At 38.0% G+C, this 72,089-nt stretch overlaps 1 protein-coding gene across 1 annotated transcript; it reads right to left on the bottom strand.

The window, feature by feature from the left end:
- Positions 1-18,713: 18,713 nt before the first annotated feature.
- Positions 18,714-63,328, bottom strand: LOC150087166 (nose resistant to fluoxetine protein 6-like). The gene is made up of 15 exons (XM_090372999.1): positions 62,906-63,328; positions 57,062-57,315; positions 52,768-52,882; positions 48,006-48,093; positions 45,378-45,460; positions 44,440-44,607; positions 41,069-41,162; positions 39,888-39,980; positions 39,235-39,400; positions 32,909-32,988; positions 31,930-32,052; positions 30,335-30,455; positions 27,027-27,213; positions 21,551-21,693; positions 18,714-19,587 (listed from the first exon to the last, which is right to left on the bottom strand). Exons 1-15 carry the CDS (start codon positions 63,216-63,218, stop codon positions 19,324-19,326), a joined length of 2,292 nt encoding a protein of 763 aa, XP_090229125.1. The 5' UTR covers positions 63,219-63,328; the 3' UTR covers positions 18,714-19,323.
- Positions 63,329-72,089: the final 8,761 nt, after the last annotated feature.

Here is a 72,089-nt window from a genome sequence, read left to right as displayed (position 1 = left end):
AAGGTTCAGGGCATGGGTTGCAGTGGCAACCCATGCCCTGAACCTTCTTGGGCCCTTCTGGTGTTACTATTCACAGAGAGAACAAGGTCATCGGCAAAGACAACCTTGTCCACCTGGACAGTGTCTGTTCCTAGGAACTCGCCAAGCACTAGGTTCCAAAAACAGGGGCAAAGCACCGAACCCTGCGGGATTCCACGGGTAACATTCCTTTGTTTGCATTGATATCTGGTTGCCACTGCAATTTTCCTATTATTCAGATAATCCTTAATACAGTTGTATAAATTCTGTGGTACTCCAGCATGGCGTACTCTCCTGAGAATGCTGGGCCACCATAAGGTATCTAAGGCACCAGAAAAATCGATTGAAATAGCAAGCGTGTAATTTTCTTGTGCAATTTGAAATAGAAGTTTATACGGAGTGATAACGCATGGGATGTTAAGCACTGTACAGACGCGGGATAACAGAACAGTTTTCCCTATACTGCATGATGCTGCTCGCCAGTCATAAACCTCACCAGACATCATCGTGGAAGAGGATCCCTGTGTAAATGATTAATTGATGTGTGATTCCCGTAAATTTCTCTGATTAGCAAAAGTATTCCCTTGTACTCGTAGGTATATGAACTGAAAGCTGTAACACCAAAGTTGGAGTACAATTTTATAGACTCTCCGACTGTACCCAAGCTTATATGCTGTGATAGGCCACGATTGCCTAACTGTTCTTTAGTAAGCAACAGAAGATCATTTATTCAAAATATTATCTTGAGAATAGTATTCTTGCTTAAAAAAAATCCAAACTGCAGTACTGCCTTTAACGTTTACCGGTGCACATTTTCAAATTTCTTTCAAAAGTCATATTTTCAAAAATATATTATTACTAAATTAGAGATGAGTAGTTACTTTTAATCAATAATTAGCACAACCATTACACTCCAAGTTGACCACTTACGAGCAGCGGTTCGCAAGATAGAATATAAGAACATTAACATATTTATTGGTCACTTGGGCTCGAACCACGGTCACTCAAACATGTCTTTAAATGAGACGTTTTCTTCGCGGGTACCATCCATTCATCCATCCAGAATTAAACTAGTCATACACTTTGTACACCACCATAAATAATTTTAATAAACGAGCATTACGTTCAAAACCCTTTATCGGGTTTTTGTTCGTATGTAGGTGAACAAGAAGTGGCCCCGTTCGAAAAAAAGGAAATCGTCAGAATTATGCTGTTAGTTAAGAAACACAAAATTTAAGGAAGTGCACCCAGTTGACATAGATGGACAGTGCAGTGTTGGGTCAGCTTGGTGTGACATAAACACTGGAAAAGCAAAAATTAGGAGTAGGAGTTTGTTATAGGCCTAATGACTCTGACGCGTACAACGAACAATTGTACAGAGAAATAGAGTGGGCCGGTAAATCAGAGTATCTTATAATGAGGGATTTTAATTTCCCAAATATCTTGTAATGGGGGATTTTAACTTTCCTGATATTGAATGGAACTTGTGGGTTGGTCACTCGCATGCTAGTGAGACTTTTGTGGATTTATTGAGGATTTTTTCCTAAAGCAACATGTTCAAGGGACAACCAGAGGGAATAATACTCGATCTGATTATCAGTAGTGATTCTTCGTGCATTAAGAATTTTCAGATAAAGGAATCACTAGGTGACAGTGATCACAATGCACTGATATGGATTTAAGTAAATTTAAAGATGTAACTAGCATTAAGTGTAAAGGGAAGGGTTTGTTTTCGTGAAGGTGACTACAGTGGTCTCAGTAAGTTTTTAATTCTATACAGTGGGATCAACTAATGATGTTACCAACAGAAAATTCTAAATGGTAATCATTCAAGGAAGTAATTTTGAAAGCTACTAGGCTTTTTGATTCAACTAAGAAATACTGTTCTAGGTTTAGGCTCAAATGGATGGCAGATGACTCGTGGCAGAAGAAGAAAAATGCATGGATGCATATATGTAAATTATCAGGCGACACAGAAGTCTATGGTAAATACAAGCTAGTCTGTAATCAAGTCACAAAGGAGGTTAGGCAAGCGAAGGCAGATTACGAGAAATCTTTGGCAAAGGATGCAAAGATTTCTTTGCTTATATAAACTCTAAAAGGAAGGGGATGAATCAGATTGGTCCGCTTGATATCAACGGTTTGCCTGTAGGTGATCATTCTCAGATAGCTTACAAACTAAATGAGTATTTTGCATCTACATTCACACATGAGGAGTTATTCAAGGAGCAAAAGGCCAGATGTTTATCAAACTCTAACAGGGAGTTAAATGATTTTGTAATAACTGACAGAAAAGTGGAGGAAAAAATGTTGAAGTTAAACATAAGAAAGGCACCTGGGATGGATGGGATCTATTCAGTTATATTAAAAGAGGCGGCAAAGGAAGTCAGCAAACCTTTAGCCACAATTATGAAAGCATCCTGGGATTCAGGGTATGTCCCTAGGGACTGGATATGTACAAATGTATCTCCAATTCACAAAGGGGGGGGGATCAAAGGATGACAGGAGTAATTACAGACCTGTTAGTTTGATTTCTGTTCCAGGGAAAATAATGGAGTCACTGGTTAAAGAAGCATTACAGGATCATCTAGACAAGACAGCAGTAATAATTCAGACACAGCATTGGTTTGCTAAGGGGAGGTGTTGTCTGACCAATTTGATTGGGTACTATTACGTGGTCACAAAAGAACTGGATGCAAAAAATAATTTTGATATCACATACTTGGATTTCAGGAAAGCTTTTGATACTGTTGCACATGGAAGACTGCTGTACAAATTGGAGCGATACGGCATTAGGGGCAAGTTCTAGCTACCATGGATAAAAGGATGGTTGAGTGAGAGAAGACAGAGTGGTAATCAATGGATACAGCTCTTCGTGGACTAATGTTATTAGCGGTGTCGGGTACATTGTTCTGTATATTTATCAATGATATTGATAAAGGTATATCAAGCTTAATGTCAAAGGTTGCAGATGATACAAAGGTTGGTAGGGTTGTTAATAATAGTATGCTGCTGCTGCAACAGAATCTGTAAAAGTTGGGCAGATCGGCTGAGAAGTGGCAACTGAAGTTTAACATTGAAAAATGCAAAATACTGGATATGGGTATCAGTAACCCCCAGAGAAATGTACCAAGTGGGTGGTGTTACACTCAGGGTAGTGGAGAATGAAAGAGACCCAGGGGGTAATTGTGCAATCATATATGAACAGTGCAGACAGGCCGCCAGAGTAAGTCATGGGGTCTTGTCAATGATATACAGGATTTTTGCGAGCAGGGATAAGGATGTGATTATCCCTTTGTATAAGGCAATGGTTAGGCTACCCGTTGAGTACTGCGTACAGGTCTCGAAGCCTCATTTTAGGAAGGGAACAAAGGGATGCTCTTATGAAGACAGGCTTAAGTTCTGCAAATTGAAGCTTCTGGAAAGTAGGCACCTGCGAGGTGATCTGACAGAGGTGTATAAGGCCCTGAATGGATTGAGCAGGCTCAATGCTGATGGAATTCTTCCTCTTGCTCAGATTACAAACCTGAAGGGGCATAGATTCAAACTGTGGAAAGACAGTTGTAGACTACATGTGCGGAAGTTTGCCTTTAGCCATTGAAAAACTTCCATCTGTTGTGGTGGAAGTTGATAGCTTAAATAAATTCAAAACAGAAGTAGACAAACATTTGGAACGAATGGATCAGTGAAATGGGAAGAATTTCTTTTTTTATGACTGATGCTGTATAAGCTTGCTTTCTTGCATCATACGCCTCTGCTAATGCTAATACTTACCAGATCCCTTTCCGATAACTTTCGTAGTTCGTCCGCGACCTTAAAGATATTGTAGTCGTAGTTACTTGTTTTCGGAGGAAGGTGAAAGTTCAAATCCAAGCCGCAATACTTTCCACGAAACAATTCCGTCGTGTTTGGTTCTCCAATCAGTTTGTTATTACTGAACACAGTGAGCCGCAAGCATTGGTCGTAAGAGCCAAGTGCCGAAAGGGTGGGGCTAAAGAATCCGCTGGGAAATTTTCCTGTGGCATCCAGCACTGAAATAAATAATTAAAAAATAAATCAGAATCTGCACAAATTTACTGCTGTTTCACACGCTAAATTTTATTTAAGGAGAAACTGATGATTTTTTATTTTCCCCGCAAAGAAACCGTACCGAATTACGTGAACGTTCGACACAATTTCTTTTAATCGCCATCTAAAAACTATAGAGTTAAAGTAACTTTCCCGATCCCTTACATTTGCCAAAATGTTCATATAAGTTTGTATCTGCTTTAAACAAAATCAAATAAATTATTCCGATGGCGGGGAAGTTTCTGTTACCTTCAAAGATCGACTCTTCCAACTTGGCACTCAGGCTTGTTCTTACGTTTAGCTTAGAGACAAAAGTAGCTAATATCTTTTAAAATCACCCAGTATCACCCGAACAAGAGAATCCGCTGCGCATTTAAAACTTGGAGACACCGCAAGGACCTAAGATAAAAATATTTTATAAATTATTTCTTTAACGCCCTTTCTGTGAGTTTTAAACGAAAATTAATTGTTCGGTTTATTTCTATACACTGCAACAGCCCTGTACAAATTAAATTTATCTTAAATAGATGGCTTTAGGTAAAAACAAAAATGAAATCAATACAGGCAGGCTTCCAATTACGTAGTTTCGATAGAATGTCGTTTTAATTTAAAATTAACTTTTATTCCTTCGTCAAGAAGTAGAGCAAGGTAGAAACATTTCAACAACAGGACCTTGCTTTTTTTTTTGACAACGAGCATTATCATCGTGTTAATAACGAAGACATAGATGATAACGTAAAATTTGTCTTCATGCTAAAAAATACGACCTCTTTGTTGCAGCTGATGGGTCAAAGAGTGATAGCGACGTTCAGATCATATTATATCCGAAGCATGCGACAACTGATCACAAAGACAGCACGAAGACCAGCCATCATTTCTGGTGTTCCGGAGGGTATAGAATATTGAGGCATCATGGGAGGAAATCATTCGGAAGACAATGAACGGCGTTGGGTGGAGGGGGGAAGAAAAACATGGCTGGAGTGCGTTTCAGGAACTTTCCCATGTCCCGTAACTGATTGTGGAATTGGCAAATGAGATTAGTTTCGACTACAAGGGCATAAGTAGTGTGGTGGAGACACTGTAATCGCACAACCGAGCTGACCAACGAGGATATGATTGAGTTAGAGCAACAGCGTAAGGAGGAAGAGAAAATGCAGCCAACACTAAAAGCTTATGACAAAGAGGATGACTGAAGCCTTCAGACTGTTCGAGAAAGGGATGGCCATTCTCGATTAAGATGACCCAAATATGAAAAGAATGGGAGTTCAGTCGACTGAGTGATCTTTTGTACCACTATTATGAGAATTCTGCTGGTTATTTGAAGAAGAAACAAAATTCCATTCAAACTTGGCTTTCTTAAAATATTCAGAATTTGGTATGATTAATACAGATGTAAATACGTCTGCATTTTTTATTGATCATACTCGCAAGCTTCAAACTTTTCGTATCAACAACATTATTCCTCACATGAAAGTTTTGAGATATGGTTGGCACGCAAAGTACCTCCAGAGTTGTTCTGGAATTCCTGGATGAAATTTTTGACAACAGAACTGAATGGCAAAGCACCAGTGTAGCCTTCAATGTCACTTGATTTAAACCCACGTGATTTTAATTCTGAAAATTCTCCAGCCCACTTAATTCCTAGCACTTAACACAGAAATGCCTTTAGGTGTCGTAGATACGCCGAATTAATGGCACGACTGTTTAAAACACATGCCATTATTATTTGTCAGGTGTCGAGAAACCCCCCCCCCCTCTCCCAACTTTGCAATGTTCGAGCTTAGTGCAACCTGCTCATTCAGCTTTCTCGCTATGCCAAGTCATTAACATATTTTTCAAGTTAAAATTTGAAATTATGGCTATTTCAGAATTCAGATATTACGTGTCGTTGAAATTACATCATCCGGTCTTAAACAAAAAGTTTAAAATAAGATAAAATTTACAAAAACAGTAGCTACTCGGTATTGTTTGTGTGATCAAGGGAAGGGAGAATGAATACAAGACTGTGACGTCAATTTATTTCTGGTTTGTGGTAATGAAATAGCACGGGATGCATAGAGAGTACTTTTTATAAACATTTAAAATTATGTTCACTTAGAAAGAATTCAATCTATTCACCTAATTCAAGACTTGAAATAATCCTTACAACGTCCCCGGGATGAATGCAAATTTTAAAATACGCAAATGAAAAATCTCAGGCCTGAAAGCGCATTAATAATTATAATTACAATAATTATTTTAAAAAAAAATCTTACTTTCACCAGCCCATGCATTAAGCTTTCGTAGGTGGAGAACAAATCTTAAGAGGTCGTTCATACATCCACTTGATATTCCGGATTCGTACACTGTACGCATAAGGGAAGGCAGAATTCTATCCAGTTCTGAGTTAAAGAGTTTGGTTGCTTTCGCATTGTACTCGGACCAGATGCTCGCTATGTCAGTAATGTTGGAGTCTGTTTCCGATTGTGAAACAGGTCCATTCGTAGTAGCGACATGACCATTCGTGGCTACGCACAACACGAACACACCCAGAACTGAGCACAACATTGTGTTTCGGTAACTTTCTTTAAAGCCCCAACGTGAACGTCTCTTCTACTGTTATACCAGTTGGTTATCCCTTTTAAATAACATATCTCTTTTCAAGGATTGCTTATCATTATCGCTTGCCCTCGGAAACCAAGAAAATTGCGAAAACTGTGCAAATCTGACTGTCCCTCTATTACCATGGTTGTTTTTTATTTTATCATATAAGGATGAGAGAAACAACTATAAGTATGAGCCGTTCATAATTACACAACTGAGTTACATTTGCAGTTTAACAGGTCACAGGTAGTTGAAGGATATATCCATCAAGGCAACGTATTCAGAGATTAAAACACAAACAAAAAACGATTTTGAAAGTACCCAATATCGTATTCATTTAAAACGCATCAAGTGAGAATTGAGAAAGTGGTTGGCATTATTTTCTGCGCAATGTGGGTCAAGTTCGACTAGAAAATATTTGTTTTTGCGCATGCGAGGATATTACCTTCCCGACAGGTGTAAATGAAATATGAGATGAGAAATGCTTTTCTTGTAGATAATTGACACTAAACATTAAGAATTAAGGCCAGCTTTATCGTTGATAATTAAAATAATAACAAGCATCAAATTTGTTAGCCTCATTTTGAAGTAAGCTTAATACTTTCGCGGAAGTTCTCGGCTCACAGTTATAATGCCTTTAATAAGTATCATTTATCGATAGTTGGAAAATCTGGCACAAAAATGTAAAAACAAAGACCAATTTAAAGTTACAATTTTTCAGCAGTACTTCTAATACACTGGCCAAGGATTATTTGATGTTGAGTTGAAAAATCTCGCATCTTTAACAACAGCTGCAGATGATCAATATCTGGCCATAACAGATTCAAAGCAGGAAGAGATCACGGCACAGCAACTGTCTTCAGCGTTTGTACCTACCTCAGGCTGGAGTATTCCTCTTGCCAAAGAGATGTCTCTGTGCAAAACGAATTGCATAGGGATATCTCTTCTGCAAAATTATTACCTAATCCCATAGAAGAGAAGAGTAGTTTCAACTGGTGTCGTGAAGAATTTCACATCTTCGAAAGAGAAATTTAACTGCTACAGTACAGGGAGAAGATGGCAAAGGGCTTTCTTCAGAGTGAAGATATGTTTCGAATGGAGAGGAACCGCGAACTCCACAGAGACACATTGAGCTTAAAATATTCACTCTTCTCTGTTGGACTCATTTTGCATATGGTTGGTTGGTGTTTGGTTTTTTTATGATGCAAAAAAACTAGGGCTATAATGTACCAAGTCACAATTAAAGTTTAAAAAGGTCTAGATTTTGGTGACCTTCAAAAATGCCGCCTCGTGGAAAGGCCACATTTATAATACATCAAAAAACAAAATATAACAATAATACATATAACCAAAACAAGCTGATACATCAAAAAACAAAATATAACAATAATACATATAACCAAAACAAGCTGATACATCAAAAAACAAAACTCAGTATAATAGCAAAAACAAACTATCGATAATATGAGTGTATACACATGATCGCTGTCCTACAAGCCCTCGTGGGTAGCACAGTTGGTACCGTCCTCTCCATACCGGGTTGGAAAAGACTCCACTTCGAGTCCCGTCAATGACGGGAGGAGTTTTTGGTGACTTTTTCACAACGTTGCTAAGTTAATCAGTCTCAGGCAAGGGTAGTATGGTTTTTCCCCTCCCGGAAACTCGGATTTTTCTTCCAGCAAACAGAAAATCGACCACAGAACATACTTAATTTACAGCCATTATACACTAAGCAATATGGCCTTAGTTGCCGATGCTCCTAAAAACCAATTACAATAACAACTGTCCGACAAAATCCGACCGAGTGCACAACGCTCAATCAGATGGGCAAAACGAGTATTTCGCATATGCATAAACTACTTTGTTTATTTCAAAAATTTCGTGCGCTGCCCATAAATTAGTAGAGTACCATTTCGTTGTAACAAATGTACTTCCACACTAGATTTCATTGACTCGCATTCAACTGTTTTCAAAGTACGGAACTTTTATCTGTAACTCTTATTTATTTACTCTGAAGTATGTGAGCAAGACAAATTACAGAGGACTTGCACTTCTTTCCGTGTGTATTCTTAAAAACTTTCTTCGTTTCCCAATGGGGAAACCATTGCACAAATACAGTACATCCATGGCAGACCTATTCATTTGTATCGGGTCAAACCGTTTTCTGCTGTATGTCACACCGTTACTTGGTGAAAGGGGTGGTGATGTACTGAACCACATTGTAAAACACACTGAAAGATGGTGAGGGGAATAAGAGGTGTCACGAACCTTTAGTCCTCGCGTGCCTTTACATAATTTAGTTGTCCTGCATCTTGGTCAACGAGGTCCGACATCAAGTGTTCTTGAATCAACGTCTCTCAAAGCGCGTGTGCTTTGAGAGACGTTGATTCAAGCTCGCGTGACCGCTTCATACGGTTAATGATTTTATTCATTGACAAAATAACGTAAAACTCCTTTGAGTGGTGGTTGTGCCGCCGTATAAACAAGAACATTATTATGTGGGTTGCATTCCCCCAGAGGACATACTATAGTCAAAAGAGAACTAAGATTACTTCCGCCTCCTGGTCGGTCAGTGCACCAACGCCACCTAGAATACAGAAAGCTTTCCATCGCATCACTGCTATCTGACGTTGGCAGATTGAGGTCACGCGAAGAAATCATTCTTGTTTATTTAATTTAGAGATAAACTGTTTTTAATTTATTTATTTAGTGTGCTGTTATAATGATAAGAATGTCGACTGCAGCAATAAAAATTTTACTATAGGAATGTTTAAAAATGAAGAGATTTACAAATACTTTGACGATTTTTTTTTTAAAAATTAATTACCGTTTTTTCCAGGCAATAAGACGAATCTACGTTTTACAAGGAAATTTAAGAAAAATGTTTAACTGCACACATTTGAAACAAAAATTCACAAGTTATTAAACAAAAAATGTCAGTGTAAAAGAGAGTTAACTATTTATTGCTTCCATTACGTACGATCTGAACGAGGTCAACACTGAAAGCCCTGGACTTTACAGAAATCCGCCTGATGCTTTGATTGTACTTTCTCTAGCTTCAGTTAAACATTTAAGAGAAAAAAAATAGCGCTTGCCCCTAAAATGCCTTCCGGACAAAAGGCGCAGAGAAATTTTAGGCAATATTTTCGAGAGAAAGAGAGTGCATCTTATAGTTCGGAAAATACGGTGTTCCTTTCAATACCAGATATTTTGTAATTTAAGTTCGAGTTACAAAATATTTCTACGGTCAACAAAATGCTAGTAGGATTGAACAGGGTACCGTTATAGGAAAGCCAGAATTTTATTTTGTCCATTAATTATTAAATATGTGGGCACTGTTATTTAAATAATTACACATAAGGATAATTTATGAAACTATAAACAGTCCTTTACCAATTACTTGCTTATTAATTTCATTAAAACGCAAGGAAGATTAATCTCAATTAAAAAAAAAAAAGCATTATTCTTTCTTCCAAAACACTCATGAATTAGAAATTTCGGGTTTTATTTTCTTACAGTCATCTATGATGCAAGGAATCATTTTAACTCTAACAGTTTTCATCCATGGGACATTCCCTTGGAGTCTTTATATTTACGATTCTTCTTGATTTACAAAATATCTTAATGTACTGAAATGTTTTATAACAATAATTTATGCGATTGATGGATGCGCACCCAGGGGCAGGTCTTCAATCACATGATCAGTGAAAATTTAATAAATCAACTTAAAACTGTCTTTCGAAATTTTAGGGATAAGCTTTTCTCTGTTAATCCGCGCCCATTTTGGATTGTAGATACTTGAGAAATCTGTTTAGAAGTACTGCTTTTTTAAATGCTATTTATATTTCAGCAGGTTGTATTTTTTTTCGCAATAAATTAACTATGTATTTCAATGACCATTCATCTTGAACTACGTAATTTTTAAAGATTTAAAAGTATGATACATTATTTTTAATTTCATCAAAAGAACCCAGATAAAACAGTCGTTTTCTTGTTCTTTTAATTTGCCTAATTGTTATGCACAGATTTCAACAAATGCAACGGATTTAACTTCTGTTGATCAGCAAATGCAAACATAGTCTTCCATTTATTACATTATCACTAACAAAAACCATGCGTCCGGCAATAATTTAACACAAAACAATCAGAAAATATTTGAACTGCAACATATGGTTGCAGTGAAAACAATATTTTATTTCCCTCTTATCTTTGTGCTTCATGATTTTCTTATACGATTTACTTTGCATTAAAATATGATTGTGCCTAGTTTATATAAAAAGGCCTGACATAGCCAAGTGGTCAGGGGCGAGGAGTGGTGTAACACAAACTCCTTGAGTGGACAGTGGTTCCAGCTCGTAACTGCTAAATACGAGTATTCGTGATTTGTTGTAAATTCCTCTGAGCTGATAGTCGTGCCGAAGTATAAACAAGAAGTTTTTAAGTACGAGTTCATTTCATTTGGTATTTACTTCCAGCTCTTCTAGCTCCTCGCTGAAGAAGACAAGTCCAAAACAACTGTGTGGGGAGTGACAATATCTTTTCTATATTGGGTCAACGAGGCAATAGTTGTCTTCTTTATAGCCTATCATTTGGTCTTTCAAAACCTATAGTTTTATTAGAGGTTATAGAACCTTAGGAAATGCATATTATGGTAAATAAAGTTTGAGGCATTGGCATTGTTTTATTTTTGGAGGATTATGAAAAACATCTAAAAGAAAATGGGAGTATGTCATTCAGAATACTGAATGATGTGTCATTGGAATGAGGTGTATTTGTGTTGTTTATATGACAAAAGCGATTCTCCAAGACTTGTACAACTGTATGTTCTTTGAAGTGTTACATGAAATTCGCAGAGATTCTCAAATTTATATGCAAGGGGGGGACACTGAAAATAGAAGAATGCAAAAAAGTCATTGTGGATATGAACGTTATGGTTTGGATTTCACGCATAAGCTAAATTTATCTGTACTCGTCTGAAAATATACGGATGAAGCGAAGTACCATAATTCTTTATCAATATAAAAATTACAGTAAATTTTATTTTTACTTCTAATTTGCTGGAAATCAAAATATTAAACGATGGTCCATTATTATAATGCCCTGTTCGAAGAAAACGTATTTGGCTCATTGACTTGGTAATAATCGGGATATAAAAGCAAGTGCACATTCAAAGCTACAAAGAAAGGTCAATTTGTTTCTCCAAAGTTCATCGCTGATACCCTATTTTTTGTGTGTGAAGGGATCTATGAAGATCCATTCACACACACAAAGGGATCAAAGATTTTATCTGAACTGATCGTAGTTATAGGAACATGTTTGTTTTTAAGAGGAAGATTGGAGAAAATAGAATAACTCTATTATATACAGAAGGCACATTGCTGTATACAACTCCCTTCACGGTTACAAGCCAGGGGTTTATAAAAAAAAATGGGGGGTTTAAAAGAAATTACACAACATAATAAACAAAGATCGAAAAAAAAAAAAAAACACAGCACTGGAGTGTGTTTATGTGGTATGGGTGTTTAATGGCGCACAAGCTGCTGTGGCTACATTGCGCCAACGCTGGAGTGATGGATCCATGACAGTGATGGACAGGCCCTGAGGAGTAGGTTCTAATGTTCTGTGACGTGATCCTGGGAAGGAAGTCGACCGAGTACTTTCAGCCTATATTCCTTATCGACTGCGAACTTGTAGAGGTCGCAGGGTCAAAGACTTGGGACCGGGATCTGCCTTCAGCCCAGAAATCTGGTACTGAAATAATGCCAACCATCATTTTGCCGCCATCTGGGTGGTCCTTGATGCAGGGGTAAGCCGAAATTTCCATATGGCCCACTTCCATAACCAGAATTTCCCTGCGAAAATCTGTCTAAGATGGGTCGTAGCAGTTGAAGTCTAGACTTCGGCGCCATAGAGTATGACCGGATAAACACGTCTTAATATGCACTTAACAGCCTGGTCATGAACGTGCATAAGTTGTTATTTAATTATCCACCGGAGTCGACAGAACTTTATTTTGCAGGTGGTGTATGTGCGGTAGAAAGTAGAGAAACTATTTTAAAATAAGAATTTGATGTAATGGTTAGAGCAATAGCGCCATTGTTATACGTAAGTGAATCATCCAAATAGTGAAAATAGTATCGTTTTTATCGTCTTATATTGTGAATACTTTCATAACGAGTTGCTTAATATTGCACTACCTCGCATAAGCAACGCTTCACCAGTGGAAAAGACTGTTTTGCTTATTCTCACTGGAATTCTTTCAGTTTGGAGAATTCAATTTTTTCAACCTTATTGGTAAGTCAGATTTCATTTAATTATAACTGAATGAACACTTACTAAATATGGGAAATTTTTTTTATTAATTTAATAAAATGGCTCCACAACTGAAAATAATCAGTGACTCTTGCAAAAAACGGCTCAGGAAATTCTTGCAATGCAATGAAGAATGAAAACTTGATTATTTGGTCAAATGCAGAAGGTCAGACACAGGAATACCGTTTCGGATCGTCATACACTCATCTCACGTATACTCGTTAACTGCTCCTGAACGTATTAACCTGACGAGCGTCCGCCCGTTTCGGGAAGTTTTCCTTTTACTCCAACCTCAACAATACGGCTTACAGCCTTAAGAGTTGATTTGATAACTTCTGTACTAAAATCAGTCAGTCAGTCTGGTACTTCGCTATCCCTCTTTCTTTAGTTCTGAGGTATTTGATACAATCACAAACTAATCAAATTAAGCTAAGGAGGAAAGTAAACTAGTTGCTAAGCTATCTTAGCTGATAGCCCTTTTGTAGTTCAAATCGATCCTTTTGGATATAAACTTTTCCATTCTCCACAATTCACTCTTATAACCAGTTCCACTTATTCTCTTCATTACTGACTTCCTGCTAACAACACCAATATGGAAATATCATTGACTGAGACCTTATAACTGCTACAATCAAAGACCACTACTACATAAGGCAAAGTTGTAAAATGACCCACGTTTAATCGGCTAAAGTCTTAACTCCAGTGAAAAATATGATTTTTAAAGCGAAACAAACTTCTAAGCTGAGACTTGAAATAAGCTTCCATGGAAATAATCTGGAATTTGTCCAAGAGACAAATTGCTTGGAATTTCACTCGATAACAAGTTCATTTTGGACAAAATCTTATGGAATGCATAACTGAGCTTCTTGGATTCCCCTTCTCTGCCAAGAAAATTGAACACTGATACAATCACATATTACCTATGGAATTGTCTTCGGGGGTGGGGGGGGAACTACCAGAAAACAGAATATGCGCATAATCAACACTACAAAGTGTCTATAAAGTTTTGTACCTATTTCAAAATTTAATTATGTCACAACCAAAAGACAGTGAAACGTGGTGTATGCAAAAGTTCTTTAAAAAGCGTTATAAAACTCAAGTTTTATTTTTAAAGAGTATGATGTATAAAAATTGCGACGCTACATGAGAAGGCTAAACGTGTCACGTGGTTTTCGGAGTCAAAATATGTAATTACCATGCAAGGATCCTCCCTCCAAACCAAGCATTAGAAGTTGGGATCAGAATTTTCGAGCAACAGGAAGTATGATTGAGCTGCCTCGAATTGAATGCCCAAACAGCATTCCAGAGCAGTCCTCAAAAGTCGATTCGTTGTGCTTCACGTGAACTGCAGTTACCACAATTAACAACGCACAAAGTTTAGCATAAGCGATTACGTCTTTTTACGTACAAAGCGCAAATCGGCCAAGCTTTACAGCCAAGTGACCTTACTCAGCGCTATGAATGGTGCATTCTGATGAAGCCACTTTCCACTTATGTGGACACGTGAATTGCCACAACATTCGGATATGAGGTTCCGAAAACCCGCGCATGACATTCATGATAGCCCCTTGTTAAACGTTTGGTGTCGGCTCATGCATGATAGGGTGACAGGTCAATTTTTCTTTTGTGAGAAGAGCATCACAGGAAACATTAATCTCGACATGCTACAGCAGTTTGTGATCCATCAAGCTGGAAGAGTTGCAGCCAGTCATCATTTTTCAACAGGATGGCGCACCCCACACTAAAGTGCGATGTTCATTTTCTGGATGAAGCATTTCCTGGTAGATGGATGGGCTGTGATCAGTGCATTATAAACTTTATAAACGTTGGCCATTAAAAAAAAATAACTAATTATCCCATGGAAGTTTTAAAATAACTGTAGTATTATGAATGTGATAATTTAAGATTTGCAGTGCTTATATTATTAGTAATAAAAACATAATTATACAAATGGCTGCATTCAAGGTTTAATTTATTACGTCTGTGGTGAGGAAGAAAATACTCCTTCCTGAATACTAATGAAAGTTTAGCGACTAAGATTTTGAAAATACTCAAGATTTTGTACTGTTTGAAATATTTTCAAGCACTTCCCAGCAATGCCCAGAAAAGTAAATATCTTTTGTCATTTTCTCTGTTATTTATAAGTTGGGGTGGCGACATTCTGGAACCCTAAATCCAGAACTGTGAGAGTTGTGGATTTAGGGTTCTTCCATAACTCTGAATGATCACCGCAGTCAATGCGGCGGTCATTCAGAATAAATCGAATTGTGTACATATTACTAGAAAGTATGCAAAGCTGTTTTCTAAGGGAAAGATGAGAAATATTGATGTTCAGCAAAGTATGGGTGTGATGTGTGGACCCAAACAGAATAAAGTTCTCAGAATGAGGCGTGAACCTTTCAAGAGAACAAACAGGTCAGCTTTCAAAAGTGAATCAGTTTATTTATGTACACAATACATTCATACGAATGTCTACAAATACAATTCGACTACAGGCAGAACTGTAGTAACAGTTCAAACAACTGATACATAGGAGACTGGTAGTTCAATATACACAGATAATTATTTTATATATGCAGTATGTGATAGAAAAGAATATGAGAAATTTTTTTAGATAAAAAAAAATGGTATTTAAAACTTTATTAATTTTAAATATCCAACACTTCCCGGTAACTTTCTTCTGTGGAGTGAAGTTTCACCAAAAATATAGAACGTTCTTTGGTGTCGGTGGTGAGCAAAAAAAAAAAATAAAATAAAGTAATCCTTGTCCAAGATCGACTAACAAGGATACTTTTGCGAGAAGACATGAGTTTTTTTTTAAAGTATGAAAAAAAAAAAACAACAACTGTGCTACCCACGAGAGTTGGGTTTCATAATTAAAAAAAAAAGGTACAGAATCAGCTATCACTTCCATAAATAATAATAGACTTGAACCGTAAGGTGTGATATATTTGGAAGAAATGAAATTAAGAGAATTAACTGTTTAGCAGTACAGAACTTTCAGAAGCGTGCAATTTTTTCGCGAGATTCGGAGCTTCTTTTAATTCTCTTAATACCTCAACTATTTCAATGTTTCTTCCAAGTGCAGCAAACCTTAAGGTTCGAAAGGAGGAAAGTATCGTATAAAATATAGAAGCTATTCTCTTGCTTCATAGTTTCTTAGAGAACTGAATCTTTTCCAGACAATTTTAGACTGGTATAATGAAGATTCAATACGCAAGGCATAATATGATAGGGGTTTATATTATGCCGTGCACTTGAATCTTCAAATACTGTATCTTTCTGTACACCATTTGGCATCTCTCATATTGTGGAACCACTTCGCAACTGTGATGGCATGTTTGCATTATCAGGGTATCTGCCTACCCACCGAAGCCAACAAGCTTTGAAACGGTGCCGTCTGGGGAACTGATGGCCACCGAGTTTCCGAGAATAGGTAACAACAATCTTCTCTACTCGGGAGGCGTTGCCTATTCGAGGAATTTGAGTTTTTGAGTAGTATGGGTTGAAGGAGTGACTATCCCTTTCTTCCTTCTACGGCATTTCCTTCCTCTACTTCTCCTCCTATCACCTTCCTACATCTTTTCTGCTTTCCTAATTCTAATAAGGGTAGTATGAGGATAACAGATCTTTATCCCATATCATATTTCAAACGGTGACCGTCTGGGTGGTGGTATCCATTGAGAATAAATAGCAGTAGTCTTCTCTTTTGGAGAAGCGTTATTTATTCAAAGTAGTGCAATACATGGTATCTCGTTGTGAAGGTAACCACAATATGAGATACAATTAAAAATGATGCCTTCACACTACGTAAGTAGTTTAACTTATGGGAAAACTATGGTGTATCTACACCGATATGATACAGACTTGTATAATATAAACCTGACACTGTCCTCAAATGTACTGGACAACCACCCCTGAAAAGAATGATTAATTAAAAGATCACACAACGGGTAGATGACAGTACCAATTAAAAATAAGATATGAAAGCATACTTTAAAAGGAACAGAATGGAACGAGGAAAACGCGTAGACCCCTTTACAAGAGACTGGTCACTTAGCTGCTTATGTCTATCATTCTCCAGAAACAGCGAGAAACCAAAATTCAATTGCTGGAAACATGCAACACAATGGAAACTTGAGTGTAACGTGACAGCAAGTCAGCCAATAGACAAATATTCACGATCCCCAGAGCCTATGGAGAATGTCAATTTGTCATTAGAGCAACTAGATCTGAATTTAATTGACTATCTTGGGATGTTTTAGAACAATTGAAAATCGGAACAATAGGTCTCAGCAAAGATCTAGCCACATTCTTACTTGAGGATGTGGAATAAAATTCCATTCTCCGTATAACAAAAATTAAGTATTCACCAGAGAATTATTAATATCACTCAAAATCAGCCGTCATGCTTGATATTAAAAAAAATCCTAACAAGGTTTTTTTTTTTTCAATTAGTGTCTCAATGCATATTGTGGGATGGTGTACATATTTAGAGGAAATTACAAGCAGATGAACTCTGAAATATGCCCATTTTTAGAAATGGATCACCTTACAGAATACCCCTCCAAATTGTTTAGTCACGTATGAAAATAGCCTGCAATTTTATTAATACATAATTAATATACTGTGTGCATGGCAGAAGGATGACAAGGTTGCATAGAGAGATCGGCTGTTACTTCAGGAGTCGAAAATCATGCACATCTTTTGATTGCCGATTGATCAGGATCAAAAGTGCACTAGCACACGCTCTTTCCGTGGACCAAGCCCATATGATTGCTAAACACGATTGTATTAATGTTTTGTTTCTTTTCTCAGTGTTTTTTTATAGTGTAGAGAATTTCAATAGGCTGATCAATCAAAGTCAGCTATTCTGCGACGCATTCACACTCCAATTCCACTCCTTCACATGAACAAATTTTGTAGGCAGTCAGCAATATGCCCACAATTCGTGAAAAAGAGGTCTACTGAATCGCCTGTAGGAAGTCTGTCCACTATAACATCTTAATTTATATGTAAACATAATTCCGAAAAATACACTGTCAGCTTTTGGTGGCCCATCACTGACGTCTCCTTAAAATACTAGAAGGCATTTCTTCTCATTTTCACATTATGGAGTCAGTTGCACTAAAGCCTGTTGGACCCTAAAACCTAAGCCACTTTACGCCTCTCAAATCAAATAATCTACTATTCTTATGCACGAACTTCTCCAACGTCTACCACACCAACAAATTCATCACATGAAGATGTACAAGCATCAAACCTGGCTCCTCAGCACCTGCCAACAATGGCGGATTCGACATTTTCCATGGAGCCATCCAACACTGATGGGGAACACGGACTAAAGACGGAAATGTACGGTCGGATTAGGTGGGCTTAATTCAAGAAACGCGATCAAGGGTTCATTTGAGCAAAGGGAGATGATTGTTTTCACAAAATCATTTTATAAAAACTGTTGAACTGTAAATCGAGGTATTTACGGGCAGACACCGTTTCTGAAAAAAAAAATGCATAACCGAAATTCTCTTATCTTGATTTCCTTGAGATCACGGAGGCAAACTACAGACTAGATTTAAATGTTGCATTTTTCAAGTCTAAGGTGACGCAAACGTTTTATGAACAGCATGATTCGAATGACATGCAACCCGCAGCATATAATAATGGAAATAAAACCGAAAATAAATAGAGGTGGTTATAAAATTTAATTGTTTCAATTATTATAAACATAATTACAGCGGATCTTTGGAAGAATGTTTGTTCTTCCTTGCCAAAGGAAGAACAAACTTTTATCGTTCTTGAAGAGACTTGTCAGTTATCGTTGAAATTTCCGATTCGATGCCCATTTTAATCGTTCCAATACGTGAAAATTGCCAATGTACGCAGCACCACTCCTTTTAAGTAGTCCATAGGATAAAAGATCCGGAAATCGTGAATATTCACTTATGGATATAAGCGAATGAATTCTGCCTGGGAAAACAACCTTCATGATAAGTGCCAACATATAACAACTGTTGGACATCTGGACGATTAGTGCTAATCTAGCAGTTAGATTCCATGATATTATTAGTCATAAATTAACAGTTACAATTCGGATTGCATGAATTCTGAATCACCCCGCAGTATCAATTCGGGGTGAAATCTCATTACTGAATTTTCTGATACCAGAGTAAAATATTAACTGAACGAAGGATAAATGCTGAAAACAAGTCGGTGCACTTAATATTGTTATGATAACAGTTAAAATATTGAAGCAATTTTAAAACGAGATTGAACTAATTTCAACAGCTGAAGGGTGAACCGTAACTGACAATGATGATAGTTTACGTGTCTATTTTCTGTTCTTTAGATGGATAGACTTTCATTCAAACTGTATTTTTCTGGCTTTACCGGACTAATATCATTCACAGAGATAATGCTAATCCCAATTTTCTTTTTGTTTGAATGTCCTTTTGATGAATAGCCATTGGTTTCCTTCTGACTGCTTTTCGCACTGGATGTTGGTGTCAATATGACTTTCTCTAAGGACATAAATGGCGTCTCTACTAACATGCCGAAGACATAAGCAACAGCAGTACTAATAACGAAATGTCCAATAAACATCCAAACCTGCAAAAAGAAAAAGAAACAGCCTTAAATATTATTTTTGACAATTATAATATTCGAGGATTGTTTGAAAAGTCCCACCGTGTTTTTAAATTGCGTTAAACGAAAAGAGAGAAAGCCGTTTTGAACTGAAATAAAGTTTATTAAGGTTTACTTTAAAATTATAATTGAAAAGTTTTAATGCAAATTCAAAGTTCTTTCACTGTTTATAATTCTAACCGGCACCATTTAGGTAACAAATAATTGGCAGCTGGAAAAGAAATCAAGTTATGCCTCAGGTTTGATATTTATTAATCCAAGCCTTCATGGGTAGCACATGGATGGCCATTGCACAAAACAGAAGGGAACTGGAAAGTTCCTGGAGAGGGCTTCATCCTGCAGTAGATTGAAAATGGCTGATGATGATGAATACAAGCCTTCTCAACTAGACAAAGAGCTGCGAGATGTAGCCAAAAATTTGCAACTTCAAAAAAAAAAAAAAAAAACTACTTTAAATATATATGCTGCCTGTAAGTTGATTTCCGCATGTGGCGTACCTCAGAATAGTCTGTTTTATATCTCAACGGAAACCTGATCTAATTAGGGTCACAGGTTATTAAAAAAAAGGTGGACCGGTTCGGGGTTAAGAATTGGGTTTTGGAGCAGAACAGGTCAGTTATTTTGGACCAGTGCAGAACAACTAAGGTCATGAGATACCAGTATATAGTGTTTATAACTTTATTTCATGGATAGTTATTTAGTTTTATAGGATAAACTTGAGTTCCCTGGAAGACAACTATGCAACACTTTGCTTGCATTCGATGGCTAATGTATGAGCCAACACTTTCCCCAGCTGCAAATGCTTCAATTCTGTGAACTGAATGTAAGGAGTGAGATGCCTTGAAATTAAAATTGCACTGTTAGAACTAGCTGAATCTATGAAGAAATGAGTTGATGCCCAACAGCTAAATCGAACTGGCGGTGCTACAGGATCTCAAATGTCTAATGATATGCTGAAAGAGGCTTCTGAGTCTGCTACCAAGTCTTCTGCAGAATGGACTGATCCCATTAAATTATTCTTAGTGGGAGATTAAGAATAATTTAATACGACTTTTATACACATCTGCCACACTGCCAGTTCATTTCCCCAACTAGCACACAGCAGCAAACAGTATCCAGAGCTTCAGTTACAATGTGCGGTATGCGAATAACCTACGTTATCTGTATGAAAAAAAAAATAGTAATAAATAAATAAAATAACTGCCGGATTCCTATTTGTGTGATTTTAATGAAATTTGGGAAAGCTCAATAAATAGTTCCGTTTCATGAAAATTCATTGAATGAATCCATTATATGTGGACGTATGCACAAAGACATAATTGCCAATAGATTTATATTAATTCGATTTTAATGAAATGAGGAATGGCTCTAGATTGATAACAGAAAATGAACAAAGAACTTTTAAGCGCGAAACGATTGGGCAATGTTGCGGTTCTGCGCATCTGTCACACTGCCCATTCCTTCTTCCAACAAGGAATGAATGGGTAATAATGGAGCCACAAATATCCACAGCTTCAGTTAAAATATGCGGTATATGGGTAGCCTGTCATATGTATGAAAAAATATTGCCGGATTTCACTGTCCCATAAATTCTTAGTGGAATATTAGAACTAGCAATGAACTGGTTTTAACTACTGAACTCATTCCAAATTTGGAATCGCCAAGTTTGAGATTCGAATCATTTGAAAGTTGAAAGTTGATGCTGGACGATAAGCAGGAGGTCGAAAAGTATTCCTAATGACGCCGCAGTATCCCCTGTTATTAAATTCCTGAGATTTTTAAATGTTACTAAACAATATGGTATACATTTACTAATCGCAAATTTAACTTATACTTATTACAACAAAAATGATTCCAGAACAAACACGAAATATAATAACCAAGATTTTAAAATGGTTTAAATGTGCAGTAAAATGAACTGACTTACAATGATCTGGTGCTGCAAAGTTATTGTTTCTCTTATGGTTCCCATGAAGGTAATCATCACAAGCCAGTGACAGAGATAGATACCGAAAGTCAGCCGTGATAGGGGGATCCAAAATTTCGAAGACAATATGCAGTTGATCCAACCTGAGGGGAAAAAAAAGAATCAATACATCTCCTGCTATATAAAGTGGATTTCTGTGCAGCTGATCAAATTCATATACGTATTCTATAAACTCACACGAAACTCGAATTGGCTGCATCCAAGTAGTCAGCACTTTTGCTTACCGCGTGTTAAATTCTTAAATAAATCTCACGCTTACCATTAAGCTTCAAAAGTAAAATTACATAAAAATCGAGTCCGAACAAATTGAAATTAGGAGAAAGTAATGAGCTCATCACGTTACATCAAGTCAGCTTATGAAATTCAGGAATTAAACTTCATTATTTACTATGTTTGCATAGGAGCATAAAGCCCTCCAAAGAACACTGTTTTATAATTGTTACCAATATTGTAGGTCCGAGACTTCCCCACCAACGAATAAATATTGGCCATCGTAGAATGTCATGAGAAGCCCAATAGCGGCCCACTTACCTGCGTTAAATTTACGCTAAAAGGCAGCTAAAAAAAAAAAAAAAAAAATATGTATATAAGCTTTCCATCATGCTGAAAACGGATAATTTCACACAAAAGTGGAATTTAAATTGTATTTGCTGCTTTCCAAACTTTTTTTGATGCAAGTGAATTTTGTAATTATTCGGCACTTCTGTTCTTGATCTTTAGGTTGATGAAGGACTCAACGGTACGCAACTTCCTTTGTTTCGGGCCAAAAAAGTAAACAAATAAAAGAGAAAGGGATAATGCGCATTATTAAGCATAAGCTTATCCAAGGCCATTTGAGATACTATGTCAGTCAGCTTTCAAAGGGAAAGTGTCCAGAGCTCACTGACCTCCAAGTACGAAGACGTGAAGAAATAAATGTGGTGAAACAATTCACGAAAGAAGACCTACAAAACTGTTTTGATTAATGGCAGGCACGATGGAATAATATGTGGCTGCAGACTGGGACGGTTAGAGGTAGAGGCAATATCGCCCCCCCACTTTTGATTGAAATAATGTGAACTTCTTAAATTACGAAAATGAAAGCTTAACAATTCCACGGAACGCTGCTTTTATAGCTTCTTTGGAAAATCCTAGGACCGCTCCTAGCTGCAGAGGGAGATTACATCGAAGAATATTAACAAGGTAAACATTTATTAATAAATATATTTTTTTAATTTTCACTGTTAGTGACAATTTTTGAGCAAACTTGTATGTGATAACTACTTGTGGGGTGGTCTGAAAGTTAGTAAAATTAGGGCAGTAAGTTTGGCCTGGTGATCATGAAAGACAACTGTTGTTCATCCTTCATCACTAAATACCCCTACAAAAACGTGACCTCAAATTCGGTGTTTCCTTAAAAGATAAAGTTCTGTTACCTAAAATGGAATAATTAGTACGAGAAACATGTAATCAGATTGAAATGATCAAACAAAAAGGTACAGGGAAATTCTTAGCATTGAAAAATATCATTTTATTAACTCTTGTCTCAAAATAAGGCAGAATATATTCTTACAGATGGCGAATATCTAAATAAATGTAACGTGTCATTAGGAAATGTAATAACGGTAGAATAGACAAAAACAAAATCAGGAAACATTCGGTTCTTCTCTATAGTTAATTCGATTTTTTTCCCTTTTTATTAGCACAAATGAAAATAACTTCAAGTTGGTCGTGCTCACTATTTAAAATTCTGAGTAATAGAAGTTTTATGAAATAGAAAAGTCTTCGCGCTTACCTTTAGAGACCTTTTTGTAAGTGATAGCAACACAGAAAATGACGATCAAACTTGTCAGTCTGCGCTACCTATTGATCGTAGTTTCACGTCTTGTTATTGTCTGATTCGTGGACCCGCTTCCTACATCTGTATTAGCCATGCAAATTAGATATCAGGTGGCACACAGAATGTTCAGCGAATTGCGACACTTTACTGCTTTTGATAGCGTTATAATTTTTTTTTTAATGAAAACCCCAAACACGAGAGGTATTAGAACCTATAGTACTTAGTACCGTGCTTGGGTTGCATGTTGAGAGGAAGAAAGAAGATATTTGTTGACATTGGACTTGAACTTCTGTAGACTGTAATTTTCAGAAAATACGTATGAAGGAAGGTTGTTCCAGAAAACGGCAGTCGAATGAATAAATGAGGAAGATGAAAAGTTGGTTCTGTGGGTTTGAAGTTGGACAGTAAATGGATGTTGGCTGGTGGCGGCACGTGTTCGGACTGTTTTGAAAGAGAGAGCGGGAATTATAGAAGCCAATTCAGAAGAACAGTGCCCATGGAAGTATCTGTGGAAGAGGCATGCAGCAGAAACAGTACGTCTATGAGAAAGCGAGTGGAGAGACTCTGTTAGAGATGAATCATTAATTAACCTAACTGCCCTCTTCTGAATGGAATCAAGAAGCCTGAGAGAGGTTTTGGGGGCACCACCCCCAGATGTGGGAACAATATTCCATGGTAGGGAAGATTTGCGATTTGTACAGAGTGAGCAGCTGTTTGGAAGAAAAGTAACGCCGAGAGTGAAAGAGAAAACCAAGTTTTTTAGATGCAGAGGAAGCAATATTTGTAATGTGCTTGTGCCAAGAAAGATTAGAAGGAAGTCAGGGTAATCCCCAAAGGAGATATATCATTTTGCATAGAAATCGGAGCGTCAAAAAGATAAGCATGGGAGCAGAAGAATCCTTTTTGCGAGATATCAGACAAGACTGAGTTTTAGAAAGATTGAAATCAACTAAGTTGTCTTTGCCTCACTGGAGAATTACCTGGAGATCGGCATTAAAGGAAATGGTAGCGGATATTCGAGAAGTTGAAGCTGATTCAGAATCAGTTTCAACTTCTCGAATTGCCGTGCCGAATCAGCAGGGCAAGGTTTCTCAAAATGGAAAGTAGAATGCTCGTTGTTTGTTGTTGTTGTTTGTTATTTAGCAGCATTAGCAACTAAGGCCATATTGCTCCGGGATATGCAGTGGTCAGTCCCTGACCTTTCCGCATCCTCCGTATTTGGTGGTCACGGGCTCGAACCCCGGTCTAATCAAGAAGCGTGTGCTACGAACTGCTGCTTCTGCCCACCTGGCTATGGAGGGCCCTTGTTATTTGTTATTTGGTTTTTAGGAGCATTAGCAATTAAGGCCATATTGCTCCAGGGATAAGTGGTGGTCATTCACTGACCTTTCCGCATCCTCCGTATTTGGTGTCACGAGCTTGAATTCCGGTCTAATCAAGAAGCGAAAGTGGAATGCAATGTGCTATCATCTGCAAAACTATGGATAGGATTTCTAGTCAATGGAAGAAGGTCATTAATATACAAGAGGAAAAGAGTGGGGGAAAGAACTGAACCTTGGGGGACGCCGGCATTAGTGGAGAAGTTAGAAGACAGAGAGACATCTACCATCACCCTCAGTGAGCGATCAGAGAGAAAACTGGACAATCAATTACAAAAAACAGTTGGCAAACCATAAAATGGAAGCTTGTTTAGAAGTCCTTTATGCCAAACACGATCGAAAGCCTTTGAGATGTCAAGAGCAAGAAGCTGCTTGTGTTTCACCGAACTTTGCCGTTGAATTTGTCCATAAATGGATAACATAAACTGGTAACATAAGCCAGAATATCACCGGTGGATCGAAACTGTGAGAATCCATACTAGCGATCGTTGATCAGAAGGAAGGTTTCTAGGTAGTTTAAGAGTTTGCGGTTAATTGATTTCTCCATTAGTTTAGAAAGAGTAGAAGTAATTGCAATGGGACGATAATTGGATGGGAGGAATTTGTCACCCTTTTTAGGAACTGGCTGGATATGGTGTCTCTAAATTAAAGTTCGATTTGAAATACTTATATAACGTTTTACTCAGGTTATATATTGACAAAGAGTTACTGTACATAATTGGCCCAACATTCCGTTTTGTTGATAATTGTTAATAAATGCTCAATAATGTGGCATTCGCGGATGAAGAAACACAACTGAAAGCACTCTCGCCCCATACTTTATGCGGCATATATTGATTAAGCTTATTAGTGCATGATGGACTCTCTCTCACCAGAATTCACCTCGCGGTTCTTATGGCAATGGAGGAAATAAACCGTGTCCTTTGAAGAGTCCCCAAAATTGAAAATCAAGGGCTGCAAGATCGAATGACCGTGGTAGTCACCTGATAGGCACTCCGCGACCAAACCAACTCACTTGTTGCGGAATACGTCATCAAGAAAAGACGTCATGTTTTGGCGATAATGTGGCGGAATGTCATCTTGTTGGAAGAAAATATCTGTAGTCTCAGTGGCTTGCTGCAGTTGGTGCCAGGACAGTCCTAGTATGTCGCTGTCGGCTCAGTGAAGACGAATGGTTCCTAAACCATTGCGAGACTCACAGCACAAAAGACGTTCACTTCAGGCGAGTCAAGACCACGTTCAACTTTAAATCTAAATGTTTCTGCTCCTTACATCCGCACGTAATGTCTGTTTTGACGTTCCCACTTAACATTGCCTCATCACTAAGACTCCCAGAAACTCTTTTTCTTTTTTTCCCCCCGGCAAACAGAAAATCGACCAATTTACAGACAATTTATATGGAGCAACATGTCCTCAGTCTCTGATGCGCCTAAAACTCTAAAACAAACATACAAACATCACCAAGACGAATTAACCGAGAATGTCTTCATCCATAAAGAGTAACACTACTTAACAAAAGTCATATCGTATTTATCACCCTGTAACAAAACCTGAAGAAGTTGAATCCTATTAAGGGCTTTGCATTCAACTGCTTCTTCAGCATCTTCTAAGAATCTGAAGCGCACGAATAGCTTGACTTTCTAGGACTGCCAATGAAGGTTTCACGCATCGCTTTCCCAATGTGCGTTTGGTAATCAGGTGAATAACACGCCAAGGGTTTGTGAACTGCGCATAGCAACGAACTATAGCCGCCATGTTGGGCCGCTGTTTTGCTAATCTTGTTCGGAAACGATGACTCATAACAGCGGTTGAACGCATCTGAAAAACATTTTACCTCAATTTGACTTCGACCACTGTACTCCGCCAAAATAAATCTCGCCGCGCCTCTAATGGAAGAATTGTGAACTCCCGACAGTTAAAAGGGAAAACTTGAATTTTCAGACCATGTTGTACCTCAGTTTGTTTACAATGACTGAATAAAAAGCTGCAAGCGCTTTAAAATGAACTGTAATCTAGAGACACCTTGTTTATTTCATGCAGTTGTGGTTGATAAGTACTCCTCCTGCATGCACGTTCGTTTCTTCTTCCAGGGGAAGAAATGATATGATTAACACGAATGCTGGGACATCAATCTTCTTTCGATTAATTGTTGTAGATTTTTTTGGATACAATTTCACCAAAAGATTATATACAAACAATGATCAGAAAGTTTACTTACCACCATAGCCGTAGGCACACGTCAGTATGACCCAAAGTACCCCTAAGGCCCACGAAATCCTATGGAGGGAGCCATACGCAGCTGCTTCTATGGCACTATATTCTTTGCCCAGGTTCCAAGCATGAGTTCCATAAAGTGCTGATGTGCTGAGAAAAATTGCAGTTATCCATCCAAACACCCGAATCAGCTGGAAGAAAAATCCGTTATGTTTGTTTCTATAATGCCAGTGGAACTGCTTTGCTATGTTTAAACGACAAGTAAATGTATACAAAAGCTGATTTCATTGCAATTAAGCTAAATATGAAATTAAGAATAAACTGGAAACAACATTTCAAAATATTAGAGACTTTCTGTCTAGCGGTGAAGGAATGTATCGAATCTGAACGAGCAGCCAAGCAGTATTTTGGAAGAAAACTTTCTATCGGATGCGTAATTTACGCCACATGTACACTGCCCTCTGATTAATGCCAGGACAATGCTCTATTCACAGAGGATGTCTACTCTGTCACATCCTCTTCAAGCACTACGTGTCTGACACAAATCGCAGGTGTTTGGAAAACTGTGTTTAGATGACCAGTCGAGTCATAATACCTCTACTAGTTTGACGGTCGTGCGAACGTGTGGCGAATGTTCGGAGAAAGCTACTGTATCGTCTAGAAAATTAAATTTGGTCGAGAGAGTGTGATTTATGGTTTAGCCTGGGGCTGTTGGTTGTTTTGGACAAAACCATGCATGCTGAAGAACTGTCGGGACGTCCGGAAATTAATGCGTTATCTACGTTGTCGTAGCTGCTGCAGGTATGGGTCAAGGAAGACCCATACCTGTCTCAGCAGGACAACGCCGCTCTAAATCCTGCTGCTTTGAGGTATGAGGTCAGAACTCTGGGCGTCCAAGTGTTGGACGTCCAGAGTTCTTGACCTCAATCCTACAGACAGAAAACCGCTGAGATGAATTGGATCGTCAAGTGCGTGTGAGGAGAAACTGCCCAAAAAATAGAGCTGAACTGGTTGCCGCTTTGAAGGCCAAATGGCGGAAAACATCGGAGAACGTTTACAGAAACTGGTGGAGTGTGTTCCACAGAGACTAGAGGCTGCCATAAAGGCTAGAAGTGTCAGCGTACGTTGTTAGTTTTCCTGTAAATAAAGGTTATTTTTAGATATGCAGGTGTGTGAATATGGTAGGCCAGTTTATATCAAACCGTTATTAAGTAGGCTGAGTGAGTATCTTAACATTGGCCTATGATGCTCACGCATACCACTTGGCTGCTCGTTTAGATTCGATACTCACGAATCTAGATTCGATTATATTCGATACTCACGAATCTAAACGAACAGCTAGGCGTTCGTTCACCGCTCGACACAAAGTAGCTAATACACTGCTCGACAAACTTTCAATATATCTGGTAGGATTTGCTAACTCTGTCTTTGGACAGAGTAGGATTCTAGTGATCTCCGACCACTACCACGCCTTTAGTGATCAGCACCCGGCTGCTTCCCTTTCCTGAGGGCTTGTTCCCTTCCCCTCTCTTCCATCAGGCGAAAGAGTAACTTGCTTCCCTTTCCTGAGGGCTTCTTCCCTTCCCCTCTCTCTTTCGGCTGATGGAACAGCTTTACTCCACTGAACTCGAGCAGCTGCCTTTTCTACAACCCTCTTCTGTCGCCCAACTTTATTCCCATCTTACACTATACATATATATATATATATATATGTTTTTTTTTTCTGGTCCCGACATAGAAAGCTCAGGCAACTCTGTGTGGTTCTAGCCAGTTCCGCTTTCTCTACTACCTGGCCTACCTCCACGTGGTAGTAACGGGCAACGTGAAGGTCCGCCAGGAGCTGCTCTGCTAAACGGCCAGAAGAACAACACGATCCAGCACTATACTGCACAACGTTACACTTATTTACACGTGCACATTCTGGCCTTTACAGTGGACTGTATACTTCATCGAGTTACTACGCGGAGTTGGGGAGGAGACCCCCAGTGCCGCCAGCAACTAACGCTATATCATTTTGAGACGCTCTGTAAATGTCAGATAGTGTGGGATTAATGAGTGTTTGTGTCAGCTTAGTGTTTAGTTATGTTGTTCATCTGGCCTCTTAGCTTAGGGGCACGGGGAACACCACCGTCCCCTAGCTACCGTCCATAGCTGCGGAGAGGTGCACCAGGTCAGTTGGAGTGAAAGCTCTGGCGGGGCGAACCCTAGCGTGGTCTGAGCTTGGCAGGGAGGGAGAAAATGCCCAATAAAAAAAAGTAATATTTTATTGGAAGGGAGCTTGGCGGTGACAGTTCTTAGTGTGGAGTATGGTTGAAGGCAAAGATAGTGGATGACAGAGAGATTTCCACTAAGAGATGGAGTATAGGGGGATAGGAGGGCACCCCTGCAGGGGGGAAGTAGTAAAGGAAGATTAAAGTATATGTTTTGATAGCATCCAGCTGGCGAAGTATTTGGGTAGGGAAGGGAGAGAATATAGATGCACCTATATTCTCTTGAGGACTATATTATTGGACTTTCACTTGCGGCCAATTTGAAATCCAATTAATCCCACACTTATGCAGACCAGCTACGCCAGTGTCTGCATCTAACCCCACGCTACTTTAGAAGAGGAATCAGCGTGGCCTTGCTTCGCATTCCGTCCATGAAACGAGGAACTTTTATGGGCTTTCTTCACTCTCTGGCTGAGTTAATGGATCAGAACACAGACTCGATTTATGAACGAAATATACGCTGATGATTGAGGCTGTTTTCGGGTTACCGGAATATGACAATTTTCTATTTCCTTCTGTGATCTGCTCATTCCAGAATAGAGATCACACTCGACTCTTGCTGACATTGCTTTGCAGGGCGCGATTATTTCATTTTATTTATCTTTATTTTATGGGCACCTTTCAGCTTGCACGAGAGCGCGGGATTTCAGTCATTTTAGACAGTGTGTCTATGTGTATGTATGTTAAAAAATGTAATATTATGGCCACCCGAGGGAACTCTCATCTGTCGTAATGTACTATGTCCATAAATTGCGTGTGTTCTCTGGTCGATTTACCTATTTTGCTGGACGATAAACCTGAGTTTCTGAGGGGGGGGAGAATCTTGCCATCCACGTCTGGGTCGACTAACTCAGCCACGCAGTGAAAAAGAAATCGCATAAAAGTTCCTCGCGTGATTGATGGGATTCGAACCGAAACTTCTGGTGTTTGCTGCTTTCTGGCTGCTATGTGGCCAGTCGACCTATGGAAGGTGGCAGTCATGAATTAAATAATTAATTAAGCGTTTTAACGCTAAATTAAAAAAAAATGAAATTATACTTACCGGTGTGAGAGTGACTTTTGGCTTTGTAGCAAGGAGATATCCTAAAAATATTCCAAGAGAGTAGACCCCCAAGTGACCGTTAGGAGTACAGTATAGTTCCTTCATATAACTTGTAAGACCTCTGAAAGTATCAAAATTCGTGAAACTTTTCAAAATTGTTTTAAAATCAAAAGCTGTAATCAAGGACTCTAACTAAAGAGGGGACAGAATAAAAAAACATTAAACGATAATAGCATAAACGCTAATTCTGTGCCATTAAGATTATTACTATATGTAATACCACTCCTATATGAAAAACCCGAATGGCGTTCTGGTGCGCTCCTGTCCAATCGAAATCCTGATAAAAATGCATCATTACAACTTCTCATTATTCAGAATTTGTTGTCCTACTTGCAAAGGGATTCACAATATGAAATGGTAATGAAGCGTTTTCATGCAAACTGCTTTTATTTTATTGCAATGTACGCACAAAATTCTGCCTATATTAAATCGCAATAGTTTCAAAAAAGGTCATCACTAAATTCAAAATTACTCTAAAACTACCCAATAAGAAATATTACCTTAGGTAGCATAGCCTGATTACTGTCGTTTACTACCTTGCCAACCTTCGTATCATCTGCAGACTTAGACACTAAACTTGTTATGCCTTCATCAATGTTATTCATAGATATAGAAAGCAACAATGGGCCCAGCATTGAACCCTGGGGTACTCCAGTAATGAAAGTAGTCTAAGAACAGTGTCCATTGATAATAACTCTCCGTCTTCTCCCACTCAACCATCCCTTTATCTATTTGAAGACAATGTGGAACTTCGCCATTTTATGTAGAACAGTATCAAAAGCATTTCTGAAATCTAAAATAATAATGTAGACAGGGAGAACACATGTACGCGACTCGTCTGGTCGAATGGCGTCTTTGCGGGATGAAACATCCAATTTTCTAGGAGTGGAAATCTCTCCAAAATCGGCTAACCTCTACTGTGAAAAAATGGAGTCCATAAAAGTTTTCACTCTTTCCTAAGTTAGTATTTCTACTTACTGATGAAGAACATATAACCTTAATAGACCTCTGTTTACAACGTGCTCGTCTCGTATGAGTCCAGTCGCTTCTACAATATGACAACTTCCTTGAGAACGGAGTCCCAAAGCGAATCCGAAACACAGACATCGATTTCAATTTTATTTAGGTAATCGAATGTATCTTTGTGTAGGAAATCCTTTTTCCACTTCTGGGTAACAAACAATAATCAAATTAATATGCAAATATATTGTGCGTATGTGATAAGCGCCAAAGCAACTGAGGCTATGAGGCGTCAGTATATCGTATCAATAAATTGCTGGCGCGCTTTCGTCGATTTGTTGGATGCAAAACAAGAGCTTGGCGGAGATAATAAGGATGAAAAAAATCGCATAAAAATCCCTCACGTCATTGACGGGACTCGAACCGATGTCTTTACCACTGGTGAGGTGGGGAAGAACGGTGATTATATTAGTCGTATTGCCAACGAGGATTTGTAAATCTATATGGGGGTCTGCATTTTTATATTTTTAAATGTAAATTATTAATTTTCACAGAACACAGAAAATGATACTTACTCAGAGGGACCAAATGTAAGTAAAGCCATCGGAGGATGATTTCTAAGAAGCGTAATCACGCTGTTCATGACTATTGAACTGACTAAAATTAGAAAATTAATTGTAAGTCCTACAGCCGGCCACCTGTGAAATTCAAGAAAAAAAAAAAGAATAGATTACTACAAGTAATAATTTATTATAAAAAAATCAATAATTGTTTAATAACCAATACAAAGAAATCTCTGAACTGGCACTCTCTAACTCACAAAAATATTTCTTCCACTCAACTATCCCTTTATCTATTATTTTATTAAATAATAAAAGAAAAGAACCACTATTCCTGATACTCTCTACATCGGTCACCCACAGGTGTGACTTATGGCTAAAGTCCTCCAGAGCATATTTTTTTATGCGATGTAAGTGTACCATTTATTTACACTTGTAAAAGCTATCAATATGGAATGTACGACCCCATGGAACGTTTAATTGTGTTTTTGTTAAGTGTCCACTCGTTAAAGAGGCCACGCGCAAACTTTTGCGGCAAGGAACACTATAAAATCCCATACGAGTGTTGGAAGAACTTTTCTTGTTCATTTATTGGTCATATCAACTATTTTGTATTGTGTCAAGTTATATGGCAAATCGTTATGGCTCATTACGTATTATGTTTCTATATGTGCGAGTTCACCAACCGATGAGAGTTATGCAATCTGAAAAACCAGGAGCAACTCATAGGAAAAGTCTTTAAGAATTCTCCAGGCGAGCGAGAAGTGGCGAACTTTGAAAAATCAAACAGCTGTGACAGAGCTGCTTCACTGACCTTCAGCGACACTGACTGTGTGTTGTCAATGTGGGTGAGGCAGCAAGAAGCTTTCAAACACGTATTGCATGCGTATGTGTGACGTTAAGGTTGGATTCCCGCTAACCTCACCACTTTACTAATTCCAAATTACAAATGTTCAGAGGTTATAAATCATTTAAAACACGAGTTAATACTTACCTAGTAAGGGGCCATAAAGCAATAATGTAGAAGAGATAAAGTTGTAAATCTGCTGCAACATACCACGTGTGGAGGAGACACTGGAAATAGAAGCCATTTTGTTTTCAATTCGGGGCGTTATCAGTGTCAACAATTAATCAAAACAACTAGCAAATGATGGTGTTAATTTTTTTTAGCAGATTGAAGTGTAGCAACAGCGCAGATTTAAGATGAAAGGGATATACTATTATTATAACACAATAGGCAATGAGAACATTGCAGAAATATCTGTGATTTTTATCGTAACCTTCTGAATGCATCCGTTTTGGACTACATTCTTATACAATACCACGTTTGTAAAATACACTGATCGAATTATTAAAATCCAATGGAAATTATGATACTCATGTGATTGAACTTGTGTGATCCAAAGGACTTTGAATCCAACAGAAAAAGTTCCGATTTCCCCAAACAATGAAAATATGATTAGGAGTTCCTTCCTAATCATATTTTCATTGTACATGATTAAATTGTACATGATTAAATTTAGTAAGATTTAACACATTAATAAAATTTAGATTTTAGAAAATCGTATTATTCGTGTTCCACTTGATTTTAAAGAAATTTAAAATTTCTAAAAAATGTTGTTATTTATACATTATTTTAATACAGTGTAATTAATAACTTATCTATTTTATTAAGAATATAATAATAATGAACCAAAACTATATATTAATAGTTAAAAATTCAAAGAAAGCAAAGATTTTGTTGAGTATCGTTCCCCAGGGAAAGACACCCCCTACCAAAAGTCAAAAATACCTCAAAAATGGTCATTTCTAATGTTTTCTCTTCTACATTCATTGCATATAAATCTGTAAACCGTATGCGTTTCATCGAGCAATTTTCTATATTTGATACAATCAGCTTTCTGTTTACCATTAAAATAACTCTCTTTTTATTATTATTATTTTTTTTGTTTTGATTGGATAACAACTTTTTTAAATGTTTTCTATTGATGTCAAAATACCTGGTAGCTGTGTTTTCATCTATTGCTGGAAGAAATGGGAATCTTTGGGATAAGAGAAATATCATTCAAAAGAAAAGTTTTACCATCTAGTTTAGGTTTATAATCAAAGAGTATGCGTTTCATTACAGAAGGAATTCATATGTGGATATCTTTTGCAACTTTAGGAGAGATGCCGCATGAGAGATATCTTTTAAAAATTTCAACCGTCCTTATTCACTTTACTATTAACTGATTAAAATAAAATATGACAGCAAACAAGTAGTCTATAAGAAATAAAAATTGAAATACTAGTAACTTCAAGAATAAAATTTCTCTTTCTATGTACCGTGCATCCATTAACCACGTTTACAAAACTAACACGTTATTGAATTGGGTACAGGACACAAATCTAAAATCACTTCCAAGTGATAGAAGATATCTTCAAATTTTTATTCATCAACGGAAAATGCGCGTCATGCAGTAGATGGCAGCATAATCGCAAAACTCTAATTATTGAGGAATTTATCAACCTCGTGAAGGCTCAGGGCGTACTTTGTTTCAGATAAAGATATCGGCCAGCGTACCGCTGGCCGATATCTTTATCTGAAATCTTTATCTTTATCTTTGTCTGCGAGCTGTGGTCTGCCACCGCTGATATTTATTATTTTTTATTTTTTATGTAAACCCCAAACACGAGAGGTATTAGAACCCATAGTACTTAGTACCGTTCTTCGATTGGAGGTTGAGAAGATGAGAGAAGATATTGTTGATATTGGACTTCAACTCCTGTAAACTGTAATTTTCAGAAAATACGTACGCAGGAAGGTTGTTCCAGAAAATGGCAGTTGAATGAATAAACGAGGAAGAAGAAAAGTTGGTTTCGTGAGTTTTAAGTTGGACAGTAAATGGATGTTGGCTGGTGGCTGCACGTGTTCGGACCATGCTGAAAGAGAGAGCAGGAATTATAGAAGCCAATTCAGAAGAACAGTGCCCATGGAAATATCTGTAGAAGAGGCATGCAGCAGAAAAAGTGCGTCTATGAGAAAGCGAGTGGAGAGACTCTGTTAGAGATGAATCATTAATTAACCTAACTGCCCTCTTCTGAATTGAATCAAGAGCCTGAGAGAGGTTTTGGGGGCACCACCCCAGTGTGGGAACAATATTCCATGGCAGGGCGGATTTGCGATTTGTACACAGTGAACAGCTGTTTGGAAGAAAAGTAACGACGAGAGCGAAAGAGAAAACCAAGTTTTTTAGATGCAGAGGAAGCAATATTTATAATGTGCTTGTGACAAGAGAGATTAGAAATCAGGGTAATCCCCAAAAGAGAAATATCATTTTGCCTAGAAATCGGAGTGTCACCAAAGATAAGCATAGCAGCAGAAGTATCCTTTTTTGCGAGATGTAAGACAAGACTGAGTTTTAGAAGGATTGAAATCAACTAAGTTGTCATTGCCCCGATGGAGAATTACCTGAAGATCCGCATTTAAGGAATTGGTAGCAGATTTTATAGAAGTTGAAGCTGATTGAGCTGGACGAGGTTTCTCGAAATGGAAAGTGGAATGCAATGTGCTATCATCGGCAAAACTATGGATAGGATTTCCAGTCAATGGAAGAAGGTCATTAATATACAAGAAGAAAAGAGTGGGGGAAAGAACTGAACCTTGGGGGGACACCGGCATTAGTGGAGATGTTAGAAGACAGAGAGCCATCACCCTCAGTGAGCGAACAGACAGAAAACTGGATAACCAATTACAAAAAACAGATGGCAAACCATAAGATGAAAGTTTGTTTAGAAGATCTTTTTGCCAAACACGATCGAAAGCCTTTGAGATATCAAGAGCAACTACTTATGTTTCCCCGAACCTTTCCATTGAATTAGTCCATAAATGGGTAACATAAGCCAGAATATCACCAGTGGATCGACACTGACGGAATTCATACTGGCGATCGTTGATCAGATGGAAGGTTTCTAGGTAGTTTAAGAGTTGGCGGTTAATTGATTTCTCCATTAGTTTAGAAAGAGTAGAACTAATTGCAATGGGACGCTAATTGGATGGGAGGGATTTGTCACCCTTTTTAGGAACTGGCTGGATGTGAGCAAATTTCCAAGCAGAAGGAAAAACACCTTTGGAATAAGAAAGTGAAAAAGGCGACAAAGAGTAGGAGTAAGTTCAGGAGCACAGGTTTTGAGAACAAGTGGAGAAATACTATCGGGACCTGGAGCTTTCTTAGCATCAAGATTCGCCAAAATCCTTCTGACGGAAGACCACAGGAGGCATTGAATAGAGCGTGTTGGGAATGGAGGGAGGTGTTTTACCAAGATCATTAATACATGAGTTGGTAGAAAAATGGGATGCTAGCAAGTCAGCTTTATCCTTGGCTGAAGTGACAACAGAACCATCTCTTTGGACAGAGATGGGCAAAAGTTGCGGCCAATAGCTTTGGCAAGAGACCAGAATGCTCGGCTACCATTAGGGCAAGAAGCAAGTTTACTACTCTAAGCCTGTTCAAACTCTAGTTTAGACTGATTAATAACTGCTTTACAATTGTTGCGAGCTTTGGTGTAGGCAGAAAATGAAACTGAAGAATTAGAAACAAGCCAATTACGATATGCAACATTCTTGTCTTGAACAGCCTTAGCACATTTATTGGAAAACCAAGGTTTAGATAAAGGAGGAGATTTTAAAGAGGAGTGTGGGATAAAGGATTCCATTCCTGCAAGAATAATTTCACTGACACGATCCGAGCAAACGTTGACATCAGAAGTTTTGAAACAGTAATCCGAAAAAGAAATCTCGCAGGTCATCCCATTTTGCATTCTTGTAATGCCAAACAACACGAGGTTGTGAATAGCCATGAGATAAAGGTTCCATTGGAGAAGAGACAATCACCAAGTTGTGACTGAAGTGCCTAAAGGACCTCTCACTTCGACCGTGTACTTAGAAAGGTTGTTTGTGAGAAAAAGATCAAGCGTGTTAGCTGTATGATGAGGATTGTCCGATATTCTTGTAGGTAAATGAACAATCTGTGCAAGGTCATTAGTAATTCGAAAAAGTCACAGCATCTCGACCAGCTGGGTCGGTGTGACTAGAAAATGGAAAACAGCTGGAGTTGTGAACATTAAAATCACCAAGGAAAATTACCTCACTGTTAGGAAAGTTGGACTGGAGAGAGCCAAGTTGCAAAGAGAGGAAGTCAAAGAGCTCCAAGTGATTAGTGAAGTTGGGAGAACGATAGAGACAACAGACGAATTTGACAGAATGAGGTAGAGAGATTTTAAGCCAGAGAAGATCAAAGAGAGGAGATTACAAATTACCAAGTCTCTGACAGGGAATATCAGAACGGACATATGCACAAGTACCACCTTTGAGGCGAAAAGAATCATAGAGCGAATAATTTGGGCATCTGAGATGAGCAGTAGTTGAATCAACCGATAACTGAGATTCTGTCAGAAAAAGTACATGGGGTTTGGCAGACTGCAAGTGGAAATGGACATCGTTGAGATTAGAATTGAGACCACGTATATTTGTGAAATTAATTAGGAAGTGTTTGGGAGGTTTAGATCTTTTCGCAGATAAACTTACTCTATTAGTTTGACAATTCATGGTGTATTCAATAGTAAGAAAAAGTGGGTGGGAGATGCTGTATGAAGTAATGAAATTTTTGGATATGGTGTACACATGGGAAGAACATACCGAGATCCTTGACATAACGTGGCCTCGACAATGCCCCCGCGCATACACACTACTCGGACTCCCTCCAATATACTATCTGGCAGAGTAGAGGTAGAAAGATTATACACTAGCTGATAGCTGATCCGGAAGCCTCCTAGAGAGTTACCAATAAGTTCGGTCCGGTGTACTAACTAGCAGCCGGCCTGCGAACACCGTTTTAGAGCTGTACCCTGTTATGAGTTTCGAAAGAAGTCACTGAGTGGATCAACAGTTCTGCGATGGTACGGAAAAATCAAAGAATGGCTCTTTTAAGTACGCTGTTTATTCAAAGATCAGTTTTAGTGATATAATATTATAGTTAGTATAATTGTTAATACTAATCCCTGAGCTTCCAGCAGCTAATTCACGCAGTAGCAAATATTTAAACAACCACTCAGTAGCCACGCAGTTCAGTATATTCTTGCTGTGGGTACTCCACATCCAAAAATTTCATTACTTTATACATGTCCCCCTTTCTACTTTTAACCTAGTGAATGCATCATAAATAGTCAAACTAACAGAATAAACTTATCTGTGTAAAGATCTAAACGACAGATGTAGGATAGATGTGGAAGTTTTCCTTTAGCCAGCGGGCGGTTGGTTCGTTGGTGGAACAAACTTCCATCTTTTGTTGTGGAAGTTGATAGCCTAAATAAATTTAAGGCTGAGCTGGACAGGTACTTGGAACGAACGGAGGGGTGAAATGGGAGCGTGTTTTTTTGGCTGATGCTGCATAAGCTTGCTTTCTTGCATCATATGCCTCTAATAATGCTAACGACTCAAAAACGTCCTCGTTCATTTCATAAATATAAATTGTTTCCGTTCCAATCTCAATAATATTCATTCCCACGTTCAGTCTGTCTAGTTCCACTTACTTCTTCCGAGAGAATCCAAATTATCGGTTGATTCAACCACTGCTCATCTCAGTTGTCCTAATTATTCGCTGTATAATTCTTTTCACTTCAAACGGTGGCACTTTTACATATGCCCACTGTGATATTCTCACTGAGAGGCTTAGTAATTTGGAATCTTCTCTTTTCTATTTTCTTTGGCTTAAAATCTCTGTACCCCGTTCGGTCAAATTCACCTGTTGCCTCTATCGTTCTCCTTCCCAACTCTTCTAATAACTTGGAACGTTTTGACTTCCTCTCTTTGAAACTCGACTTTCTCCAGTATAACATTCCTAACAAGAGTGAGGTAATTTTCCTCGGTGATTTTAATATGCACAACTCCAGCTGGCTTCCGTTTTCTAGTCACACGAACCAGCTGGTAGAGATGCTGAGGTTTTTGCAATTACCAATGACCTCGCACAGATTGTTCATTTAACTACAAGAATACGAGACAATCCTAACCACACAGTCAACACGCTTGATCTTTTTCTCACAAACATTGGAGAAGAGACCATTGCCACGTTGTAACAACGTGGCAATGGTCTCTTCTCCAATGGAGCCTTTCGATCGTGACCATTGTCGTTGAATGAACTTTTTTAATGTACTCGTAATGTACACCATCTAACAGATGCGAATATGTTAATTTCCTCTCTTGGATTCAAGAATCCAATGAAAATTATCACTTTAATGAAATATCTCAATATATATTACAACATATAAATTACTGTAGTTTACCATTTTTTTCGGTTCCATGAAGTTGTTTATATAAAGCATATTTCTCCACCAGCTGTCGTAACAGTTCTGGACTTCCACGTCAATGGTATCCTTCCACAAAGGGCCTGATCCCATCAAAGGAAGAAGGAACACAAAAGCTATTGTTGCCAGGAAAGCAGGTGTAAGCCTGGAGGAATAAATGAACCAGTTTCGTATCGTGTACTGAATTGGTTGTTAAGCATTTTCGCTTAGTAACCAATTTTCTGCAAAAATCAGTTAACACATGGAAATTAAAACTTTTTACGTTTTAAAAACCTTTTCTACGATTTCATCTTTTTCATTTTTTCAGTTAATATTACTTGAACAACGGTATGTTATTCGTGATATTTATTGATCGTGATCGGAAATACTAACGAATAAAATCAGCAAAGGTAATCTTCGATCTTTGTTTTAACAAAAAATACAAAAGGGAATTTCAAAAAAAAAAAACTTCAAATCCTCGATGGATCAAAACACATAACTGACACTGATGTATTATGGATGTCAACTTTAACAAAATTTAACCTTCAGCAAATGATTTTTAATTCACTTGTTCGTAGGCACAGACAAATCTTACTTAAATCTCACTTAGATAAATCTAACTCGTGCAGACAATTCTTACGAAATATACTTACCTCCAGTAACGATGGAAAAAGTACAAAAATAAGTTGAAAGGTCTCTTTTTAACCCGCACTTCAATTACGGTATAATAACCTAACAAGACACTCCTAAAAAAAAGGAAAGAAACATGTTAACTATTGAAATACGACGACCTTCCAACATTTATTCTTGTAGAAAACTAGTATTGAGTTTATGAGTTGTCAAATTTATGGATTTTTTGATTAATACTTTGTTTCGACACTGGAGAAGTTTATTTTAATCGATAACATTAGGCTTCAGTACAGCAACTCTCCAACGTGTCAAATTGAATAGTGTCAATCGGACCTTTTCGTGATGAGTTGGATAAAAAAATTAATGCAGCTCTACTAGGATCTTTTCATTATTGGGGAGGAGCGAAATTTTTCTCAGGATATTATAAACAAAATGTCAACATTTTGGTGACCAATGAAACCAATGGTTTAATGGATAAAACAATTTCACGTGTATTTTCATTTCGTCCTCAGATGCAAATAGAGTTTTTTCACTTTTAACAATTCCTCGATTATTTTGACAGAAAAATTGAATTTAATTCAATTTTTCTGTCAAAATTTTTCGATTAAATTGACAGAAAAATAGACACTGAAAACTGTGTCCATTTTGACCTTTAAAAACAGCCTTCAAGGCATTCTGCGATCCACTTGGATCACGAATATCACAGATAAGTCAATCACACAATTTGGGATACTATGATTACTAACGTGGTATGATTACATACCACGTTAGTAATCATAGTATTAAATCTGAATGTTTATAACGCACATTCTCAACACTCTTGGGTACGAAGACTTTTTACAAACATTTATTACCAAATCAACATTCATTATAAAGCGTAAAATCCCTACCTCATGGGGGCAAGGCTTTATTTCCAAAATAAATATCGAGTAAATATTACAGGGTTGTATATTAAATCAAACCCAGTGGTCGATAGGCTGAATTAGGTCAACTTGTATTTATTAAACGTTAATTTTGAGTTGTGCCTGTCCGCCTTTCTTTGCTCCTGTTAAACTTTCATGCTTGTTATTTGTATTAGCAACCTGATCTAATTAATAGCATCGTGTTAAAACTGACATTGAATTAGTAAGTCATTTTTATGCATTTCATTCTTCTTATTAATTGTATTAAATATATTTATAAAAAAAAACGTTAAAATTCTTACCCGATTAAGAAAAACGTGTCGACAGAAACCGAAGCGTTTAACAGAACCTGAATGGAGGGGGAATTTGTTAACTTCAGAGTCCTCAGTACGTTTCCTACCATCAATAGATAAATAAATAATCACTTTTGAGTCTTCAAAAATTATTTTTCAAAATTATATTTATCCTTAAAAAGAAATCAGCAGTTAATATGATGAGCTCTGGTTTGTGGTAAATGTCAAATAAGATGTCCGAAATTTGCAGTACCAAACAGACAGGGGATATTCAGGGATAATCATGTGTTGTTGTTGCGGACCCTAGGGTCTCCCCCATTAGCCGCTTTTGAACTTCTTGTGTTGACGTTTACGCCAAAACCTACAATTTGTATGCAGTGTGCTGAGTGTGCAAATGTTATGATGTGTTCTGTTGTTGTGTTGTCAGCCGGTAACTGGCTCTTAGCAGGTGGGAAGCGGCAACACCTGGTCACCACGTCCCACCATCCCAGCCACGTGGAGGCGACCAGGATCTGCTATCATCTTGTTGATCCATACCAGGGTAAAACCCCAACACAGATCAAATTTATTTAATGAAAGGAAAATTGGATACAGTGGGAATAGTATGGGATGAAAGGGGAGGTAAAGTATAGAAAAGCGGAGGATCAAACAGATAGATCCGCCAACGAAACGGAAGTTACAGAATAACATAGATTAAAGACAGGAGGAAGTGGAAAAATACACATCTTTCAGGAGAAATTTTCCTTGAGAAATCCCATCCCGACATAGAAACAGCAGCATTCGAAGATCTTCAGCAAGCCGCAATCATAGGAAAAATCATCCCACAACCACTTCCAATCAGGATCAGCAAGTTAAAATTATCTCCATGGTCCCATCCTCTTGAAGAAGGGGGTTGATGTACAACATCAGACCAAAATTAACAAGGTAATTTCCTCTTCCTGGTCCATCCTTTTGAAGAAATACAGAAGGAAAGTGATGGTCTTCAGCAAATCAACAACGATACGGAGTAGAATTTAGTCCTGAATCCATTAGGCACAGGTCCAACAATGACACAGCATTGTGTTTAAGATGTGTCACACAAACGTCAAGATTAAACTTGTTATTCAGTTAATCAGATTTAATTCAATGAGCTACTCCACGAATAAAATCCCAGAAGAACAGTTAGGAACTTCACATCCCAAGAAATGAATACGTTATATAAAGTTTATATACAGGTCAATCAACAAACAAGTTTTCAGTATAGGTAAAATTTTAAAACGTCAAAAAATAAGTTTACCTGACGATACGACATAACAGAGCTCTCTGGCATAACAACCAAGTAAATTTCCGTCTAGTCATCAATCATTTCTACGTGACAGAATCCAACATGTCAATCACTAGTTAATTAGCCGTAAGAGACGATCTAAGTTCCATTCTTCTCTGGAAGGTACGCATAGCAAATAAGTTGAGTGCCTTAAAAGCATCCAAGCTTCGAATCAACAGTGCCTTGTCATCACTAGAAATTGCGCCTGTGGTTAACTGCAGTTCATTTCTAAAATCGCTATATAGGTGACAATCCACAAGAATGTGATCAACATCTTCGTCGAGCCCACAAATACATAACGGGGTGGGAGACAATTATAGTTTAGTTAAATCCGAGATATGACATGACTATAAAACAGGGGTGGGCAACCTTCGGCCCGCAAACATGCGTAATCCGGTACCCAGTCGTTTTCAAAATATATATTTGTGCATTAATGGGATTTTTGAAGTAAAATTGCTAGGACAAATATCGATCCAGATATCGATTCACTGATAAAAATAAACAGTATCAAATCTCTCATTAAATTTTATAAAAATAAAATATTGCAATTTTTTTACTGGAATTGTGTTTGTATTTTGTTACTATAATTGTATTTTTGCAATTTTATCTTGAATTTGTATTTCGTTTTTCTTATTAATAAAATTAATTATATGTACGTGTATTATTATTATTAAATATTAGGATAAATAACATAAAACTGATTATGGCATTTTTTTCATTAAACACCATTTTAATAATCCTAGAAATTGTGGAAATCTAAATAAAAAAAAAAAATGGCCCGCGTGTACCTAACGGTCATTTTATTTGGCCCGCCATTCATAAAAGTTGCCCGCCCCTGTTATAAAAGATGTACGGACTTATATGGCGAATACGTATAGTCTAAGTAGCAATAGTTCTAATAGCCAAGTGGGCAGGAGCAACATTCGCGGTTCGAGTCCGTTACCACCAAATACGGACGATGCGGAAAGCTCAGAGAATGACCACCGCATATCCCCGAAGCAATATGACCTTAGTTGCTAATGCTCCTAACAACCAAACAACAAACAAGTTCTAACATAGAAATCGAAGCTATGGCCCAATTCACCGGTTTCTCATCATTTGCCCTTTTATCTGGTCGTCATGGATGGTCAACAAAGTTTGGTGTAGAAGACCTTTGTGCTTCTCTCTTCTCTGCAATTTGAATACCGCCGGGAATATTTGAATACAAATATTATAAACGGTAGACGAAAGATGAACAGGCAATCGATTATTTTATCAATGCAAATTTAAATTAGAAATGTGGAAGAGTTCTGATCGGCCCTTTAAAAAAGGGCCAGTTTTAAACTCTTACACATTAAAATTAATCTTTACACATTAATTAATCTTTTAAATGTTTTATACATGAATAGATGTCAAGCTGATTAAAAGATTTACTGATTAATGTCATATATGATTTAATTATTAATGTTTATTCCTAACTAACGTGACGACTAACGAATCTGTTAAGAAGCATGGTTTTTAGCATGTCCATCGTTACTATATCTAGTAATTAATTCGTTTTTTTTAGAGATAAGTCATTAATTAACCTAACTGCCCTCTTCTGAACGGAATCTAGAAGCCTGAGAGAGGTTTTTGGGGCACCACCCCAGATGTGCGAACAATATTCCATGGCAGGGCGAATTTGGGATTTATACAGAGTGAGCAGCTGTTTGGAAGAAAAGTAACGTCGAGAGCGAAAGAGAAAACCAAGTTTTTAGATGCAGAGGAAGCAATATTTGTAATGTGCTTGTGCCAAGAGAGATTAGAAGTCAGGGTAATCCCCAAAAGAGATAGAAATATGTGATCTTGTCTGGTAATGTGTCATCGAAGATAAGCATTGGAGTAGAAGAATCCAGAATCTTGAAAGAATTATTAGTAATTAAACTAGTAATTCTTTGGGAATTTAACAGTTTTTAAAGTGAGCATTTCTTATCGAATCGTGTGAACTGCAGAAGTAAGATTGAGGCAAGTTACATCGAAAAAGTGGTTTCCGCCAGTTTAATATATTTTAAAATAGTAATGTTTAACAGTATAAAGCAGATAATCAGAAACTTCTTACTTTGCATTTTGTGATGAACATGATAGTAGGTATGGGCGAGGACTACCCATGACACCGTGATGGCCCGTAATCCATTAAGAAATGGAAATTTGCCACCATTTTCAGTGTCCAATAGTTTCTTGGTATTTCTTGTGATGGAGAAGCAGATCAAAACACGAGCGCATACACCTAAAAGTAAAGAAAAATAATAAATGTGTGAGACCTTATTCAGCTGTTTATCATATTTATATCTCATTCCTCTATGGCTTAAAAGGGGTGGCGAAAAAATAAATTCGCTGATCTTTATACTATGCAATTTAAACTCTTAATTTACACTTTAGTCATAATCTAAGATAGCGTTTCTCAAACTGTATGTTGGAACCCACATCACACATTAGAGGGTCCGCGAATTATGTCCAGAATGTATTTTAAAAGCTTAAAGAATTTACAGCACAGAAACAATTTTGGGAAGTCTAGCGGTCCGTGGAAATATTTTCAAATTAAAAGAGGGTCCTTATGTCTCTAAGGTTTGTGAACACACTGATCTAAGAAGTTATATAGCACAAAGCGGCAGTAATCTTAATCTGGATTAAATAAAAGATGTGTCTTGGTCTCTAAACAATTGATGTTAATATCATAATACTAATTTATACCTGAGGCATAATTTAAAAATTATAAGTCGTAATCCACAAAATTATAACCTAGATGAACTCAAGCAAAGCACTGAGATCGGTATTCGCGCCACACATTCTTCTTGGCGCTCTGTATCACACCTTAAAAAAATGAATGCGTATCTGAACGAGCAAGGTGGACACTTCCAAGAACATTCTGTAACGGTTTTAATTAAATTCTATATTCATTCATCTTTTTTTTTCCGCTGTATTACAAACTGGATTGCATTTTAATTGGATAACGTACTAAGACATTTGTGTGCATTGGCATATGAAAGCACTACTTACTTTTGATTGGACGACTCTCAGGATTAATGCTGTCTAAGAAAGTACCAATAAGGACCAACAATCCCAAAAAACAAAACACAAAGCTGAAAATAAGAAAGAAATATCGGTGAATAACAAATGAGGACATTACATCCTGTGAAAATACAATTTAAAACATTCAACTTGCAACAGAGTACAAGGGGAAAGAAGACAATTATACTGCCGAAATTAACCGGATGCCTGCATGTTTCGAAGAACCTTTTATTGATACAATGTTTAATTAACATGTCGCCCATCTACGCTCTATCTTCGTGGGTGGAATCCGAACAAATTTTTGATAGAGAGGAAGGCTGTATCTTGGTCCATTCCTCCTTCAACAAAGCGATCAATTCAGCTGTTGATTACGGGCGTTTGACCTGGTCCGTTTTCCGAATTTCTAGTTCATTCTAAAGGTGTTCAGCAGGGATTATGGTTGGGGCTGCGGCTGATAAATGAAGCTTTTGCACGTCCACATCTTGAAACCAAGTTATTACAAGTTGTGAAGTAAGATGACGTGTATTGAATTGCTGAAACATGAAGAAGGTCCTCCCAGCAGTGTCCAATACCGCAGGAAGAGAGGAACTGTCCAGTATATCAGTGTACCGCATGATATTAATTGTTCCATAAAAGATGACCAGAAGTTCAAGCCCAAAGCACCAGAAGCAATCCCATACAGTGACAGCACTTCCCTCAAAGTACACAGTTGGGATGACAAATTCCGGTAAATTAATTTCTACGGACATCCGCCAGATCGGACACAGCCACCAAATCTAAAAATCTTGCACCATAATTTGTCACTTCATAACGCAGCTTTTCAGCGTTCTAGGAACTAACTAGAATACGTTGTAAACGAGGCAAATTGGCGCTATTTACCACCAATGATATGTGCTGTGATGTACGATGAGGACTGAGGGGTCGATGTATTTGCGCTTTTGAGCGCCCGCTAGTCTCTTTCTGTCAATTTATGCTGTGTACAGGAAGACTTCTTCACTCTAATTGCACCATGACATTTCCTGGCTTAAATAGCACCACGATATATTCATTTAGTGATTACGTCAGCCACCGGTGATCTAGGATGTTGCCGTTTTGTTGAATTGGCACGAACAGATCCAGTGATGACTCCTCCCTCTAAAGTCTTTGAGCTCAACGCCTGAGCATTTCATTGTTCTTTTTATTTCTATTTGTGAATGAAGAAGTAATCTACTCCTTGCTTTTGTATCTATTCCAGATGGATGCGAGTATTCACTTTTTCCAAAATTCCAGCATCTCCTAACCATTTTAGCATGCCACAGCTTTATGATGAATTTCAAGTATAATTTTTATTTAATAATAAATAAATTTCAGTTTATTGTGTGTATAGCTACAGCGAGAGGATTTACAACTTCATATAGTGGTGTGCAAAATTTAAGAACCAATCAGATTTTCACCTGTAGCTTCTCATAGGAGTGGCCTGGATATGTGAAAAGCATACCAAAGGAACCGCGTGGGGTACAGAAATGATGAAGGAAACAACACCGACACAACAACGGAAACAAAACGGTGCAGAGGGTCTTTATTCAAAAATGGCAACATAGCACTGGCTGCCATGATACAGATGCATCACTGCCAAAGATGGAACAAAGGGAAGAGTTGGTCCTCATTAGGAGATATGGCCACCCCTAATGTCGATGTAGGCTTTGCACCACCTGTCCATACTTAGAACAATGTTGTTAAGAAGTTTTTGCGGTAACATCGTTCATTCCTCTGTCAGCGCCATCTTCAGCTAGTGAACATTTTCTGGTGGGTGTAGACGTGCCGCTAGGCGACTCATATGTGTTCGATGGGATTTAGATCGAAGGGAACGGGCAGACAAATCCATACGAACAATTTCCTCACTTTCCAAAAGCATATCACAGCTACAGTGCGTTGGGGTGTGGTGTTATCATCCATAAACCCGAACTCGGGGCCAATGACATCTTGGAACAGACGCACATGTGGAAGGATTACCTCAGTACAGTAGCGTGCACCGGTTACAGTACCGCCTTCCAGTATCTGGAGTTGCGTACGTCCATCCAAGATAACGCCTCCCCAGACGAGAACACCTCGACCGCCATATCGATCCCTTTCAGTGATGTTTGCGGGGTGATACCGTGTGCCAACCTCTCGCCAGATTAGCTGATGTCCAGAATCGCAGCTGAGAATGAATCTACTCTCATCAGTAAAGAGTATCTTAAGTAAAGATTTTGTGGTTGCAACCTTTAGAAATAGTTTTGGTCCTTAAGTTTTGCACGCCAGTGTAGTAACTGCAGTCTATATACGAGGACAAGTACTAACAGTTTATTTCCTTCAAATAAAGGTTCGTCCCCACAACGGTTACAGTTCAATATAATAATTTATTCTTTTTTTTTTTTACCTTTTATTGTAACCAGTAATTATACTGCATGTCTGTATTGCAATTAAAGCCATAAAGATGTTTTTTTCTGTGACTGACGTGCAGATTATCAATTTCCCCTTAGCATACTCTGCTACAGTTTTTCGAATTCATTAACAGAAAATGCAATTTTCTGTTAATTTGATTAAATGTTCACTTTTACAATACTGAATGTTATTAGGAATGTGAGGAATACTTACATTATGACGATCTGCAATGGTGTGTAAATATTGTCCTCTCTCACTTGACAGTGGGCTACCACGGCCTTGATTTTGAAGCGTTCGGCAACTGCAATTAAAGTAAACATCTTAGTTAAAATGAAATCAATTCGCATATAAACAGGAAAAATCTCTTCTCCGATGCAGATTTACACTGCCTTGTGGGATCACTGCTAAGGGGAAGGGGGAAGAGATCTACTAATAATTTGTCTGTCATAATCTGACAGACAAATTTCCAGCTCTGATGTCCATGCAACTGACTAAGAAGCTGTATTTGTTGCCATTCCTGACCTTGTTGAAAATCTTGGGTCCGAATCCTATCTAGACAGTGGGAACTTTTTTCCCCCACATTACCGTAGAATTATTAATCTCGGGCAAAGATAATGTTTTTTTTTTTTTTGAATTCCGAAAAAAAATCAAATTATTATTTTAGGATTGCCAGTAATTAAATAAATTAACCCGTATTTTGTGTCTGTAAATTGCGTATGTTCTATGGTTGATTTCTTGTTTTGCTGGACGAAAAACCTCAGTTACTCGGGAGAAAAACCTTGCTATCTACGCCTGAGACCAACTAACTCAGCCACAGAGTGAAAAAAGCCCACTAAAGTTTCTCGCGTCATCGACGGGATTCGAACCCGGGCCTTTTCCACCCAGTGTGGGGAGGAAGGTGACGATACCACTGTGCTACCCACGCAGACTGCATTCCGAAAAGTCGAAATTTTCATCCCAGGCAATGGGCTACCAACCATAGAACAAGCACAGTTTACCGATATTGTATACTGGCGTCACATTATCGCCGCGAAAAATGAACCCACAAGAATGTTCCAGCAACCATTGGCATTTACGACACCACTGCAAACGAATCATTTCTCTCGCAAACGAGAGGTCTGTAGATAGTGATATTCTGTAGGAAGCGGGGACTTCCTGATCGATTGTTGTACTTCTTATTCTTGAATCTCCCATTCTCTCATCTCTTGTACGTCCTTGGTTTTCTTCCATTCTAGTTCTATCCAGGGGGTTCTGTTGTTATGTCTTACTTCGCTGCTCCATATGTTTCCCCAGAACTCCTCGATCGTCTTCTGCTCGGGTGGTCTGTTGCTGTCTTTCCCATCTTGTCTTTGGTTTTCATCGAAGACTCTGTTGTTTATTTTCCTCTTTGTATCGACGTAGTCTCCTGCTGATGTTAGGAGGTTCTGCTTTAGTGTGTATTCTCGTATTCTTTGATTTTTGGTTTCGTGTTTGCTAAGGCCGTTGTCTCTCTTGACAATGCTCTTCACTTTTCAAACTTTTCTTACAGCTATTATCCCGTTGATACTGGGTCAACTGGCCTTTCGGTGATTCTTAATTCGTCTATCTTCTGCTGAAGCCTTCTTTCTCAAGTGGGTGGTTCCTTGTTTTTTCGTTTCTTTCTTGTAGGACCGTTGATTCTAGTGGCTGTTATGGCAGAGCAGTATATGGCTATGTGCATGGCCTCCACTGTTGCACCGCTTTTATCGAAGAATTGTGGCATTATTCCTGTGGCAATAGATTCCTTGCCACAGGAATCTATTGCGTCTCTGTTTCGGTATGGCGTAGGTCTTTGTGGGGTCCATTCCCTAGAATTCTGTTAGAACCTTCTTCCACTTGTCTTCTATTCTGGATATCATGACCTCATATGTTTCCACTTCAGCTGCTCTGGGTTGTATTTCTTCTTGCTCTCCCTCTGCCTCCATATTGTCCATATTCTTTACTTTGTAGTTGGCTGCTTAATTTTTTCCAAGATTGCAAGGACTGTCAGGTTCTTCATGATGATGATGGTCTTTCTCTGGTCTGCTGTTCGCTGTCCTGAACATCTTGAAATCGTTCCAGCCACTTAGTACAAACGGTCTCCAGCTTTGTTACTTAATACTATGTTCGCAAGATGAACGTATTCATTTCGATTCTCCACTTCATACGTTGGCGTTTCCTTCCTTCCTGAGCGGTCACTACAAATTGCACAGGAAGTACTTCCAGTTGGTTGGGCTGGATAGTCCTGCCCTTTCTTGTGGTAGCCATATTGGGAACAGCATCACCGTAGCCAAGTGGTCAGGCGCGCGGGTGCATAAGTACACGTGCCTTGAATGACCGGGATTCAAATCCATGACTGCTGAATACGGTGCTGTTTCTTGTGAACTCCTCTGACCGTTTGGTCGTCCCGGAGTATAAACAGAAAATTTATTTATTTATTATCACTTGCTCCACTCTCTTCTGCGGGAGAGCGTCTCCGACATTTCGAACTGACTCCTCTCCCTACGGCCTGAACGCAAGTGACTTTATCCTGTGCCACACTCGATGCAGCATCTTGCTTCCTTTTCTCCAACATCATCATCCATCTATGGAGGTGGATCTGTTTAGCTTTGCCTTCGGCAGTGGTGGTGTTAGTTCTTCGAATTGACAGAAGATGTCGCTACTACATACCTCAGCCATCAATTCAATCTTGGGGAGGTAGATCCGCAGCAGCTCTATTTTTTTTATAGTATTATTATTATTATTATTATTATTATTATTTATTACTATGCCAGTCTCCCAGAGTGATGGAGATGGACACGCGTTCACTCCCCCCCAAGTCGGGACTCGAACCCCATCAGGCTTGTAGGACCATTGCGCTCTTTATTGTTATTGTTGTTGTTTGTTTATTGATGAAACACCCCTGTGCAGAAATTTATCCAGGAGGGTGATGCACTTACATAGTTGGATTAGTAAGTGCAACTATGTAAGTGCATCACCCTCCTGGATAAACTTACATAGTTGGATTAGTATATTATTGACGAAAATTAGAAATTGTAGGGATTCAACTCCGCTCCCTGAAGGATAAGTAGCTCGTTTACGAATAAGTACACTAGATGCGCGCCTTGGAGTCTCCAATATTTGGGGACCAAATGATTTTATTAAGACATCGGTAGTGGTGCATTTAAATGACAGGAAATTACGCGTAATCCCATAGCTCCTAGGGGTCGCCGTAACTGATCTGAATACGCAACAAGTGTGGTCCCACTGTGAGGGACCACACTTGTTGCGTTAGTCCATCCTAAACACTGACCATTTATTGCAACTTTCTGTCTCCCATCGCTTAATATATCACAAAATTGCTTCTTTGCACCTAACTGTTTAATTACTTCGTAATAGTAATCTACCAGATATGACATCCCTTTCACGAACCCATGTTGGGATGTGTAGAGGTACCTTTTTTTTTCTTTTGAGGTGGTTCTGATTCGCATCCTTAACCACAGACGTCAAAACTAACTTTCTTGTACCTTAGCACCTCCTTTGTAAACCGGAGAGATATCAGCACTTCTCCAATCCATCTTAATGATGATTTCATTAACATTCGCTACCATATCCACGGACCTTATGAGCTTTTCTAACAAACGTTTCTCGGAGATCACTATACTATTTATTTTATAGATATCTTATTCATTAACTTTTCCATAACGATTCTATCATACTTTCGACTGTAAAAATCGATGAGAAGTATATGTTTAATTCATCTGTCACTTCTACTGGACTTTTGTGGAATCTATTTGATTTCCTCCTTTTTTCTGACTCAACGAGGTGTCCAAAGAGTATCACAGGGGTGCTAATCCAGGTTGACTCGACTACTTCCCACAGTTATTGCAAATGGCATAGTTGCGAATCTCAACTCCGAAGAGATTCGCAACGTTCCACTTCATCCTATGGGCGCTCAACTGGATTGAAATAGTGACCACAGAAGTCACCGCAATAGACTGAATTCACTTTTCATGTTCCTGGAACCAGTTCTACACAATTCTAATGTTTGACATTGCGCATTATCCGGTTGGAAGAATCCATTCTCAAATGAATATACTGTAGCCATGAAGGGATGCATCAGAAACAATTTACACATAATCTGCGACTTTCAAATGCTACTCCATTACACTCCCACTACTAGCTGGCATTGTTAACCCCTGGCAGGATGGGCCCATGAACTCATATTGTTTAGGGAATGTTATAGTCTTTCCATCAGCGTGAAATAAGAGGAAACAGGATTCGTTTGACAAGGCAACGTTTTTTCCAGTCCTTCTCTGTCTAGTGCTGTTTCCGAAGCACAGTATAATCACACCTTCTTGTTTTTTGCTAATTGGAGCGGAACCCGCTTCACTCATCGGCTGTAATACTGCACCCGTGAAAAGTTACGATGGGTTGTGAGTTCTGAAATGCCTCTTTGGTTACCACTGTTGTATCGGATTCTTATTTGACGAACTGCAGCCTTTCTGTTACCTTGCACAGGTCTCGTTAGGCTCCATTGGCCTCCCTCTCGCATCAACGAGCTGTTTCCAACTACGCGATCGCCGTTGTCTGGATGTTGTTTGGTTATTGGAACCATCTCGATAAAACGAGATACCGCTGTACGTAAAAACCACAGAGCGTTCCAATTTATGAAAATTGTATTTGCACATAATAAATTGACCAACTAAGTGTAATTCGTCGTATTAAATTTTTTGTTAAACTATTTTGTTTAAATGAGACTTATAAAGCATTAATAACAATGGAAGTCGTCCGAAATAGAAATTTCATGATGGTGGTATTTTGTTAAAAAAGATATTGGTTGTAATAACAGAATAACATTTTCTTCTGTCCGAAAGGAAGAAAGTGAAAACGATTTAATAACTTTTAAACAATATTTAGTCGAACGCATTTAAGAACTATACGTTGTAGCTAGGATGAAAGTTTAAAATGGCAAATGATGAAACACAATTACACTTACCAGGGGTCACTAAGTTTTGGAGATCATCCTGGCTGCAAGTAGATGGCAAGCACACACCAAGGCGAAAGTCGCTGAGGTAGAGCGCCTTTGAATATTGAGCAACTTTGGCCAGTATCTAAAAATGGATATTAGACGTAAAGATCCATGAGATAAACTACATCATACATTTTGAACAGTGATTTATCGACATTATGCGGATTTTTTTTTCATGTATTACAGATCATAAAGTTTCTATTACAGATCATAAAGGTACGATCCACCCCCCCCTCCTTGCCACACACATCATCGTGGTATAATCAGTTGACACGATAGAGAATACCAACTTCAAATTTTGAATCAGCAATTGTACAGATTCCTGCACTTATATATTCATTAAAAATCAGAAATAATTTTAAAAATGCGTACCAGTGCAATATACGTTGAAAAATTTCACGATGAATATAAAGAATTTGTCTGTCTCGGATTTCATAAGCAGTTAAATGAACTCTGAAGTATTTGCACTTTCTTTAGCAAAGGCGGTGTTTTGTAGTTGGGATCTTGTGCTGTTGATTAAATCTTTTACCATTCTGTGAGGAATATTTAGTAGACATTTTGTTCGCTGATTGGTGGCAGTTAGAACGATCAAGTAGATCTTTGTGTTTATCGGTTCCCCACTGGTTGAAAGTCGAATCTTGCCTCCTACTTGCCGTTAATGATGATGAAAATATTATGCACAAGAATTATGCTTAACTTGAGGTATTTTGCTCTAATTTTTTTTTTTTAATTCAACGAGCTTCTCGCCGGTTTGATTCAACCGCCATTTCGTAATGCACTTTTGTATTTCATTGAAAGAATTTTCCAATTGAGCCAAGAATTGGCTGTTGGAGAGTAATTTTTACTTCTCTGGTGGCCTTATCTATGGCTTATTGTAGTTTATCGACTGATATGACAACTATTTCCGTTTCAGTTTTGCTAAGTTGCTGATCCCATTCAAAGGAAGTAAGACAAATAAACTTATGCTCTTATGGTTCTGGAAGTCACATTAAGAAGAATAACTTTTTTTGTATGTATCCGTGTCTGAACTTTCTGAGTGTTTCAGAATGGTCCGAAACTGAGAGGAATTTAGACAGGATTTTGATAGTCATTCTACACTTAATGACTGATGAACCGATCTAGAGGAGAAGGGTGTCCTGCTGAGTTTTGCATTGGGAGATTATGAAAGATAAAGGCAGGTTGTTGATTGCTTGAGTTCCGGGGGGGGAGTTCAAAGGGAAGGAAGTTGAGCATATGCAGAATGTTTCCCACAGCGGTCCGAACCATCGATTAGTACGAAAGGGGCATGTTGAAATACCCACCGAGAATGTCAGGAATGATAAGTTGCAGGTTGATGGAATTCCAGGCACCCTGAAGACTGACCCACAGAATTTCTGTGATGAGAAAAATTAATCTGTTTTAAATTATTACTTGTACGAAGAGCATTTGAAAAGTTCACTTGGGTAGTACTAGTACAGTGTTAAAAATTTCTATACTTAATGTTCTGTACTTAAAGTTTCATGCAGCATCAATAAATTTTTTTTTTTATAATTACAGCTACAGAAGTCAACAAGTTGTGAGAATGACAAAAGATGGACAAAATCAGGCAACCATGCAGTCTTCTAAGATTTGGGAAAAGGGGACTGACACCAATGGCAAGTCATAAAGATATGGGTACAATATTGGGAGAGGGTGCCGCTTCCTTTTACATGGTTAAGAAGTGGGCAGCAGAATTTTAACAGCGGAGAGCCTGGATGATGGCCCTAGCTGTGGAAGAACTGCAACGTCCATGGCTCCAGAAGTTTTTGGCACTATGCGTGCGTGCGTGCGTAATCTACGAGTAACAGTTCCGTACATTGCCAGCATCTTGGGCTTTTTATCTATGTGTCACATATTAATGGAGGTTCTTTCTATGAAAAAGGCGTCAGCACGATGGATCCCAAAGTTGTTGACAGAAGATCAAAAATGTACAAGATTGGTGAAGTCAAGTGAACATTTGAATCATTTTTGAGCAGATCCAGAAAATTATCTTGCAAAGTTTGTAGCAGTAGACGAGACGCGGATCCATCACTTTCAGCCACAGACAAAGGAGTTGTCCAAACAGTGGACACACATAGCTCTTCTCCCCTCAAAGAAAGCCAAGTCGATTGATTCTGCTGGCCAGGTGATGTCATCGGTTTTTTGGGATGCTGATATCATGTTGCTATTGGATTAACTTTAGAACGGCCAGACAGTCACAGAGATATGTTACACAGATCCTGTGAGGCGTTTTCGTGGAAATATTAAAGACAAACGCCGACGATGTCTCAGCAGAGAAGTCTTGTTCCGGCAGGACAACGCTCCTGCTCACAATTCTGTCTGTTATGTTTGTTTGTTATTTGGTTTTTAGGAGCATTAGCAACTAAGGCCATATTGCTCCGGGATATGGGGTAGTCATTCTCTGACCTTTCCGCATCCTCCATATTTGGTGGTCACGGGCTCGAACCCCGGTCTAATCAAGAAGCGTGTGCTATGCACTACTGCTCCTGTACACCTGGCTACGCCAGTAGGTGGCAGACTGCTGCAATAGGTGTAAAGAAAAGCAAAAGGCATTGCTTCGAAAATAAAGTGAGGTTTTCCATTTGGTTTATTATAATTTTTTTAGGACTCTCAGTAGACCCTGATGGAGATCAGCCAGAGACTCTCAGTAGACCCTGATGGAGATCAGCCAGAGAACAAAATACTACACATAATGCAACACAGCACGCACTTTTCTGGCATTTACAGTAGTACTGTATTTCTTCACAGCGGTACAAACGGCGCAGATGTGGAAAAACGACAGGTGGCGCCTGACCCCCACTATAACAATAAATTGTTATAGTGGGGGTCAGTATAACAATAAATTAACTTCACTATAACAATAAATTGTTATAGTGAAGTTAATCACCACCCTCACCACACCGGATGGAAAGGCCTGGGTTCGAATCCTGTCAATGACGTGAAGAATTTTTGTGGACGTTTTCCAAAGTGGCTGAGTTAGTCGGTGTTAGGCGTAGAGAAAGAGAGAGAGAGCAAGGTTTCAACCCCGGAAACTCGAGTTTTTCGTTCAGAAAAGCATGCAAATCAAGAGAATACACGCAATTTATACATGGGCAAATAAGACAGTGGAATTCAGGATCATTTAGATAGAAATGGAGTTCTGAAGGATACGCAACATGGTCTTGCAATTGGAAACTCATATTTAACAAATCTGATTACTGATCATCGCCAAGCAAAGTTTCTTCAGAGTGACCTAGATAGACCTCAGAAATGGTCAGATAAGTGGCAGCTTTGCTTTAATCCGGCAAAGTGCAAGGTCTTACACCTGGGAAACAGTAACCCCAAAATAACTTATACACTTAGTGGAGTTGAACTAAATCCAGTAGTGGAGGAAAGGGACTTGGGTGTTACGATACGGTCAGACATGAAGTTCTCCGAGCATTGCAGACAGGTTGAAAGACAGGGGTGGTGTCTTGCAACCTGTCCTATCGATGATTTATGGAACATTTACTAGTAGAAATAAGGACGTGATAATCCCATTACTCAAGGCTATTGTTAGACCACAGTTGGAATACTGTGTTCAAGTATGGAGACCGCGCCTAAAGAAAGACATTGTGTTCATTGAAAGGGTTCAAAGACGGGTAACTCGCTTGGTGAGATCGGCAAAAGAGTGTCCATATGAGGAAAGACTTCGAATATGTGAGTTGCAGAGCCTGGAAATTAGGCACCTTAGAGGAGATTTGATTCAGGTATTTAAGGCTCTGTGAGGCACAAGCAAAATGAATACGGACGAAATTTTCACGGTTATAAACGAGTCTAGAACTAGGGGGCCTTAAATTCAAGATACGGAGGGAGATGTTTAGACTGGATTGCAGGAAGTTTTATTTGAGCCAGCGAGTTATAAATTACTGAAATAAGTTACCTACATGGGTGGTAGAGGCTGACAGATTGGGGAAATTTCAAAGTTCAGCTGGATATTTACCTACGGGAGGAGAGAAACGCATAGGCTGTTCATTTCCTTTTCTCTTATTATTTAATAATTATTTATTTTGTTTAATTTTATTATTATCTTCTTTTTTTTTTTTTTTTTTTGGCTGGTGCAGCATAAGCCGTAAGCTTCCTTGCACCATATGGTCATTACTAATACCATTACAAATATTAAAAAGACAGCTCTTGGGTGTCTCTAATATGACACTTTCCATAACAATAAATTGACTTTGTATTTTGAATTGTCCTCGTATATCGTAACTTACACAGTGCTTACCAGATCTTTTTTAGAAAATTCCCGTAGTTCTTCAATGACCTCTAGGATGTTAATATTTTTGTCTCTTTTCGGAGGTAGATAAAGATTTAAATCTATTCCACAATATCGACCACGGAAGAGTTCAGTAGAGTTTGGTTCCTGGTATACCCTGTTATTGTTGAATACTGTGAGTCCTATGCACTGGTCGTAGGTGCCCAGAGAAGACATCGAAGGAGTGAAAAATCCACTAGGAATTTTACCGGTGGCATCGAACACTATAATAATAAAAAATAGGAGGTACAAAAGGATTATTTGGGCCCAGTTCTGTTTTCATTTTAATGATTTCTGAAAGTAAATAAATAAATAATCCAAACATCTGTACAAAAATCAAAATAGGAAATGATGTAGTAAATAAGCATATCTGAATTGTAAATAATTATTAAACATCGTGAATTAATTTATTTGTCTTCATACATCGACTTTTAGGATTAAAATGGAATTAAGTTTAACTGCGTTTTACCCTTTGAGCAGCATAAAATGACTCATTGGGTCATTTTATTTAAAATGTCATTTAAAATCAAAGAGTCATTTTATACTGCTCAAAGGGTAAAACGCAAGGACGCAAGACATTTCTGTTTACCTCCTTATCAAACATATCACGCTTTTTATCCGTAAGGTTTGTTTGACCTTGTATACAAGTGACTATCAAATCACACTGATCATACGATAATTAACATTCTCTAGTTCACCTATTCCGAAAGGAATTCTAACCCTCGTATTCGTTCAAAGATTGTTTTTGGGGCCCCCGAATAATTATAATATAGCTGTAATAAAAAGAAAGCCCCTCTGCAAAACTAACCGTGAACCTGAACCTCTGGTTACCATTGCATTTGCCAAGAAAGAGATTGGTTAACTTTGTCCAAGTCAAGAAATCTGTCTTGAAATCTGAATATTTCTGAAGTTAATTTAAATTATGACCAAATAGAGAGATTAAAGGGGACTAATTGTTTTCGGAGAAGCACGGATGGCATTCAGAAACGAATGATGGCATTCAGAAATGAATGCCATGCATGTCAAGGATTAAAGCCACCCGTATCTTCTTCACCACATGAAATTTTTTTAAACGAGCAGTGCAGGAATTCTTATGGTTGCATTCGAAGTAAGATATCTCAACAGCAAAGTAGAAGTTACAAGTGTTTTTTTTTTATTTCAGTATGAAAATCTTATGGACTAAAACCGTGGACAAACACCTCTACGAAGATGTCATCAAACTGTTCACAATCACTTTAGAGCAGAAAACACTCTGAATCGCCATGGAAGGTCATTTCCTATAGATTTGTCAAGCCGAGTTAGCTGAGTTCATTCAGGATTATGATGAGCAGTTAAGAAAGCATATAGTTTCCAGGATAGTCTTACACAGTATGCTATTTTGTTCTTATGTTCTTTTTTGGCTTAAGATTTAGCAGAAAAAACTGCACTATTAATGACGAATGTTATTACAGGTTTTTCTTTGTAACTTTGTAAAATATCTTATTCAGTTTTGGAATGAATTATGCACTCAAAAGATAAAAGAAAAGAAAAGTATAAATGAAAACAAGTAACATAAGATACACATAAATAAAAGGAGAGCAAGACATTCCTTTCACACATGCAAGTCGTCCAAAATCCATTTATGAGCAAACTGCCTTTGTTTGGAGCCGCAAGCAGTGAAGGATAAATTGTGTCCAGAAGCACTACCACAACCCAAAAGAACAATCTGACAACCAAACCTCACAACGTCATCATATCTATCATAAAATAGGGCAAAATATCTCTTATTATGTACTTGAAATAGTTCAAGTACATAAAAATACAAATATTCCGTTTCTGAGATTTTCTCTCTTCTTAGCAACTGGTTGTATACAGACTTCCTTGAAGAAGTAAAAATACCAGCGGAATAAAAGGGAAGTTGGGGGTTTTCTGGAAATAAATCATGATATGCCTTATTCTTTGCTTGAGCGAAATTGGGATATTTCTCTGGAAAACGAAACTTAAATAACGGAAGAGAGATTGAGGTGGATGGTATCAGTAACGAAATTACCATCAAGAAACCGATCGAATCGGCTGTCTTGTGAAATAAAGCCAATAACAGCTCCTCCCTTCGAAACCAGATTCCACACGGTGTGAAAGGACTGCAATCATAACAATTAAACTATCCTCAACCCACGTTTAACCTCATTACTGAGGGATAAACGTCAGAATTCCAGAGCTCAATTGAACATTGTTGCTGGCCAGAAACATCCCTTCATGATACCAGTTTATCCATCTGATAACAGATATTTCCAGGTGAGGTAAGGACAAGACACTTCGTACCATAATGTATATAAAAACACAACTATGATGGATTCAGTAAAAGCATCCCTATCAGTTGCAGTAGAGATTTTTATGCATTTCTCCTAATGTCCCGTGGTATATTAATTAAAAGAGAGGGATAAAAACAAGAAAACCAAAACACTTCGAAGAGAAGATCGAGCCTATAGGTAGCTCCACTGATGGAATACAAGTGATAAGAAACATCTAATGGTATTAAGAAACTGACCAGGAAGATGAGAAGAGAAGAGTTCAAAGAATACGCAAGGGAAGCCGGATGGAAAATAGATCCAAGAAAGAAGCTTAGTAACACGGTTTGTACCCCTTATACAGCCAGCAACCACGAAAATATTCTGGAAATTTTTTTGTTATTATGTGTGGTTGTACAAAGGTGTGGCAGGTGACAACCCAAGCCCTTGGAAATAATGCGCCGCAGTTAATGTTTCCTTAACTCACTTACGCAAAGAGTTTGTCAGCTTCTCATTGCCACGAGTGCTTACTTAGCACCAGCGTAATAAAATTTTCGTCTCTTAGTCTGTGATGACGTGCGGGGTTAAGTTTATTTAAGCGGAGTGGTGCTTCTCGAACTTATGTTGTCAAAGCATCAACCAACTGCAGATCCGATCTAACATTTCATTGCCGAGAGTGAAGTTCAGGTGGGAATTAGTTTGGTACTTTTTTTCTTTTTTTTTTCCTTTTCCCCTCTGGCACGTGAAGAGCAAATCTGGAACAACTGTGGTTATTAGAACTGATGTTTATCTACATTCATTTTTAATATCATTCGGACTGCACCCGCCACACTTTGAGAAATGCTGACTCAGATATTGCATATGGCTATCCCCCACCCGATATCAGTGCTCTACTTGGGGGCCCAAACTCACTGGAAGGAGATTTCCCATGACAAGCTTATTTTTAAAATTAAATTTCTGGTATTTAAACTTGAAACTGGTGTATCAGATATACGTAAACACAGTAAAGGTCCTAGTAGGGGCTCAGGGAGTTAGAGCCTACATTTATGATCAATGTAGCGTTGTTTATTGCTACATGATGATTAAAGCTCAATTTATTAGGCATTTCTTTGGCATCGATCCATGTTTTTCCGAGAGGACAAGGTCCCACGCGATATCATAGTGCTGTCCTAGAATGGTTGAAGGACAGTAAAATACAAAAGTTGGATGGCCGGCGCAGAGTTCCGATTCGAATCCTATGAACTGTACGAGTGAACTAGAACGTCCATTGAGGACCACACCAGTAAGTCCCACATCGGTAGCTGAACTGGCCACTGTTCTGCAAAACGGGCGAGGTCTATGTCCATTACAGTTCTATCATTCTTTGGTGGAAATCTTGCTCAGCAAGGTGGCGTGTGCCATGGCAGTAAAAGAGTGGGCCACACACTATTAAAGTTAGTGGCAGTGACGTAAATGTGAAATGGACGTGTGTTCGCATTCTTTTTGGACTGTAGTGTAGGCGTCTGATATATTTTCTGGAAAATTATCAAATATATCAAATTAGCATTCTGGTTAATGCTTTTCAGTTGAAGAACTGTCCCCAACCACTTAAGTAAGATTTTAAGTGAGTAGAAGTTCAATTGTTAAGATATCATTTGGGAAGTGGAATAATAATAATAATATATTTTGTATGGACCATCGAGCTTTATGCGACCGACTCTGAGTAATAAATAAGAAGGAGGATATCAGGTTTTGAAAAGTGGAAGTTTGAAAGGGACAGATCGAGTTAGAAACGAGGAAACATTGATGAGGAAAACAGGAAATAGGAATATGTTAAAGGCTATAAGGAAAAGAAAGAAAAATCAAGTTCGGCGTGTACTGGAAGGGAAAAGCTTGTTAAAAGATATAACTGAAGGAAAGAGATGGACAGGAGACAGACAGGAAGAAGGATATTTGAAATGTCCATGATTTGAAGGAGGCTGACGGTGTCAATGAAGGAGAAAGCCAAGGAGGAAAGAGATATGACTGAATTTTGACCGTCGCGGGCTGAAGCAGAGCATGTGATGGGGACATTATATAGAAAGGAGAAGTTGGTTGTGTGATAGAGTGAAACCAGAGAGCGACTAACCTGCTCATTCTTAAGATCTAGAAAGGTGTGGAATCAGAAAGAAAGGTATCATGAAACTCATTCAGAAAGGTGTGATTAAAGACCATCTTGTCCAGAAAGGACGGGATTGTCTACTTCGGGGATGGCAGCGAAATCGAAGTTGAACTTCTTGGTATGCATGATAAGTAATGTAACCACTCTGCTCCTACGGAGGATGGAGATGAATATCAGAGCAGCCGAGTGGAAATTTGCAGTCGTTCCAGTTGATTTTAAAGAGAAATAATTCATTTCCTTCATACTGGACCATTCCAGCGCAGGGCGAACAAGAAGACTCGTTCATCCTCAATGGATGAAATAAATGTCTTTACATGAATAACGATATTGGGGGAGATGGCACGTGTCAAGGTGAGAAGATTAGGAAAGCTGACATCGTAAAATAGCTATAAGCAGGTATTCGTGCTGTTATAGGCACCGTAAACAACGAGTTGTGTTGGCGTGAAGCTGGAGCAATGGCCAAATGAAAGGAACAGAAAATAAGACTGTTTTGTCACTTCAGCGACTGCTATAGCTCTGAAAAGTTCAAAGTTAACATTGTTTTTAATTGGCGCCTACGGCGATGTATCGTGTTAGTAAATTGCGTACTCTGCAGTTGGTCTGTGATATAAAAAATGATTATTTCGGGGAAAAAAAGTACAAGTTGTTGTTCAGTTTTAGGAGTATCAGCGACTAAGGCCATATTGCTCCGTGTATATTATCTGTAAATTTCGTGTGTTCTGTGGTCGATTTTCTGTTTTCTGGACGAAAAACTCAAGTTTCTGGGAGGAATACCTTGCAACCCTCGCCTGAGATTAATATCTCAGCCACGGTGTGATAATTAAATTTTTTTCATAATTTTCAGACTGATATTCCAATATTACAGCACAGTATATTACAATTTGTTTAAAGTGGACGGATTTCATTCATTATATGCAGGAATGAAACACTCATTGAATTCAACGTATTAGGCTCTCCGAGAGTATATGTGTAAAGCGAGCAGGTGAAAAGAAAAGGGAGTCACAAAATTGACGGTCTTCTCACCTTTTGAGGGGCTCACGGGTGGGTAACTAAGCACTCTGAGCGAATTAACATCAACGTAAATTTAAATTAAATTTAATTTAAATGTAAGCACAGATATATTTAGAAATAAATAAACAGCTCAATATAAAGATTAAAAAATAATAATAAAAAAAAAACTTGTCGGATTTCTATCTCTCTGATTTTAGTGAAATTCGAGATGATTTTAATCACCAGAAAGTGAAATTTTTGGATTTAGAAAATGAATTACGCCAGTGATCTTTGCTTTATGTACTAAAAACCAAATGCATGATTATTTAAAACAAACAAACACATGCCATAATGAATAAATCGTCATCACGATCACAATATTAAAGAAACACCACAAGAGAGGCAGAAAAAACTTACTTTCCCCAGCCCACGTATTCAGTTTCAGCAAATTGGCAAGAAACCTCAAGAGGTCACGCATGCACGAGTTGGACACTTCAGCACCGAGCACCAAACCCAAAATTTCCCTTGGAATACTTTTCACTAAAATATTAACCAATTTCTTCCCTTGTTCATTGTATTCATTCCAGACCTCCACAACACTGAGTGCACTGGAAGTATTGTCTTTCGTTTGGTTCTCTGTGGAAATTCCAGTATCATTTGTAACAACCACAGCTTCTGTTATGAAAAACTCTAACAAAAACACAATGGCTATTGAACAGAAGAACTTCATCACAGGAACAAGTGGGACAAGTCGCCTCTTTCTGCGCTACTGGCAGCAAATAAGTGATGCCCGAAATTACCTTTCGCTTTAATAAAAGGTAAATTAGGAGTGAAAGCGGATGTTAAACACCAGGCTTGTTTTCTTATTATCCGTTGTTTTTCCTTGAGGTACAAGGAAAGGGGTTTATATATGTGGTACCAGTAAATATTCCATTGATTATGACGATTCGTCATATTAACCTTGACCTTTTTTTTTGACGAAAAGGAGCCTGCCAACTTGTAAAAACGATTTAATGAGGTATTACATCAGTGAAATGAGCATAAGCCAATGATTAACGTTTTCCTCAAGGAACGAGAATGATTGTTGCTAATAGAAACAGAGGCCTTCTCCTTTTGATGTTTCAGGTATCAGTTTTGAAGTTTAGTTGATAGATTTCTCTTCTCTGTTATTTGCCACCAGATATTCAATAACGTACTGAGGTTACGAATAGGCGGAAACAAAGTTTAACATAATAGTGAACAATTTTACATCCTATAAATTCACAAACCGGCCTTAGAACAACCGTAGTATATGCAGATACCATTATCGACTCATGGCTTGAATTGTCTTGATTCAAATCCAAACAACCCGATTTATATTGTGATAATTTAGAGAATATTTCAAGTTTTACTCATATGCCATTACAGTATTTCAAGTTGATGTTTGTTTATGAATCTATTTATTTTTTAATAATTGCGTCATCATTTTCAGAGATTATTCTAAAAAGTGAATCCTGAATGAATGTCTTCACCAGCGCACCCGAGAAAGACAGGATTGTAGTTGGGTATGTACCATTTAAAGAACAAAAGAGTTGTGTTTTACCTTGTATCATCCTACTGGAACTGAAGAATATCGTACCAGATTTATTAAACTTAATAACAGCTTCTGATGAAGCACGACAGCAAACTGTCCCCCCACCCAAAAAAAAATTGCAATTTCTCTCCACATTAACTTGCCGTCGTATCCTCAGAATATACACTTATTTCAACCTTTAATTTGAATGGAAAACATATATTCAGTGTTTTTTCAGAAAGATTTCCAATAATTTTAAGAATAGGTCAAACAGAATTTAAGCGTAATGTTTTTTTGATAAAACTCATTTCCATTTATTCAACTGCGTGAACAAACAGCGCTCGTTATTGGACTTGAGAAAATCTTCTCATCGTGATTGACAATCACAAGCATAATCAGCTAGTTACAGTGTGGCATGTTTTTGCCAGTATTGGGATCTCTGGATCTGTATTCATTGAATGTATGTTCACTTGCGAAGTTTGGGTTGATGTTTCGCAGATGACTATTCTTTTTCCGTGGGTTACGGAGTAGGTACTGCTGAAAGCTGGTATCAGAAAAGGACTGGAAGGTCAGGAGTGACCTGGTATCTCACTGTGAGACGGGCCTAATTTCTATATAAACTATAAATGCTGTATTGTTAGTGTGTACCCAAATTCACAATGTCGGAATGTGATTTGCAGTTGTCGTATTATACACAAGATTCTAAGCAATACAAATAATAACCAGCCTTCTCAAAATTTACATAACTGCACTGAACCTTCATATAGACCATCTCAGAAATAAGTAATTTAGAAAAAAATTGACTGTGTAGCACTAATAATGGTGTTTGAAAATTCAGGTGATTAGAAATGATAGAAAACGCGCCTTCACTAGTCATACCGACAGATTGCACGTGCTGTCTAATTCTATCCTGTAGACATGCGCCAGTTGCAATCGCAACTGGCGCATGTCAAGAGGCTTGCGGCATCGCAAGCCTCTTGACATGGTATCAAAAAAATTAAGATTAATAATTCGATTTATCATCATTTAAATCCGGTACACAGATTACGTGTTCACTGATTTGAGTTGATCTGAATTTGCACCGAGTTAACTAATGGCAGGGACGTCTGTAAATTGCTCGTTTCTATGCTCTAGTTACCTGCCTTATTGGATGAAATTGTGAGTTGCTTGCCCGGAGAAAACCATGCAACCAGCGTCAGAGACCAGCTAACTCCACTACAGTGTGAAAAAGTCCATAAAAATTCCTCCCATTGAGACAGAATTCAAACTCAGGCCTTTTTAACGCATTAGGGAAGGACAGAGATATTAACTACTGTGTTAGCCACGAGTGAAGAATTCTGAGGATGATTACTCAATGTGACCAACATCATTCATTAATTCATCTGAGCTCACATGTCAGAATTGGCTCATTAGATGTAAAATTTATCTAAAAGTATTATATACTATAAAAATCTTTAACACACTGGTGCCGAAAAGCTTAAAAACAAACATAAAATATGAATGCAGTTTTAATTTTCACATCGTACGTGCTGAGGAACTTCAGTGTGGAAATTAAAACTGCATTCTCGTTTTCTTGCTAAGCTTTTCGGCAACAGTGTAGTTAACGATCTTTGTAGTATATCACATTTAAATAACCTGCTGAATAACTCAGAGGAAATCCTGCTTCCTCCGCTTGAGGTCTACTAAACTACACCCCCGATTGAAGGAGACTTTATAACTAGCTCCGGTCATCGAGGGGAATCAAACCCAGACCCCTCCAATCAAGTGGCAGACGGCGATGTATCTCTCCGGGAAAGCTGCAAGTTCCTGGTTTCTTGCCTATGGGCTACCTCCTAATGATCTGATAATTTTGTGTGCATCGTGGTGGTTGGAAAAACATAACCTACTTGTCGCTCTCAACTATTTTGAAATATATTTACAACATCGTCAAGACTTTAAACTACTATACTGTACTTTGGTTGTTGAGAATAACGACTGATAAATGGCTTTTAAAAATGCAAACTCACTATAAATCCGTTTAATTTCAGCAACAACTACAGGTCTTTGTCTTCTGTAGAACAGAAACTGTAAAAATGATAACATCAGATTTCCCAACTGAATCCAAACATCACACACTCAACAACCCAAAACAGCAAAACCAACTGAATCCAAAAATCCGGAGTGATTTTAAATATTTGGAAGAGTTACTTCGTCGAGCCCATCCCTACAATTAAGTAGCCAAAGATATACAAGGATAACAGGCTACAATAGGCCTTTCTCTTGAGTCTGTCCCCCTTTTTTCCCACATATTTATATTTCAGTTGTACTAACTTCTGTCAAAGGAGATCTCTCATCCCACTGGTCTTTTTGAGTTTTTCATTTCAAGTTTTCTTTCCAGTATTCCTTGCACTTTCGTAGAAGTGCCAGGAATGCTGGGCTGCCTTTTGTAGAAGAAACCGCCTTCTACGTAAAATTTATTAAATAATATTAATTGTTTTTATTATTATAAGATAAAAGACTACAATTGCGTGATATGGATAATTTGAATTAATTGTATCTTTAATTCTTTACTACACTTGGACAAATAATAGACGTTATGCTATAGATAAAATTGTGTATTTTTATTTGAAGCATGTGGCTTATTTCAGACTTTCTCACTAACAATTAGTTTTGGTTTGCACATGCGTAGCTCATCACATAAAGCGCCACCGCGAGTGCATGGACAGAAGTTCATTAAAAAAATATTGTATACATAAGTGTTACTATAGAGTTAGAAGTTGTGTGCGCCATTGCTTTGAGTTATACTGTTGCTAAGGTACTCTTGAATACGAGCTTATTTTATTAAGTGAAAAATAGCGAAAAGCCTTCGTAGTTCATTTTATAATTAAGTTGATTGAGAAAGAGAGACAAAGATAGCCAGTGCCGAAATTGTAGAGGACCAGGAGGTCAAAGTTTACTGGAAATGGGGTATTTACGAAATATAGTTCTATAGTTTATTTTTCTAAATGGGACTTCTTGTCTTATTTTTAATTTTGATAAATAAAGCACAATTATACGCACATTCGTTTCTTACATGTGTTTTGATTGCAAGGTTCACTGTTATTTGAATTCCTTAGCAAGGCAGTTGAATATCTTTAGTATATTGGGGAAAACTCAGTTCTGTTAAAGTTTATTTGGTGTATCGTTTAGTTGAGAAAACCAAGGATTTATACTAAAGGGCGATATACATAAGAAACTGCACATTGTTCACTTTCATTATCTGTGTGTGTATATGAGTTCTTAAAACCTGTTTTAAGTATAATACACCTTCAATTTCATAACGTTTTTTAATTTTTTTTTGGTCTTGTATCTTATGTTGGCGTGTGATTCATCTTAGACTTTCAAACTCGGCTGTTTCCCATACTCCTTTGCTTTGTTCCTTGGCGCCACCTTTTTATACCTTATCTCAAAACTTCTATTTGGTTCCTTCTTTCAAAATTGAGTCATTTCGGTTAATTTATATTTTAGTTATCTTAGCCAATCGCTTATAATTTTGGTTTGAAACAATTTTTAGATGCTCTATCCCTACCAGAGGCGCTGTCCGTGGGTATTTATATTCATATTCGCACACTTTTACAGTTCTGCCTGTCAGGAAGGTGTTTGCTTACAGGTTGTCGTGGTGTTTGTGATTATCGAAACGCACTTTCTTTCTTCGCTCGCTGAATCTTCCCCGAAGAGTTGACGCAATCGCACTCATTCATGCAATCCGCACCCTTCCCTCCCCATAATTGGACTCGCTATTAATATGCAACATGTATCGACGAACTCATTATACAGGAATTCAAATGGAGAAACAGTTTAGCGGTTCACAGGTGAATTGAGACCTGGACTGGATTGACTTGGAGACACTGAAAATACGGAAACTTGGTTCGGGTTTCTCTGCTTAAGAAAATCATGTTCTTGAACATGATTCATGGTTGGGAAGCCCGCCCTTCCTTTCGAATACACTGAATTGTCTTTTCCGATCAACAAGTCTGTACAGTTGTCCTAAAAGGGTGTTCGTTGTAGGTACAATTTTTCACACACGGAGATTGCTTTGAAGTGCAACTTGCAGAAGCTTTGAACTAGGCATAATCATGCGTCTTATTTTGTAGCACCTCAGCTCGTAACCTCTAATATCCTCGCGATTACAGTAAGAAGAAACGCAACACGAATTCAAGATCATTCAGTAAGCATACCCACTCCATACTCACTCTGTGAAACGAGTGGGCGGAGGGAAGCTTGGTGAATGATCTTCAGCCATCAATTATTTTTCTGCTTCAGAGAAACCGCCCGCCCAATGCGTCCAATAGATGCGATATACTGACGCCTCGCAACGTCAGTCAGTTCAGATTCAAAACAACCAGTCAACCAATCCAAACATTGACCTGGATAGTGCTTTTTTTTAATATAATTAAGTAACTTTATTATTAGTTATTTATTCATGTCTGTCCTCAGTTTATGGAATGTTGGCTGTCCTCCCTCTGACGTGCATATGAACGTCATCAAACTGTTTTCAAGGTAAGAAACTTGGGTGTGCAAGGCCTGGGTGTGTGTCTCGACATCCGAGGAAAATGTATGAAAAATAAAATGAAACATATCTATAATTAAGGGGTTACAAATTCCTCCTGTTGTTCGTCCCTGCGATTCCGTGGATGTGCCGCAATGCTTCAGTATATTTGTTTCAGCCATGAACTGCTAATTAAACTTCTGATGTTATGAAACCAGTTAAATACGATGATGTAAATGAATAATGTGCCGAATGTCAGCTCAACCGCTCCTGCATACGAGTTGTTATACGATGAAAGCAGTTATGTTACATTTCAGGAGCGTTTCAATTTCTTAAATTATTTTTTTCCCTGTTATTAATAAAAGTGAAGAGGAAGTAACTAATTGACTTGATACCAATTAATTAATTACATATAAATTGCTTTTCCTTCACTGCACGTATCTCACAACCTAATATTCTCAAATGTTTTGTAATACTTTGTAATCACAGTGCGTGAAATGCAACACTCTCTGCGATGTAATAAATGAAACAAATATCAACTGTACTTCAGACGCAGTATTCTGATACTACGATTTCGCAATGCGCTTTATTTATTTCTTCCTGGATTTTAATAACAACAGATTAATATAATACGCAAATAGTAATAGTTCACGATTTATGTATTTAGCAAACTGATAACAAAATAATGAGCTTCTCAAAAGTCAGCTTTTATGCATGAACCGAGAACATTTTGATTTTGCGCATCCGCCATATTGGCCATTTATTAATTCCAAGCATTCGGCTACCGAGATGTGCAGTTTACTGTTCCTACATGGCGCAAGGCAGCGTCCGGCGCATGCAACCAAAAAGACAGTCAGTGTTTTAATGATTAGTTGCGAACTTTTTTGATTGTCCTATCTACACTTCTGGCCTCGCTCTTAGAGACCTCCATTTGTTTGTTCTGCTTAAACAAAAGCTTGGTGATAAATAGTTTTCTGACGGTTCGGAGGTTAAAAATGAAGTACGTCACTACTTAGCACAGCAAATGACGTTATTTTTGGCAGAGGGTTCCAGGATTTTATTGAAATTACTGATTATATTGAAATTACTATGTTCAGGTCAATTTTCTTCTACCCCTTTTGTTTTCCTCCTTATTCTGTGAATTCCTTAAATTACTCAAAATAATGTGACAGAATAAATCGTAGCAACCTGAGCGAAAAAAAATTTAAACAATGTTTCACTACCGAGAACAATTTAAGAGGAAATTCAGGCATTTATTTGCACTATTCGTTCATCTGAAAAATTTTGCCAATCTATTGCTGGGAAAAATTATTTTAACATTCTGAAGAGTAATGTTCACAGCAATCCTTCAAAGTGATCCAAAAGAGAAGGAAGAAAAAACAAACCATGAGCAAAGAACTTCGACTAAAGTTCACAAGGTTATCAGAATCAATCCTCCCATTACGCACTTTCTCACTTTATTTTTCCTTCCCCGTTAAAATAATCTGGAGTCGGGTATGTAATTAAGATGAAAGGAGGAAACTCACTCATGCTGTTATGAAACAAAGTGACGTGCTTGAACATTGAGCGTGGCGTGGTCTTAATAAGACAAGTGTAATATATCAGATGCACACAAAAACAAAAAAACTGTCCCAAGGTAAGGAGTATTACCGTATTAGAATTGGTTTCAAAAACAGAATTGTGCTAGGGTTTAACCTACGTAAGCAAGATATCAGGCAGTTCTCTGGCCAGTTTTAGGGACATCATGGCCATTGGATTACATTAGCATTAACATTAGCAAATAATGCAAGAAAACAAGCTAATACAGCATCAGCCTATTCGAGAAAAAAAATTAGTATTAGTATTGGCCTTGTTTATTCAATATTATCTATTTATTTGGTATTAGTATTAGTTAAAAATAAAATAAAGTAATTAAATGAACTGTCTGTATACTTCCCTCCTTACTTAGGTAACCATCCATCATTGCATTTCCCCAAGCTGTGAGCCTCAAGCATCCTAAACCTCTTCTACGGCAATTGGAATTTATGCTCCAATACTTCTGGAATCATTTACAACAGTGGAAATATCCAACTCACTCATTTTGCTATCCCCTCTCTAGCGGCTTATACACCCGAATAAGGTCCTTGATTGACAAGCTCTGTATTTGAGCAAAAAACTCATTTCTCATATGGATGTCCTTCGGCTAAACTCGCCAACCGCGTTGCCCTTCTTCAGATCCTTTCAAGAATCTCGATGTCTGTTTTTTATATGAGGTCTTCATATTTGAACACAGTATTCCAAATGCAAGCTTACAATTGCCTTGTACAGTGCATTTATGATCTTTGTTATACCTACAAGGAAATAGCTAATAAATCATCGATAGGACACAGGCCCTCCTTGCTGGCTGTCTGCACTTCACGGAGAACTTCATATCTACCAATATTATAATCCCTAAATTCCTGTCTTCATCTACCTTTTTTTTTTTTTTTTGGCTTTGTTTTTTAATTCAAATTTTGGGGCTGCTGTTCCCCACGCATAAAACTTTGTATTATTAAAAGTTGCCATGTCTCTATTCATCCACAAGGTCTATCAAAGTTGTCTCGAAGAAGCGCCGCCTAGAAGATCACAAAATTACTGTCCCAATGTCGATATCATTTGCAAATTTTGACAGCATGCCCTTTATTCCTTCGTCACTTCTCCAAATTCTGATCCTTGAGAACCCCACTTCTTGCATTAACCCAACCTGAAGAGTAACCATTAATCACAACCTTCTACTTCCTTCCCCACAAGCATCCTGCGATCCACATGAGGATTTTCTCTGTGATTTTCACTTGTTACATCTAAAGTATTACATCTTGGTATATCTAAAGATTCGGGATTTAGATATTAGGAAGTTAAAAGTTAGGAAGTGACACACTACTAAAAGGAAGTTAAAATAATGCATAAAAAATAAGTAAGATTAAAGATAAGTTTACGGAAGATATTTTCATGGTATTCACAATATCATCAAAAGGCTTTTCTTTCGATAGTTTTGATCCTAGATAAAGTTGCAATAAGCAACATCAAGGTTTTGTAGTTTTTGGAACATCTCTACAAGCAGGAATCTGTCAGTTAAATGTACCTGGTTATCGTAATTACGTAGCGATGGTACTGCTCTAAGAGTTGGGATAGGAATTCTCCAGTTATAGCAAATTTGATAGTAGTTACAAGCCTCCAGTGATCAGGCGCAGATTTAAGAGTGATGTACTTGAAAGCTTCTATCATGGAAGTCATGTGATAGGACCTCGTTAACTAATGTTTCAAGGTGAGTCAACGGAAAAATGGATATTCATCTGATTGAATGGTTCGGATGGTAGAAGCAGCAGCAGCCCAAATTTCAGCTACGTCCAGGATTACCAGGCGAATGAATCTGTATAGAGATTTAATTGATGTATTCGGTCCCTCACACGTAGCAGATGCTGTTTGCCATTTTAGGTGGCATATCTTAATACGCAACTTCCCAAGATAAACATGAAAGTGCACTTTTGTCAAAGATAACACCTAAGTCTATATGCTGGTTAATA

This window comes from Mastigoproctus giganteus, chromosome 4 (assembly GCF_048544385.1).
Source record: "Mastigoproctus giganteus isolate SK-2022 chromosome 4, ASM4854438v1, whole genome shotgun sequence".
NCBI classification, from domain to species: Eukaryota; Metazoa; Arthropoda; class Arachnida; order Uropygi; family Thelyphonidae; genus Mastigoproctus; species Mastigoproctus giganteus.
This window is presented reverse-complemented; position numbering and strand designations above follow the sequence as displayed.

Excerpts from the sequence above, each read along its gene's own strand:
- LOC150087166 (XM_090372999.1), bottom strand. The coding sequence starts at position 63,218 with ATGAAGTTCTTCTGTTCAATAGCCATTGTGTTTTTGTTAGAGTTTTTC. Across the intron at positions 48,094-52,767 it reads CCAAAACTTAGTGACCCCTG|TTGCCGAACGCTTCAAAATC; the intron begins GTAAGTGTAATT and ends CTTTAATTGCAG. Across the intron at positions 27,214-30,334 it reads CAAAAGTCACTCTCACACCG|CTGATTCGGGTGTTTGGATG; the intron begins GTAAGTATAATT and ends TTTTTCTTCCAG.